The 69,046-nt window shown below is 44.8% G+C and overlaps 4 protein-coding genes across 11 annotated transcripts in view; 3 read left to right on the forward strand and 1 right to left on the reverse strand.

Annotated features, from left to right (window-relative positions):
- The first annotated feature begins 6,780 nt into the window (after positions 1-6,780).
- CTXND2 (cortexin domain containing 2) lies at positions 6,781-7,099 on the forward strand. The gene has a single exon (XM_059376074.1). It carries the CDS (start codon positions 6,781-6,783, stop codon positions 6,946-6,948), a length of 168 nt encoding a protein of 55 aa, XP_059232057.1. The 3' UTR covers positions 6,949-7,099.
- A 7,724-nt stretch (positions 7,100-14,823) lies between these two features.
- Positions 14,824-48,486, forward strand: SETDB1 (SET domain bifurcated histone lysine methyltransferase 1). 4 transcript variants are annotated; one of them, XM_059376069.1, is made up of 22 exons: positions 14,824-14,967; positions 16,025-16,295; positions 17,084-17,235; positions 29,404-29,438; positions 30,498-30,597; positions 31,445-31,570; positions 31,741-31,942; positions 32,453-32,526; positions 33,844-34,034; positions 35,175-35,304; positions 36,192-36,357; positions 36,441-36,599; positions 38,070-38,696; positions 39,137-39,253; positions 43,517-43,686; positions 44,534-45,162; positions 46,201-46,229; positions 46,338-46,470; positions 46,702-46,867; positions 47,254-47,465; positions 47,728-47,816; positions 47,964-48,486. In XM_059376069.1, exons 2-22 carry the CDS (start codon positions 16,036-16,038, stop codon positions 48,079-48,081), a joined length of 3,885 nt encoding a protein of 1,294 aa, XP_059232052.1. In that variant the 5' UTR covers positions 14,824-14,967; positions 16,025-16,035; the 3' UTR covers positions 48,082-48,486. The 4 variants fall into 4 exon arrangements, with proteins under 4 accessions (XP_059232052.1, XP_059232051.1, XP_059232054.1 ...); XM_059376068.1 differs by lacking the exon at positions 14,824-14,967 and adding an exon at positions 14,991-15,164; XM_059376071.1 differs by lacking the exon at positions 14,824-14,967 and adding an exon at positions 14,991-15,164 and having other exon boundaries at positions 36,444-36,599.
- A 178-nt stretch (positions 48,487-48,664) lies between these two features.
- Positions 48,665-57,685, reverse strand: CERS2 (ceramide synthase 2). Of its 2 annotated transcripts, none has more exons than XM_059376072.1 (11): positions 57,583-57,685; positions 52,452-52,625; positions 51,913-52,030; positions 51,597-51,715; positions 51,312-51,369; positions 51,155-51,205; positions 50,835-50,927; positions 50,511-50,639; positions 50,201-50,307; positions 49,914-50,067; positions 48,665-49,730 (listed from the first exon to the last, which is right to left on the reverse strand). In XM_059376072.1, exons 2-11 carry the CDS (start codon positions 52,622-52,624, stop codon positions 49,590-49,592), a joined length of 1,143 nt encoding a protein of 380 aa, XP_059232055.1. In that variant the 5' UTR covers position 52,625; positions 57,583-57,685; the 3' UTR covers positions 48,665-49,589. The 2 variants fall into 2 exon arrangements, with proteins under 2 accessions (XP_059232055.1, XP_059232056.1); XM_059376073.1 differs by lacking the exon at positions 57,583-57,685 and adding an exon at positions 55,555-55,631.
- A 5,411-nt stretch (positions 57,686-63,096) lies between these two features.
- ANXA9 (annexin A9) overlaps positions 63,097-69,046 on the forward strand; it is an 8,715-nt gene continuing 2,765 nt past the window's right edge. Inside the window, exons 1-13 of one of the 4 annotated variants that reach the window (XM_059376080.1) lie at positions 63,097-63,257; positions 63,384-63,461; positions 63,555-63,678; positions 64,190-64,275; positions 64,458-64,554; positions 65,290-65,384; positions 65,549-65,662; positions 65,873-65,963; positions 66,899-66,978; positions 67,124-67,183; positions 67,728-67,812; positions 67,943-68,038; positions 68,126-68,184. In XM_059376080.1, coding sequence (XP_059232063.1) covers positions 64,201-64,275; positions 64,458-64,554; positions 65,290-65,384; positions 65,549-65,662; positions 65,873-65,963; positions 66,899-66,978; positions 67,124-67,183; positions 67,728-67,812; positions 67,943-68,038; positions 68,126-68,184 — 852 coding nt within the window. In that variant the 5' untranslated portion in view covers positions 63,097-63,257; positions 63,384-63,461; positions 63,555-63,678; positions 64,190-64,200. Of the gene's footprint in view, positions 63,258-63,307; positions 63,462-63,554; positions 63,679-64,189; positions 64,276-64,457; positions 64,555-65,289; positions 65,385-65,548; positions 65,663-65,872; positions 65,964-66,898; positions 66,979-67,123; positions 67,184-67,727; positions 67,813-67,942; positions 68,039-68,125; positions 68,185-69,046 lie in introns of those variants that run through there. The other 3 variants (XM_059376078.1, XM_059376079.1, XM_059376077.1) reach the window with 3 other exon arrangements.

Genomic DNA, 69,046 nt, shown 5'->3' on the forward strand with positions numbered 1-69,046 from the left:
CTTTTTCTTTTTTTTTTTTTTTTTTTTTTTTTTTTTTGCTGCTTATAATATTCAGCTGTGGACTATGTCACAATTTATATAATAATTCTCCAGAAAGTAGTCATTTGAGTTGTCTGGTTTTTGCTTGCACATACGATGGTACAATAGCATTGTTTCTTTTTAAAGATGTATTTATTTATTTGAGAGAGAGAGGGAGAGAGAATGTGCACGGAGCACGTGCTGGCAGGGAAGAGGGCAGAGAGAAATGGAGAGAAGCAGACTCAGCTAGGTGTAGAGCCCAATGTGGGGCTCCATCTCATGGCCCTAAGATCATGATCTGAGCCAAAATCAAGAGTCTGATGCTAAACTGGCTGAGCCACTACCCAGGTGCCCTCACAATAGCATTGTTTTACATTTCTCCTGGTATATGTACAGAAGTGGAATTCCTGGGTTACGGAGAATATGTAAATTAAACTTTACCAAGTAATGCTAAAGGGTTTTCCACAGGGGATTTTACCAATTTATACTCCTGTATTGCTGGTAGGCTACATGTAAGAGTTTCAAGGGCACTTGGGTGACTCAGTTGGTTAAGCATCTGCCTTTGCCCCAGGTCATGATCTCAGTGTCCTGGGATCTGGCCTGAGTGCGGCTCCCTACTTCGTGGGGAGTCTGCTTCCCCTTCTCCCTCTGTGGCCCCCACTACACATGCTCTCTCCCTCTCTCAAATAAATAAATAAAATCTTTTTAAAATTTTTAAAAGAATTTCAGATGACTCACATTCTTTTTTTTTTTAAGATGTTATTTATTTATTTATTTGAGAAAGAGAGAGAGTAAGCTGAGGGAGAGGGAAAGGGAGAGGGAGAACCCTTAGGCAGAATTCCCACTGAGCATGGAGTTGGAGATGGGGCTCAGTTCCCTGGATCCCAAGATCATGACCTGAGCCAAAATCAAGAGTCACCCACCCAACTGGCTAAGCCACCAAGGCACCCCAATACTCAAATTCTTGCCAACATTTTTTGTTATCAGACTTCATAATGTTTAGCAATCTAGTGGATAAAAAATTGATATCTGTATTTTCATGATTACTAGTGAAATTGAACACCTTTTCATGTATTTATGTACCACTTACAATTCTTTTTTTGTGGAATGCCAGTTCATGTATTTTGCTAATTTTCCTGTTGAGTTATTCATGTTTTTAAAATTAAGTTGAATGAGTTTTCTTCTAATTTTGGATACTAATCCTTTCTTAGAAACATGTTTGGCAAATATCTTCTCCAAGTTAGTGATTTGTATTTTTACTTACTTTACAGTGTCTGTGGTGATCAGTGTGGTGGTGATCAGAAGTTCTTAACTATAAAATTGGTCAACTTTTTTTAATATATGTTGTATTATTTGTGTCTTGTTTAAGAAATCTTTTCCTACATTTTCTTCTAAAGGTTTTTAAGTTTGTTTTTGACATATAACTATAAACTCGCTTTTTTATTTTTAAGGATAGCTATTTTCCAGTATTACTTACAAAATAGTCTGTTCTTTTCCTGTAATCAACAGTGCCCTTTCTGTTATGATTCAAATTTCCTCAAATGTGTGATTGTTTCCAGGCTCTTTCTAGTCTGCCAAATGGCTTATTATGTATGTCTACACATAAACTCCACTGTCAAAAATACTATGGCTCTATAATAAACTTTAATAACTGATATGGGAAATGTCCTCACCCTAAACTTTTTTTTCAGAATGTCTTCTTTATTTTTTGGCCTGTGAGTTCCCATACACACTTCAGAAAATTAGTTTGTCAGTTTTCTCAAAAAAAACCCTGATGGGATTTTGGTGAAATTGCATTATATCTGAAGATCAACTTGGGGAGAATTAACAATTTTACCATATTGAATCCATAAACATGATATATCCCTTCATTGATCTAGGTGATCTCTTAATGCCTTTTAGTAAAGTTTGATAATTTCTTCCACACATGCCCTGTTAAAATTTTCTTAGATTTATTTTTAAGCACTTTGTGTATCCTATGTCATTGTAAATAATGGCTTTTCTGAAACTACATTTTCATATTGTTTGTTGTTGGCATTTATAAGTGCAATTGACTTGTGTGTCTTATCCAGATTCTTGTGCTTATTTTTCATATTTTCCTTGGAGTATCTATAGACAATGATAACTGTGTATAATGGGTTATTTTTTCCTTTTAATTATGCTTTTTAAATTTTTTTAAAACTTTTTTAAAGATTTTATTTATTTATTTGACAGAGAGAGAGGACAAACAGAGGGAGTGGCAGGCATAGGGAAGAGAGAGAAGCAGGCTCCCCACTGAGCAGGGAGTCTGATGCAGGGCTTGATCCCAGGAGCCTGGGAATGTGACCTGAGCAGAAGGCAGATGCTTAAAGAAGTGAGCCACCCAGGCACCCCCTAAATCCTTATGCTTAAAAAAAAAAACCAAAAAAACAAAAAACTTATTTTACTCTGCTGGCTAGAATGATGTTGAATAAAAGTGAAGAATGTTTTTGTCTTATTACTGATTTTTTTTTTTTGTCTTATTCTTGATTTTAAAAGAAATCTTTCAGGGCACCTGGGTGGCTCAGTCCATTAAGCATCTGACTTCAGCTCAGGTCATGATCTCAAGGTCCTGGGATCAGCCCTGAGTTAGGCTCTCTGCTCAGTAGGGATTCAGTCTTCTTTTCCCTTTGCCCCTCCCCTGACTTGTGCTCTTGCTCTCTCTCTCTCTCTCTCTCTCTCTTTCTCTCTTATAAACAAATAAATGATCGCACCCAGGTGTCTCAATTGGTTATGTGTCTGCCTTCGGCTCAGATCATGATCCCAGGATCTTGGGATTGGGTCCCTCATTGGGCTCCCTGCTCACCTGGGAGTCTGCTTCTCCCTCTTCCTCTGCTGTGCTTGTTCATGTTCTCTCTATCTTAACTTGTGTCAAATAAATCAAATTTTTTTTAAAAAGTAAAAAATTACTTTAAGATAAAGAAATGAATGAACGAATGAGTGAATAAATAAATAAATGAAATCTTTCAACATTTGGCCGTTAAGTAGAATGATTGCTATACATTTTTGGTTAATACCCTTTATCTGGTTAAAGGTGTTCCATTTTATCCTTGTTTTGCTAATATTAATATGGGCATTTTACATTAGTATTGAATTTTTACTTTTATCCAATGCTTTTTTACAACCACTGAGATATTTATATGGTTCCTCTATCATATATATATGATATATATGATGTCATTTATAGATTTTCTAACATTAATTACACTTGCGCACCTGTGATAACTCAAACTCAACTTGCTATTTGTATCCAGCGAGGTTTATATCAGATAACAGAAACCATTCTAGGTTTTTCAAGTAGAAATAGATTTAATACACAGAATTAGGATGCCTTTAGTATTACATGACCAAAGGCCCAAAAAAACTCAATTCAAATGGGATTAAGCAATACATGCAAAAATACAGTTTTGGGATGCCTGAGTGATTCAGCCAGTTAAGCAGCTGCTTTCAGCTCACATCATGATCATAAGGTCCTGGTATCTGAGTTTCACTTCAGGCTTCTTGCTCAACGGGGAGCCCACTTTTCCCTCTGCCTGCCATTCCCCCTGCTTGTGCTCACTCTATCTCTCTCTCTTTGATTAAAAAATTTTTAAAAAAATAAAAGGGTCAACTTTAAAAAAGTATAGATTTGCTAAGTGTTGGGTGCAGAGTTCTATAGATGTTCAATAAATCAAGTTTATTATTTGTATTATTCAAATATACCTTATCTTCACCGATTTTTGCCTGGTTAACCTAGTAATAATTGAGAAAGATGTGTTGATTATTGGGGTGCCTGGGTGGCTCAATGGGTTAAAGCCTCTGCCTTCTGCTCAGGTCATAATCCCAGGGTCCTGGAGGGCCCTTCATTGGGCTCTCTGCCCAGCAGGGAGCCTGCTTCCCCCCCTGCCCCTGCCTGCCCATCTGTCTACTTGTGATCTCTGTCTATCAAATAAATAAATAAAATCTTTAAAAAAAAAAAAAGATGTGTTCGTTATTCACTATAATGACATTTTTAAAATATTTTATTTATTTATTTGACAGAGATCACAAGTAGGCAGAAAAGCAGGAAGAGAGAGAGGAGGAAGCAGGCTCCCTGCTGAGCAGAGAGCCTGATGTGGAGCTCGATCCCAGGATCCTGGGATCATGATCTGAGCCGGAGGCAGAGGTTTTAACCCACTGAGCCACCCAGGCGCCCCTATAATGACATTTTTAATCAATTTCTCCCTATACTCTTATTTTTTTAATTTATCTTGAGACTATTTTATTAGGTACTCATGATTTAGAATTGTTACATCTTCCTGCTGAATTTTACCCTTTATCATAACCTATTAATCCTCTCTACCTCTATGAATGCTTTCTTTTCTTTAATGATTATTTATTTATTTGAGGGAGAATGTGTGCAGGCAGGCATGGGGCAAGGGGGTGGGGAGAGGCAGAGGGAGAGGGAGAGAGAGAACTTCAAGCAGATTCCCTGCTGAGCACAGAGCCTGACTCCAGATTGTCACTTGACTCCCAGGACCCAAAGATCATGACCTGAGCTGAAACCAAGAGTCAGACACTTAACTGACTGAGCAACACCTCACCCTCAGAATGTTTTCTATCTTAAGGTCTATTTTGTCTTATATTAATACAAGGTCTCAGCTTTCTTTGGGTTATTATTTACCTAGTATACTTTTTTGTATACCTTTTACCTTCAATATTCCCATGTCTTTAAATTTTAGATGAGTCTCATATGCAGCATATAGCTGGATTGGGGTCACAATCCAAAAATAGATATTTATCATTTTTTTCTCTACCCAAATCAAAAAATGCTCTTATTTGAAGAAAATCTTCCTTTATGTGAGTCAGTAAGAGACAGAACCTTATTCCCACTATAGACCCTCCCGTGGTGCTTAAGGTGCTGGTACATAACTCAGCCTTGACCAGTCAGATGCACCAGCCAAAGGACTGGAATATTGAGTGATGCAAAGGTGACTCAGTTTATAGTTCAAGCAGGGCAGAAGCAGCGACTTCCAATGACACTAGCAGTGGTGCTCAGCAAAATCGTCCAGTACCAGCAGTGCCCTTAACCAGATTTTTCCTGTGCTGACCTTGGCTGTGGTTTCCAATGCCTCCTCTCTCTTGATTTCTGCCGATAAGACCAGTTCTACTTCATTCTGGATGGGACCTGGTCTCTTTGCAATAAATACTTTTATGCTTAGGTGAGGGAGATTGTCTCTGTTGCTTGCAAACAAGAATCTTGACTAATACAAAAGTATTCTTTCTTCCTTTGGAATCGGGAGGAAGAGATACTGTGAAGAGGGCATATGAGAGGTCGGGATTTGTTGGAGCCATTCTTGCTACCATAGGGAAGTCAGCCTGTATAGAAAACCAGCACAGAAAAAGGTGAAAGTGGTAGACATATAAAATCAGAACCCTGATAACAACTTGAATCTCTGGATCTAATGATAGCTAAAGTTAGCCTTACTCTGGACTTCTGCCTCATAAGTTAATAAATTCTACATATTGTTTACTATCACTTACGTGGACTTTTCTGTCACTTACAACCAGATGCATCCTACCTGATTCCTTTTCATTCTGCCTTTGAAATGGAATCCTTGGGACGTCTGGGTGACTTCACTGGTTAAGTCCCTTCTGCTCAGGTCATGATCCTAGGTTCTGGGGGGATCGAGTCCGGCATTGGGAGTCTGGTTCTCTACCTGCCGCTCCCCCTGCTTGTGCTCTCTCTATCTCTCTGACAAATACATAAATACAATCTTTAAAAAAAAAAAAATGGAATGCGGGGTGCCTGGATGGCTCAGTGTGTTAAGCCGCTGCCTTTGGCTCAGGTCATGATCTCAGAGTCTTGGGATCAAGCGCCACATCGGGCTCTCTGCTCAGCAGGGAGCCTGCTTCCTCCTCTCTCTCTGCCTGCCTCTGTGATCTCCGTCTGTCAAATAAATAAATAAAATCTTTTTTAAAAATTAAAAAATTAAAAAATGGAATCCTTTGCTAGATTCTGCAATAGGCTCTTAACTGCTCTTTGACTTCTCTTCTTTCTTTCCTAGTTGAACTTCTTATAAATGACTTAAAATTTTAGTGTCTTCGTTTTCTCACTGTCCTTTCCTGCTCTATCCACTGAGAGAGAGAGAGCGCACAAGCAGAGGGAGCGGCAGACAGGCAGGCCGAGGGAGAGGGAGAAGGAGGCTCCCTCTGCTTGTGCTCTCTCTCTCTCACTCTCTCTCTGTGTCAAATAAATAAATAAAATCTTTTTAAAAAGTAATAAAAAAAGAAAAATAATTTTATGTTTATATAGTCTTTATGTTAAGACTCCAGAACAAGTTAATTATAATAAGTACTCAGAATTTGAAAAAATCATAGAGAGGGATTTGGACTTAACACAGAACTGGGATATTTAAGACAGTTTTACCTGGATCTTACAGGGCCAGGAAGTCCCAGCTGATGTCTGAGTTATATATGTTTGCTCATGTTCTGCTTTGGAGTAATTTTCCAACAATTTTGTGCTTTATGTGTGTATATATTTTGAAAATCACTCATACTAACTTCATCAGTTTCATAAGCGCTTCTTAAATAAATCTTGCTATTTTGTTTTTGTTTTTCTAAGCCCTCTTTGGTTTTAACATAATGTTATTAAGAAAACACATACATACACATGCAAACCAATAAACTTTGTTTTGACCCCTTTTGTCCAGGAATATGACAAACCTGAAGATATACCTGAGGAGGTAGCTACAGCTGAACCAGGGTAAAGAGGCGTGTTTTCCCATGGATGATTCAAACCTGTCTAGCAGTGTTGATGTAGACAAAGGCTTTGCCATTGCCTTTGTTGTCCTTCTATTTCTGTTCCTAATTGTGATGATTTTCCGGTGTGCCAAGTTGGTGACGAATCCCTACGAGGCCAGCTCCCCAACCACGGAACCATCTCTGAGCTGAACTATGAAAAAGCCTGATAGACAATCCATCCCAGGAGATTTGAAATCTACTGTACAGATATTTAGGACCCAGACTTCATATTATTTCACCTCTCTATGTGTCAGCCTTCTCATTCTTGCATTCCACAATAGGCACATGAGGGTGAGTTGAAAATCACAGAAAGGATGAAACACGAGCCAATTTATATTGTTCCTTTTCAGGGAAATGGTTACAAAATAGGATCGAGACAGGCTGAACTCATTGATTAAAATAAGGCCATGGGTTTCAACTCTCCAGTATCAAGTGTCCTTAAGATACAATAGTTGGGGGTGCCTGGGTGGCTCAGTGGGTTAAACCGCTGCCTTCGGCTCAGGTCATGATCTCAGGGTCCTGGGATCGAGTCCCACATCGGGCTCTCTGCTCAGCAGGGAGCCTGCTTCACTCTCTCTCTCTCTCTCTCTCTCTGCCAGTCTCTCTACCTACCTGTGATCTCTCTCTGTCAAATAAATAAATAAATAATCTTTAAAAAAAAAAAAAGATACAATAGTTGGACATAACTGTATGATGTAATGTAATACAATGATACTTGGTGAGTCCTACCGAAAGCCAGAACTCCTAAAGGCAGTATTAGGAGATGATCCCTTTAGTTTAGCAAATATAAAGCCAGCAGGAACAAAGAGTCTAAAAAGACCTTTTAAAAAAGGACCTTTAAAAGGACCTTTAAAAAACCTTTAAAGGACCTTTAAAAAATTTTTTTTTAATTTATGCATTTCTTTGAGAGAGAAAGAGAGAGAGAGAGAGATGAGTGGGGCAGGAGCAGACAGGGAAGGAGAAAGAATCCCGAGCAAACTCGTGCTGAGCACGCAGCCCTACTCTGGTCTCAGGCTCCATAAGGGGCTCAATTCCACGACCCTGAGATCATGATCCCAGCCGAAACCAAGAGTCAGAGGCCTACCGACTGATCCACCCAGGTGCCCTTAATAGGAGCTTTTTAGTGTGTATGGTTTTGTAAAATCTGCTGCCTTTCTCAAGTGGGTAGAGCTCTGTGACAGAGGGGGAGTCATTTACCTTTAGTGAATCCCTCATTCTTTTTCACCCCACAACACTTCATCTATAAAATAACATCTAGGAGATTGAAAAGGGGCCCTCCAAAAGATACAACCATGTCCTTACCCTTGAACCTATGAAAGTGACCTTATTTGGTAAAAGGATCTTTTTTTTTAATTTTATTTATTTGACAGAGAAAGAGACCACAAATAGGCAGAGAGGTAGGCAGAGAGAGAGGGGGAAGCAGGCTCCCCGCTGAGCAGAGAGCCCAATGAGGGGCTCAGTCCCAGGACCCCGAGATCATGACCTGAGCTGAGTGGAGAGGCTTAACCCACTGAGCCACTCAGGTGCCACTGGTAAAAGGATCTTTACAGATATAATTAAGGATCTCAAAATAAACATCCTGGATTATCTGGGTGAGCCTTAAGACCAAAGACAAATGGCTTTTATAAAAGACAGTAGAGATGATACAGAAAGACAGAGGAAAATGCCATGTGAAGATGGAGGCAGAGACTGGAATCACACAACCACAAACAAAAGAACCGTTGGCTGGAACCACCAGATGCTGGAAGAAACAAGGGAATATTTGCCTCAGAGCCTTTGGAGGGAGCTCAGCCCTGCCAACACCTTGATTTTATTTTTCTTTGAGGTTTTATTTATCTATTTGAGAAAGCGTGAGAGAGAGCATGAGAGGGGAGAAGGTCAGAGGGAGAAGCAGACTCTCTCTGGAGTCTGGAGCTGGGAACCTGATGCGGGACTGGATCCTGGGACTCCGGAATCATGACCTGAGCTAAAGGCAGTCACTTAATCAACTGAGCAGGTGCCCAATACCTTGATTTTAGATTGCTAGCCTCCAGAACTGTGAGAGAATAAATTTCTGTTGTTTTAACCAAATGAGTCTGTTGTAATTCATTATGGGAATCGCAGGCAACATGTACATAACACATGGTGATGATGGTAGTGGTTATCATCATCATCCCAGGGATCTTTTAAAAGAAAAGGAAAGGAAATAATAGTCTGTACTCTCCAAAGTCTGAAGTTAGGGAAATTTGGTATAGTAGACTATAGCCAACTGACAGGAAAGTCCATAAGAGAATTCACTGGAAGAAAGAGGGCAGCGAGGCCACGGACCAAGACCCAACACAGGTCTGGCTGAAGAAGATTGAGTCTGGCCCAGTAAGTAATAGGGATAGTGACTGTAAAAGCTCTCAGGCTCAGCCATGCTGGCCAAATGTTCTGGGCAACAGGGACCTAGCACGTGACTGCAAATTCAGAGAGCCATAATCTTGGAATCTAAGTGTGGGGCATCACTGTGTTTGTGCAGGGACTTGGACTAGCATGCAGTCATTTCAGAGGTGACATGTTTCTCATGGACCATGCTGAACCAGGCTTTAACACCCATACCGAATGGTATGGAGACATAAACCTACCATAAGCACTGTTAGTAGAGACTTGATCATTGACTCTGTTTCTGACTCCTGGAAACAGGATTGCCCACTCCTTGGCCTGAGTAAGTCCCCAGGGTTATTTGAAAATGGAGGCAGGGGAACCGCAGGTTGGCAATGTGGTACTAGACTTTGCCTTCACAAGAACTCTCTTCTGGTGCTATGCTGGTTAAACAAGGAAAGAGAGAGAGCAAGGGAGGGGGAGAGAGATGATTTGTACACTGTTTCAATAAAAAGAAATTCAGGACAAAATGCAGAACAGAGTCAAAGGCAAGCAGATTAAGATTGATGTCAGTGCATGAAGGCTCCCATGTATCCCCTCCAGGAGCTCAGGGGGAACTCACCTTTCCCCCACCTTCTAAAATAAAATGCAAGCATGATTAATGAGAGCATCAATATGCAGCTGCAAGAGAATCACAGGTTTTAGTTTCTACAGTAACCTAAGAAAAAAAATGCAGCAGCCAGAAGTGAATTATCTGTGGAAGAAAAGAAAGGAGGACTGACCCAATGCCAACCCACAGGTCTAATGTGCATGCTCTTCAGGGGAAAGGGCAGATTAGCCACTGGTCAATAGAGTGTTTCCAGTCTCTATGGCTAGATCGTCCTTGCTGTGTGGATTCAGGGAGTTGCAATCCACATACTTTTGGTTTCTGTGGTTTTTTTTTTTTTTTTTTTTAATTGTTGTTGTTGCTGGTTTTGCGCAGGGGTGGGGGGGCAGGGTTTTTATTGCTCATATTATCTCTGTTAATCTGATGTCCTTAAACATTCCTTTCACTCACTTTAAACTGACAGCTTACAGGTGTAATCAGTCTGGGAAATTTTATTGGCCACTTTCCAGTGTTTAAAACCTATAAAGTGTGTGTCTGTGTGTGTTGGGAGTCCCAGGATCATTCAAGACCCAAATCAGACTCCTTACTCAGTAGGGAGTCTGCTTCCCCCTCTGACCTTCACCCTGCTCATGTTCTCTTTCTTGCTCTCTTTCTTTCAAATGAGTAAGTGAAATATTTAAAAACAACAACAATAACAGCAAAAACATTACTGAAGGGTAAAAAATGCAGGAAGTTCCTAGATGCTGTCATGTTTCCCAATCCTTCTATCCTAAGGTAACTGCTATTAAGGTAGCTTGTTTTTGCACACATGAGGGTGTATCTTTCCAGGCATGTTCCTTTCCTTTTAATTTTTAATGTAATAATATTGAATGAACTATCTATTTTCATGCTTCAAAATTCAAAAGGTATAAAACAGTGTACTGTGAAAACCCTTACTCCCATTTTTGTCTGCCACCTTCCATTTGCCTTCTTCTCAATGAGTATTAATCTCTTATGTATCCTTCCAGGGATCTTTCATGTATACGTAAGAAAAAAATGGTTTTTAAAAAAAATTTATTTATTTATTTGAGAGAGAGAGAAAAAGAGAGAGCATGAGCAGGGGGAAGGGCAGAGGGAGAAAGAAAAGCAGCCTCCCCGCTGAGCCGGGAGCCTATCCCAGGACCCTGAGATCCATGACCTGAGCTGAAGGCAGGTGCTTAATGGACTGAGCCACCCAGGTGCCCCAAGAAAAAAATTGTTTGAAATTTATTATTTACACAAATAACAGCAGCTATATACCATTTTCTACATCTGCTCTTCTCACTTAGCAATTTATTTTTTAAGATTTTATTCATTTATTTGATGGAGAGAGTCAGCATGAGTCCGCAGAGCAGCAGGCAGAGAGAAGCTGACTTCCCACTGAGCAGGAAGTCAGTGACTTGGGGCTCCATTCCAGAACCTTGGGATCATGACCTGAGCTGAAGGCAGACCCTTAAACAACATTGCTACACAGGAACCTGACTTATATATTTTAAAACTAGAAGTTCATGCCTCTTTTTTTTTTTAAGTCTACTTATTTAAGTCATCTCTACACCCAATATGGGGCCCAAACTCACAAGCCTGAGATGAAGAGTCACACACTCTCCGCTGAGCCAGTTGGGCACACTGTGAAGATCTTACTTCTAAAACCCCTTCACCTGTTTTGCCCACAGCCCCCCAGTGCCTCCCCTCTGGCAACCACCAGTTTGTTCTCTGTACTTACTAGTCTGCTTCTGTTCTTCATTTGATTTTTAGATTGTACATATAGGTGAGTCCATATAATATGTGTTTCTTAAGTTCTGGTCCCCTTACCAGGAGCACAGGCATTACTAGGAAAATGTTAGTCATGCAAATTCTCAGACTCCACCCAAATCTACTCCAAGGGTGGGGTGGGGATGGCAATCTGTGGTTTAACAAAACCTCCAGGCGATTCTGATACACAATAAAATTTGACAAATGCTGGTCTATTAAAACTTCACAGAGGAGACATTTGAGTTGGACCTTAAAGAATTCATATTACAGCAGACAGGAAGAGAAGGGGCAATTCAGAAGACAGACCACAATGAACGAAGGTATGGAGGTGTAAAAGTGAAATGTGTAATGCTGGGGAAATAGCACTTAACCCGGAGTATAAAGGGAAAAATTGGAAATATGGCCAGAGAGCTAAGTCAGTAACAAATTCTGAAGAGCCTCAAATATTGTACTGGGAAGTTTGAACTTTATTTTATAGATGTAAAGAAAACAGTTTTAAAGCAGGGGAGTGACATGATCAGAACTGTATTTTAAAGCTCTGTGTGGGGGCACCTGGGTGGCTCAGTTGGTTAAGCAACTGCCTTCGGCTCAGGTCATGATCCTGAAGTCCCAGAATCAAGTCCTGCATCAGTATCCCCGCTCAGCAGGGAGTCTGCTTCTCCCTCTGCCCCTTACGCCTCACCGCACATTCTCTCTCTCAAATAAATAAAATCTTTTTAAAAATAAATAAAAAAGCTCTATGGGCAGTCCTACAAGAAGGCTACCAATTAAAAGGCTATTCTGTACTGGGAAGATATGAGAACCAAACAAGAACAGTAAAATTAAAAAAGAAAGGAGGAAAAATATACAATAAACATCTCCAAACTAGGATAAGCAAACTGTATTGCATAATGGTTTAAGACCATAAGCTCTAGGGCCAAACTGCCTAGCTCTGAGACTTACTGTAATTATATGTTTCAGTTTTCTCAGTCATAAAAAAGAGGCAATAATAGTTTTTCCCTTATAGGACTGTTGTGAGGATTAAATAAATTAATAATTGTTAAGTGCTTAGAACGGTGCCTGTTTAGGAAGTAAACATTCAATAAATATAGTATGTGTGTGCATGTGTCTTTTTTTTTTAAGATTATATTTATTATTTATTTGACAGACAGAGATCATAAGTAGGCAGAGAGGCAGGCAGAGAGAAAGGGAAGCAGGCTCCCTTTTGAGCAGAGAGCCTGATGTGGGGCTCGATCCTAGGACCACATGACCTGAGCCGAAGGCAAAGGCGTTAACCCACTGAGCCATCCAGGCACCCCATGCATGTGTCTTTTATAGGGAGTGGTATATCTAAAATTTCTAGCTCACATTAGAAAATAATACAATAAGATGAGTTAGGAACATGCTGAATTTGTAATATCTAGAGGACACTTTCATGTCTCTGTACCTCAATTCCTAGTGTCTTAACAACTGGAAATAGGGACTTAACAGGAAACTGATGGAAAGGTGAAATGAGCACAGATAAAATGTGGTCACAAGGAGAGGATTTCTAGGCTGCCTGGCCCTGTTTCCATTATTACACAGGTGGTTCTGGTTTATACCTTTTAAATGAAGTTAGGTGTGGGTAGTATAAAGATAGTGAACAAATTAAAGCAATAGTGAAATTATGTAGTAGTCAATAGTGCTGGTTCATCAAATACACCCCATTCTCTCCCCTTCCAGATATGAGACATGACTGTTCTTCCTGGCTGGCCCCCTTGTGGTTGGGTAGGGCCTTATGACTCAGTCAGAACAACTGAGTTATTAACAAAAGTGTCCCGAATCTCTTTAACTGCCAATGTGAGACCGTTAGCGGTCTCTCCCTCTGGCCTGACTTACTCATCAGCCTGAGTTCCTGAGTAGATAATCTAGCAGAGCTCCAATGGCTTACTAGAGATGATTATGCAGTGTGAACAAGAAATACCTGGTTTTTGTTGTAAGCCTTTGGAATTGTTTGTTTCCACAACAGAACTTAGTCTATCCTGATGCAGCTATTATTTTAAGATCTATCAAATGCTTAAAAATTAAATAGTTAACATCCAATCTTAATGAGGGTGTGGGCAAACATACTTTCAGAGATTTGCTAGTGGGAGTAAAAACTATTTCAACCTTTTTGAATAGTAATTTGACATTGTATAATTTGGATTGTATTAAAATGAAAAAAAGTATGTGTATGTATGTGTGTGTATATGTATATGCATTCTTTTTATTTATATTCCATTTGGGGGAATCGTCAACAAAAATAAAACTACTACTTCAAATAGTACAACTTGTTGTACAACTTATTGTTGTACTATTTGTAGTAGCTAAAAACTAAGAACATCTTTCTTTTTTTTTTAAGACTTTATTCATTTATTTGACAGAGATCACAAGTAGGCAGAAAGGCAGGCAGAGAAGCTCAGCTCCTGGCTGAGCAGAGAGCCCCATGCGGGGTTAATGTGGGGCTCATGTGGGGCTTGATCCCAAGACCCTGGGATCATGATCTGAGCCGAAAGTAGAAGCTTTACCCCACTGAGCCACCCAGGCGCCCCTGAGAACATCTTTCTAAATATGATTTAGCCACACTATAAGGTATTATCCAATTGTCAAGAAGACAAATATTACAGTTTTTATTGACTTCAAGTGATGTCCACATGTGAAATAAAAGCAAAATAAAACAAAATCCACATTCAGGGATGCCTGACTGGCTCAAGCTGGCAGAGGATGCAACTCTTTTTTTAAGGATTTTATTTATTTGTTTATTTATTTATTTATTTATTTGACAGTGAGAGAGGGAACACAAGCAGGGGGTAGTGGGAGAAAGAGAAGTAGGCCTCCCCATGAGCACGGAGCCCTGGGATCATGACCTGAGCAGGAGGCAGACATTCAACAACTGAGCCACCCAGGCACACTGAACACGCAACTCTTGATCTCAGGGTTGTGAGTTCAAGCCCCACATGGGGTCAATTACTTAAAAATAAAATCTTTAAAAAACAAAAAATCCATATTCATGATCTTGTGCACACAAGCCTAGAAAACTAAACTATTTTACCTCAGAACCAGGAATAAGTGATGGAGGGAGGAGAGGATATTATCACATTTTTCCTATGACATCTTAATATTCCTCCACTTGTTACAATTTGTAGCACCTGTGTAAGAAAACCAATGGGTGAGAAAAAGAAATCTAAACCTAAGTGTTTGCCTACGGAGTCTTGATACAATAAACTTAATATTGCTGCCATTACTTGGGGGTGGCGGAAGAGGCGGAGCTTCTACAATATACTCCATGCCACGCCTACTTTACCGGGCCAGTTGCCTTCCACGTGCGCCCCGGACGGCTCTGCTTTAACGCATGCGTACTTGGCTGAGTTTTCCTGGCCTTGAGGGGCGTCTGAGGCTTTTGGGTTTGACCCCGTTAGGCTACCGTCTTGGCGACCGGAACAGCACCTGAGGTTTGCTTCCGGGCGTCTGTTTCGCTTCCCTTTCCCTCCCTCCCTCACGCTTCTTCCCCTCCCCCTGCTCCCTTTCGTTTACGGTTTCGTACTCTCCCATCGAGGCCGACCCCTGAGTCTCGAGTGTGGGGTTTGGCTGGTGAAAAAGGATTGTTGTAGCTGGAAGCAGGGAGGTGTGGGAAATACTGTTAATTGAGGTATTTGGAGACCAGGGGCCTGTATGGAATGTTTGTTTGTGGGAGGAGGTTGGGCGAGGGTGGAAGGAAGTCTTCCCCGAGAGGCGAGCGGGGGCGGGGTTGCGCTGGGTTTGCGGGGGTGGGTGGGACGCACCCCCAAAAACGATAGCGCGGGGGTGGGGCGCTGTGCGGGCGAAGGAAAAATGGAGGCGGTGAGAAGTGGCCCTGGGGTCGCACGGCATTCTGGCATCAGTTTTGCTTTAACCGTTTGATTTAAAAAAAAAAAAAGGCAGTTAACTCCAGTTATTTGTATTTTTTAGGTAGCCACGTTTTATTCCCAGATTGCTTTAATTTCCCTTTACTTTGGGGAAACCTCTTCGCTTTTGTATGCCTAAAGTGTTAGTAGACTTTAAAAAAAGTAAATTTCCACTTAGAAGCTAAGTAACGTAAGGCGAACAAGTAGTTAAAGAGGAAACAACCAGTTAATGAGTTATAGACCAACCGCTCCCCTCCAGCTGGAGATAAGTGTTCAAACGGGCATAGCCTGCAAACAAGATTGATCTCTTTAGTGAGTTAAGGAATACAGGTAACAGAAATCCCTTCCTCAGTAAATTGGTTCTCTTCCGTTTCCTAAAACATTTTCGGTAGCTCCCTGTTGCATAATATGTGTTCTCCATCTCCTCAAACCTTTAAATCTTAGGCCCATAGTCTATAGGATAAGAATGCTGCAAAATTTTAGCGTCAGATACAGGAGAATGGAGAGAACAGAATCAAACTTAACTGTATTTGAATAACTAGTAATGTAGGAATGAGTTTTATTAGGGTACTGAAATTTGGTGATTATGACTCCAAAGGTAATCTTAGTTTTCTGTTCCATTTAGAGGACAACAGCATGTCCTCCCTTCCTGGGTGCATTGGTTTGGATGCAGCAACAGCTGCAGTGGAGTCTGAAGAGATTGCAGAACTGCAGCAAGCAGTGGTGGAGGAGCTGGGTATCTCAATGGAGGAACTTCGGCAGTTCATTGATGAAGAACTAGAAAAGATGGACTGTGTACAGCAGCGTAAGAAGCAACTAGCAGAGTTGGAAACGTGGGTGATACAGAAGGAATCTGAGGTGGCCCATGTTGACCAGCTCTTTGATGATGCATCCAGGTGAGGACTACATGGGAAATAGGAAATCTCCCTTTAGGCAGACATTTTAGAAGTATAATTGTTCATTTTCTACTTTACAAGGTACAAATGTGTAGAACCTTCCCCTTCCTCATAGGTTAGGGTCCAAAATCTGACCTCACAACCACCCATATATAGAATATTCATCTATCAGATGCTAATGTATGGTCAGCAATAGAGGAGTCCAGATCTTGAGTCCCTTCTTCTTCTTTCTCCTCTACTCTGCTTCCAAACAATTGCTTTGTTTTCTTAGTAGGATGATCTAGGGAGTGAGGATTGTAAAGTGTGGCTGTCTTATGTAACAGTGGAGCATGAGCCCTGTATCTGCTCTTAAATACCCAGAAGATTTGTGTCTGGTACCTTAGTTGTCACTTAGGACACATTTTCAGTTAACAAGGTAAATGGTGAGATGTGGTAGACAGGACTATACTCAGGGCTTCTTTTGGATTTTTGAGGAACTACTCCAGAAACCACGATACAAACATTTTTCTATGAGAAAAGCATTTTAAATTCTAAATGGACGGTGTCTGGGTGGCTCCATTGGTTAAGCGTCCGACTCTTGACTTTGGTTCAGGTCTTGATCTTAGGGTGGTGAGTTCAAGGTCCGCATTGGGCGTGGAGCCTACTTAAAAAATAAAAATGAATTCTAAACAGAAACACTTGGCCTATTTAAATTGAGGCTTGTGTATGTTTAAATATATATAAATTCTGTTGACTTTTACACCTATTTCTGCTGGCTTTGACCTTTTCTACATGTGTTCCAATATTAGGGCAGTGACTAACTGTGAGTCTTTGGTGAAGGACTTTTATTCCAAACTGGGCCTACAATACCGGGACAGTAGCTCTGAGGATGAAGCTTCCCGGCCTACAGAAATAATTGAGATTCCTGATGAAGATGATGATGTCCTCAGTATTGATTCAGGTAAGAGATAAGGTTCCAGGTAAAAAGTCTCAGATAGAAATTGAAAGACAAGAAGTTAGGCAAATAAAAGAAGAAAGGAGAAACCATTGTCACTGACTACATATTCCAAACTGTTGGACTTGTCTGTAACCAAAAGAAATAGAACATTATTAGTATCATAGATGTCCTCTATATACTACTTCCTGATTGAGTGACCTTCCTTTCCCCATTCTGTGTGACCTCTATTCTGAACTCCCTTCCTTTTCTTTATAGGTGGCTTTAGCACCTATGCATGTGGTAGCATCTATGCAAAATGGTAGATTGTTTGGTTTTGTCTATTTTTGAGGGGTTTTTTTTAAGTATAATTTACATACTATAAAATTCACCCACTTTTAAGTGTATAGTTTGAGTTTTAGTACATTTATACAGTAGTGCAGTCTTCATAGTCCAGTTTTAGAATACTTAGCATTATTCCAAAAACAGTCCTCATACCTGTTTGCTTACATTTTCCATTTTCAGCTCCACTGATCTGCTTGCTTTTTGTCTTTTCTAGAAATTTCATATAAATAGAATCACAATTTATTGTCTTTTGTATCTGGTTTCTGTCACTTAGCATAACATTTTTGAGATTAATCTTACTGGATGTGCACAATAGTTTCCTCCCCCTTTTTTTCCTGAATAATATTCCATTTTATATATAAACCATAGGTTTTTATCCACTTTTTAACTGATAAATATTTGGGTTGTTTGCACTTTGGGGGCTGTTAGGAATAATGCTGCTATGTACATTTCTGTATAACTATATGGGCATTATGTTTCATGTCTCTTGGATATTCTAACTAGGAGTAGAATTGCTAGGTCTTAGGGTAAGTGTATGTTTGTGTTTTTAGGAAACTGCCTCACTGTTTTAAAAGTGGCTATCCCATTTTACATTCCCACTAGCAAAGTATGGGATTCTACTTTCTTTACATCCTTGTCAGTGCTTGATATTGTCAGTGTTTTAGCCATTATGCTGTGTATGTCGTATCAGATTGTGATTGTAGTTTGCTTTTCCCTAAGGAAGTTTAGCATCTATTCACGTACTTATTTGCCATTTATGTATATTCTTTGGGGAAACATCTACTCAAATCTTTAGTCTTCTCATTTTTTTAATTGGGTTGTCTTTTTATTATTGACTTAAAGAACTTACGGTCTAGATACAATTCATTTATTAGGTATATTTTACACTTTCAGATGTGGTCTTTTCATATTCTTAATGGTGTCTTTTAAGAGTAAAACTTCTCAAGGTAAGGGTTGAGTGTGGTTTGTTTATTTTGCTTATGGCTATCCAGTTGTTCCACCACCATTTGTTGAAAAGACTATCCTTTTGGTACTCTCATCAAAAATCAACCAGCCATGTATATATGAGGGTCTGTTCCGGATTCTTTTTTGCCACATTGATCTGAATATTTCTCTTTATACCAGTACCACATGCTTGTATTACTGTAACTTTATGGTACATTTTAAAATCACTTAACGAGGGGCGCCTGAGTGGCTCAGTGGTTTAAAGCCTCTGCCTCTGCCTTCAGCTCAGGTCATGATCCTGGGATCCAGCCCCACATCGGGCTCTCTGCTCAGCAGGGAGCCCGCTTCCCCTTCTCTCTCTCTCTGCCTACTTGTAATCTCTGTCTGTCAAACAAATAAAAAATGTTTAAAATCACTTAACGAGAGTACTTCAGACTTACTTGTATTTCATATAACTTCCAAATAAATTTTGGAATCAACTTGTCAGTATCTATCAAAAACGGTTTTTTAAATCTGTTAGGATTAAAAAAAAAAAAAAAAAAACCTGTTAGGATTTTTAACAGGAACTATATTGAATCTAAAGGTCAATTTGGGGAGTATTACCTTTCAACAAATATTCAGTCTTCTAATGCATTAATATGGTACATCTCTCATAAGTGTTTCTTTTCTTTTTTTTTTTTAAGATTTATTTATTTGACAGAGATGGCAAGTAGACAGAGGCAGGCAGAGAGAGAGGAGGAAGCAGGCTCCCCGCTGAGCAGAGAGCCCAGGGCTCAATCCCAGGACCCTGAGATCATGACCCAAGCTGAAGGCAGAGGCTTTAACACACTGAATCACCCAGGCACCTAAAGTGTTTCATTTTTAATGCTAACGTGAATGAGATGATTAACTTCCCTTCAGGATAGTTTGTTGCTAGGATATGAAGATTTAGTTGATTTTTGTGGATTACTTTTGTAGCCAGTGACCTTATTAAGTTTACTATTAGTTCTAGAAGCTTTTTGTGGACCCTTTGGGATTTTCTATATATTACCTCATGCTGTCTGCAAATAAAGTCAGTTTTACTTCTTCCTTTCTAATCTAGATGTCTTTTATTTCTTTTTCTTGCCTTATTGTACTCTCTAGAACCTCCAGTACAATGTTGAATAAATGTTTTGAGAGCAGACATCTTTTCTTTGCTCCTGATCTCAGGGGGAAAGCATTTGGTCTTTAGGCATTAATTGTAATGTGAGCTGTAGGGTCTTTGTTGGGTTGAAGAAAGGTGATTCTGTTCCTAGTTTGCTGAGAGTTTTTTTTATCATGGCTCAGTGGGATTTTAGGTTTTGTCAGCTACTTTTTCTGTATCATCCTCAGATAAGCTTACAGGTTTTTGGGGGGCACCTGGGTGACTCAGTCGTTAAGCATCTGCCTTCGGCTCTGGTCCTGGTCCCAGGGTCCTGGGATCAAGCCCCACATCTGGCTCCCTGCTCAGCAGGGAGCCTTCTTCTCCCTCTCCCACTCCCCCTGCTTGTATTCCCTCTCTCATGGTCTCTCTCTGTCAAATAAATAAGCAAAATCTTTAAAAAAAAAAAAAATCATTGAGGGTGCCTGGGTGGCTCAGTCGTTAAGCTCCTCCTTCAGCTCGGGTCATGATCCAAGGGTCCTGGGATTGAGCTCTGCATCAGGTTCCCTACTTAGCGGGAAGCTTGCTTCTCCCTCTCACACTTCTCTCTCACTGTGTCTCTCTGTCAAATAAATAAATAAAAATCTTTTTAAAAATCATCGTTTTTTTACTTTTTCTTATTAATAAGGAGCATAACAATAGTGATTTCTTTGGATGTTAATCCATCTTTATATTTCTGGGATAACCACCCCACCCCACCCCTGCCACTTTGTCTTAGTATATAATCTTTTTTATATGTTTCTGGATTAGATTTGCTAACATTTTGTTAAGAATTTTTGCACCTGTGTTCATGAGAGCTGTTGTACTTTTATTGTGATGTGGGTTTTTTGGGGGTTTTTTTTTTTTGTTTTTTTTTTTTTTTTTGCTTGGCATTAAAGTATTATAGGCCTTAAGGATGAGTTGGTAAATGTTCCCTTCTCTGAGTTTGTATGAAATAGTATTATTTCTTCCTTAAATGTTTGATAAATTGAGCAGTGAGTCCATCTTAACCTGGATTTTTCTTTGTGGATACTTTTTTTTTTAATAAGCTTATTAGTTTGGAATATTTTTGTATAAATTACAAAGATAATACAGAGAGTTCTTGCATACTTTTCATCAGTTTTTTTCTAGTATTAGTATTTTATGTTACCTTGGTACATTGGTCAAAACTAAGAACCAAATATGGATACTTTACTTTTACCTAATCTCTAGACTTTGATTTCTGGGCTTTTTCCATTATAGGATACCACTTTGAATTTATTGTGGGAAAGTTTTTAATTACTGATTACGTTTTTTACCTAAAAAGTCCATTTGGATTTTCTATTCCTTCTCAAGTCCTTGTTGTTAATTTGTATCTTTATGGAAATTTTTCCATTTCATCTAAGTTGTCTGGATTATTGCCATAAAACTCATAGTATTCCCTTAGGATTCTTTTGAATTTCTTTATGTTCTGTAGTAATGTCTCTTCTTCTTTCATTCCTTATATTGGTTATTTGGATCTCCTCTTTTTTTTTTTGCTTCGTTAATCTAGCTAACAGATTATCTTTTTGTTTGTTTGTTTGTTTGTTTCAAGGAACCAATTTTGGGGTTCATTAATTTGTTTTTCTCTACTGTTTTCCTGCTTTCAATTAACTGATTTCTACTCTGACCTTTATTCCTTCCATGTACTTGGGTTTGATTTGTTCTTCTTTTTCTAGTTTCTTAAAATTAACATTTTAGATTATTGATTATTGATTTGATTTTAGAACTCTTTTCTTGCTAATGTAAACATTTAAACCTGTAAATGTCCCTTTATCGTTGCTTTACTGGATCTCATATATTTCTGTGTGTTCTATTTTTTTTTTAAGATTTTATTTATTAATTTGACAGAGAGAGATCACAGATAGGCAGAGAGAGTGAAGGAAGCTGGCTCCCCATTGAGCAGAGAGCCCGATGTGGGGCTCGATCCTAGGACCCCGGGATCCTGACCTGAGCCGAAGGCAGCGGCTTAACCAACGGAGCCATCCAGGCGCCCCTGTGTGTTCTATTTTCATTTAATCATAATTTTTAATTTCCTTTGTGATTTTTCTTTGACCAATTGATTACTCCAAATATTTGGAGATTTCTCAGATTTGTTTCTGCTGTGAGTTTTTTATTTAATTTCTTTGTAGTCAGAAAATATACTTTGTATTATTTTTATCCTTTTAAATTTACTTAAAAAAATTTTTTTAAGATTTTATTTATTTGACAGAGAGAGATCACAAGTAGGCAGAGAGAGAGGAAGGAAGCAAGCTCCCCGCTGAGCAGAGAGCCTGATGCGGGGCTCAGTCCCAAAACCCTGAGATCATGACCTGAGCTGAAGGCAGCGGCTTAACCCACTGAGTCACCCAGGCACCCCCTACTTAAATGTTTTTTAATAGGCCTAGTGTATCGTCTATCTTGGAGAATGATCCATATGTGCTTAAAAAGAATTTGTATTCTACTGCTGTTGGGTGGAGTATTTTATAAATGTTGGTTAGGTTACGTTGGCTGAGAAATTGTTAATTTTCTGTCTAGTTTTAACAGTTACTTGGAAAGGAGTTTTGAAATCTTGAACTAAAATTGTTGAATTATTTGTCCTTTCAATTAACTTTAGTTTTTGCTTCCTGTATTCTGGAGTCTGTTATATATACATTTATAGTTGATTTTTTATTATTAAAAGATATTTCTGTGTTTCAAATGATACTCCTTTTCTTGAATTCTGTTTTATCAAATATTAATCATTTTTATAATGGTTACTGTTTGCATGTTGTGTCTTTTCCTGTCCTTATTTCTTAAAATCTGTTTCTGTCTTTGAATTTCGTGTATCTCTTACAGGCAATATATAGTTAGATCTTGTGTTTTTTTAAAATCCAGTCTCACAGTTTTTGGCTTTTAGTTAGTGTTGAGTCCATTCATAGTTCATGTGAATCCATATGGGTGGATTTACATCGATCATTTTGCTCTTCCCCCCATATTTTTTGTATTTATCTGTTTTTTTACTGCCTTCTTTGTGTCAAATAAATATTTCAGTTAATCATTTTAATTCCACTGATTATTTCTTTTTAGATCTTTAGAAAGTGCTTGCATATTTATCTGATTCTTATCTACTACAAGTTAATACTGACTAAATTCTGGTAAAATATAGCAACTTTGTACCGGATTAGCTCCATTGTCACTCTCTTCTTGGGAGATACTGTTGTCAAATAAATTGCATTTACATATATTTAAAGCCAGCAGTTTAGTGTTGTAATTATTGCAAGGACCAATCTTATTTTTAAAGAAGTTACGGGAAGAAAAGAGAAAAATACATATTTACCTAGATGTTTACATTTCCACTGCTCTTCATCACTGCTAAGGATCTGAGTCTTATCCATTGTCCTCTTTTTTCAGCCAGAAAGCTTTCCTTTAATATTTCTTGTAGTTCTGCTAAAAGTGGATTCTCTGCCTTTGTTTACCTGAAATACAGAATTTTTTAAAAGATTTATTTATATTTACTTTTAGAGTTGGAGGGAGAGAGCCAGCATGAGTGAGCACATGCACAAGTTGGGGGGCAGAGGAGGAAGGAGAGTATCTCAAGCAGACTCTGCATCGAGTATAGAGCCTGACGCACAGCTTGATCTCACAACCCTGTGATCATGACTTGAGCCAAAACTAAGAGTCGGACACTTAACTGACTGTGCCATCCAGGCACCCTTGGGATATAGAATTCTTATTTTTTTTTCCTTCAAGATTTTATTATTTACTTGACAGAGGGAACACAAGCAGGAGGAGCAGTAGGCAGACGGAGAGGGAGAAGTAGGCTCCTACGGAGCAAGGATCCCAATGTGGGCCTTGATCCCAGGACCCTGGGATCGTGACCTGACCTGAAGGCAGACGCCCAACCAACTAAGCCACCCTGGCATCCCATGGTATATAGAATTCTTGATTGACTGTTTTCTTTTGACACTTCAAATATGCCATTCCAGTGTCTTCTGGTTTCCATGATTTCTGATGGAAAGTCAGATGAAAATGTTTGTATCCTGGATATGAGTCATTTTTGTCTTAACTGCTTTTAAGATTGTCTCTTTTGATTTTAGTAGGATGTGTCTATGTGCAGTTCTCTCTGTATTTGTCCTACTTGAGAGTCACTGAATTTGGACTGTCGGTTGAAGTTTTTCATCAAATTTAGAAGTATTTCAGTCATTATTTCTTTGAAATATATATATGTATTCTTAAGATTTTATTTTTAAGTAATCCCTACGTACATTGTGGGGCTCGAACTTACGACTCCGAGATCAAGTTGCTCACTCTACCAACTGAGCCACCCAGTTGCGCCAGCCAGTAAGTTTTTCAGAGGTGTGGGGAATGCATTCAGAGTACTTCTAGTTCTCAAGTCTCCATTGACTCTCCTGGGTCTTCTTGGCATGTGGATAGTTTAACAGTTACCCAAGAATGTATAGAGAATTTATTTAAGCCTGTCCATGGCTCTCTCATTTTCAGGATCTCCTTGTTGGACTTAAAACTGGTTTGTGGCTCACACTAAACAAGATCTGCAACCTCAGAGTAACAGCGCTGCTCCTTGTCAGGCTAGCGCCTCAGTGATAAAGCTGTAGTTTCCACTCACCCAGCTAGAGGTGGAATAGGTAGGGATGGGAGCTGCCCCAGGCAAGAGGTCCACAAGCTTTAACCTTCCTTGCCAGAATTTTAGCAGTTTTTCAAGAACAAATACTTACCAATTTGTTGTTTGTTTTTGGTCAGTTTCCAGTGCCCTGAATTGATTGTTTCTAACAACTTTTTCTGGTTTTAAACTTGTTTTCTGCGTAGGGGAATCATTCTTTTCATATGACTATTACCAGTGCTACAGTTTTGCCTATTTTTTAACTGTATAAATGGATTCTTAGTATATGCATTTTTCAATAATTTCTTTAACGTCATGCCAATGTGGGATGCTTAGTTCAATAACTACTACAGTATACTATTCCATCTTATGAATATGACACAATATATCTATTCTCCTGCCAGTTGACATTTCATTTGTTTTCATTTCAAATAATGCTCTAAATATTCTTACACATAACTCCCGATCCATTTTCTATTAATTTATTTATTATTTTTTAATTTAAATTATTTTTAGTTAACAGATAGTGCAGTACTGATTTCTGGAGTAGAATTCAGTGCTTCATCACAACACCCAGTGCTCATCACAGGTGCCGCCTTTATTTATTTATTTATTTATTTTTTGAAGATTTTATTCATTTATTTGACAGAGAAAGATCACAAGTAGGCATAGAGGCAGGCAGAGAGAGAGAGAGAGGAGGAAGCAGGCTCCCTGCCGAGCAGAGAGCCCGATGCGGGACTCAATCCCAGGACCCTGAGATCATGACCCGAGCCGAAGGCAGCGGCTTAACCCACTGAGCCACCCAGGCGCCCATAGGTGCCTTCTTTAATACCCATCACCCATCTAGCCCATCCCCTACCCATGTCCCTCCATCAGCCCTTGGTTTGTTCTCTGTCAAGAGTGTCTTGTGGTGGGGTGCCTGGGAGGCCAGTCATTAAGCATCTGCCTTTGGCTCGGATCATGATGCCAGGGTCCTGGGATGGAGCTCCACATTGGGCTTCCTGCTTGGCGGGAAGCCTGCTTCTCCCTCTCCCACTCCCCCTGCTTGTGTTCCTTCTCTCGCTGTGTCTCTCTCTGTCAAATGAATAAATGAAATCTTAAAAATAAAAAAATTTTTAAAAAGTGTCTTATGATGTGAAAAAATCTTTCTATTTTGGCAGTCTTACTAAATTTTTAGGATATATATACTTCTAAGAGAGGAGTTGCTAGTTCTTAGGATACGGAAATTCTAATATTACTGGATAAATAACGAATAGCTTCCCAAAGCAATTGTACCATTTTATGTTTGTAACTGCCCATGGAATAATGTGTCCTGTGCTCCACATCCTTGACAACACTTGGTATTGCGGTTTTTAAATTTTATTTTATTTTTTAGGGCCACCTGGGTGGCTCAGTGGGTTAAAGCCTCTGCCTTCAGCTCAGGTCATGATCTCAGGGTCCTGACTGGGATCAAGCCCCACATCGGGCTCTCTACTCAGCAGGGAGCCTGCTTCCTCCTCTCTCTCTGCCTTCTTCTTTGCCTACTTGTGGTCTCTCTCTGTCAAATAAATAAATAATCTTTTTAAAAATTTTATTTTATTTTTTAAAGATTTTATTTATTTATTAGAGCACGCACCAGCAAGGGGAGCAGCAGGCAGAGGGAGAGGGGAGCCATCCAGGTGCCCCTTGTGCCCCTTGTAGTTTTTCTTTGAAATCTGTTCATATTTCTTGTTTGTTTCCTCAATGATCATTTGTCTTTTTCTTGATTCATAGGAAGTCTTTATACGTAACAAATACTAATCCTTTGTAGTTACGAGTTGGAAATACCATTCCCAGCTTATGGTTTATCTTTACTTTTCATGTTCTTCGTTGATAAACAGAAGTTATAATTTTAGCATTTCCTTTTATGGTGATTGGTTTTTATAGCCCTTCTGCTCTGATGCTTTATTATAAATATATCTTATGTTGCCTTTGAAAGTTTCATAGTTCTGCCTTTAATCCAACTGAAGTTTATTTTTTATGTAATATTTGAGGTAAAGGTCTGAATTTTGTGTGTGTGTGGTTATTAATGTTCCAGTGCCACTTACTGAAATGAGCCCCTTCTTACTGAAATATCTGCTTGTCATAAATTATTTCCATGTATTTGGGATTTATTTCTGGACTTTCTATTATGTTTCATTGCTCTGTCATTTTTTCTTAATTCTATATTGTGTATAACTGAGCTTTGCAAGTTTCTACATCTGTTAACTCCAGTAACCTCACCTTGGTTTTCTTCAAGAATGTCTTGGCTCTTTTTACCTGTCATGCTTTTATGTATATTTGAGAATCAGCCTGTCATGTTCCTCACTCACCTCTCCCCCAAAAAACTATTGATAATATTAAAAGAACAATATAGGGATAGCTAATAATTTCATACTATTTAGTGCTTCTACACAAAAACAATTTATTTAGGCCTTAACATTTTTCAGTAAAGTTGTTGCTTACACAATGATATCAATATACTTAATACTATGAACTGTTTGCTTAAAAATGGTTAAGGACTATGCAGCCATCAAAAGAAGTGGAATCTTGCCATTTGCGATGACATGGATGGAATAGAGGGTATTATGCTTAGCGAAATATGTCAGTCGGAGAAAGACAACTATCATATGATCTCCCTGATGTGAGGAAGTGGAGATGCAACGTGGGGGGCTTGGGGGGTAGGAAAAGAATAAATAAAACAAGAAGTGATCAGGAGGGAGACAAACCATAAGAGACTCTTAATCTCACAAAACAAACTGAGGGTTGCTAGGGGGAGGGGGATCGGGAGAGGGTGGTGGGGTTATGGACATTGGGGAGGGTATGTGCTATGGTGAGTGCTGTGAAGTATGCAAACCTGGCGATTCACAGACCTGTACCCCTGGGGCTAATAATACATTATATGTTTATTAAAAATATTTTTAAAAATTAGTAATTAAAGGGTGCTTGGCTGGTTCAGTCAGTAGAACATGTGACTCGATCTCATGGTTGTGAGTTTGAGCCCCATGTTGTGTGTAGACCTTCCTAATAAAATAATAAAGAAAAAGGAGTATTTAAAAATTAGTAATTTAGAGTCAAGGGCAAAAATTTGTCCTAATGTCTCAAAAGATCTCAGCTAACCTATATGTAAAATTAAGTTGGTAGTCAACACGATCTTCCTTTTAATAGTCTTTGGAAAGATTAGGGAAATGGGCCCTCAGATATAAAAGTGAATTAAAACATGTAACTATTCTTCTACATAATGAACAAAACAAATAAAATGCTAATTACATTTTAAGTGTATGAGGTAATTTGAGGTTATGATGTCCAGTTCTTTATCAGAAGAGCTGGTGATCTGAATGATGGTAAGTGTAAAAGACCCAAAGCTGTTATATCCTTAATCTGTATATAGTGTTTCTCTCACTTTAAAAATCTCAAATTATATGTTTATAAATCAGTCTCTAGTAAAAACTTTAATATTCAATTTTCTCATTTTTTCTAACTTTTCTTAAATATGCAAAATCTGGCTGAACCTACCATGTAAATTTTTTTTTTTTTAAGATTTTATTTATTTATTTATTTATTTATTTGACAGAGAGAAATCACAAGTAGATGGATAGGCAGGCAGAGAGAGAGAGAGAGAGGGAAGCAGGCTCCCTGCTGAGCAGAGAGCCCGATGCGGGACTCGATCCCAGGACCCTGAGATCATGACCTGAGCCGAAGGCAGCGGCTCAACCCACTGAGCCACCCAGGCACCCCACCATGTCAATTTTTAATAAACTTTGTACATACCTCTCTAACAAAAAAAGGTTAGGAGATCTATTTTATGTTATATGTATTTTACCACAATAAAAAAAAATGAGGGAAAAGAAAGATTTATAGATACTGAGAGGGAATACTGGGATAAAAAGCAACATTAAAACTGCATGTTGAATATGAGTAAAAGGATTGAGAGGGGAAAGAGTACATATGTACATTTACAGAATATCTGGCTGCAGAAGAAACTGATATATTGGTTGCTTTTAAGGAGAGTAACTAGAGGCAGGAATATGAGGGAGGTCTGTTTTATTTTGTGTCCTTTTATAATGTTTTAGTTTTTTACCACATGAATATTTTTACTTTTTAAAAGGCACTTTCAGGGGCGCCTGGGTGGCTCAGTCATTAAGCATCTGCCTTCTGCTGTGGTCATGATTCCCGGACCCCGCCCCGCATCAGGCTCCCTGCTTGGTGGGAAGGTTGTTTCTCCCTCTCCCATGCCCCCAGCTTGTGTTCCCTCTTTCACTGTGTCTCTCTCTGTCGAATAAATAAATAAAATCTTTAAAAAAAAAAAAAAGATATGTAAATGCCACTAAGTATATGGAAAAAATGCTTGACATCATTAGTCATTAAGGAAATGCAAATCAGAATCACTTTATATTAGGATGGCTGTAATCAAAAGGAGAGACTAACAAGTATTGATGAGCATATCTATCACAACAGGAAGTTCTGTTGGACAGCGCTACTCAAGAATAAACATTTTTGCTTCATTCACTGACCACATTTTTCAAATCATTCAGATAGTGTCTAGGCAAATTTTTGTTATAAAAACTTAAATATGGGACGCCTGGGTGGCTCAGTTGGTTAAGCAGCTGCCTTCGGCTCAGGTCATGATCCCAGCGTCCTGGGATCGAGTCCCACATCGGGCTACTTGCTCCGCAGGGAGCCTGCTTCTCCCTCTGACTCTGCCTTCCACTCTGTCTGCCTGTGCTCGCTCTCACTCTCTCTCTCTCTTACAAATAAATAAATAAAATCTTTTAAAAAAAAAAAAAAAAAACTTAAATATACAGGGTGCTTGGGTGGCTCAGTCAGTTAAGTGTCTGACTTCAGCTCAGATCATGATCCTGGGGTCCTTGGATCAAGTCCCATGCTGAGCAGGGAGCATTCTCCCTCTCGTCCCCTTCTGGACCGTTTAGTACTTTTACATACATATTTACATGTGGTTGTCAATAGTTATTAGTAATAGTTCCATGATAATATTTTTAAGTAGTTTATAATATAATACATGTATACAATGTAATATATAATACAATACAATATAATATAATACATGGAAATAGAATGTCTCAATGAAAAAAAAAAGTAGCTTAGTTACTGAATTCGTGGAAATTCTTATGTGTAAGGATCTTACACTCATTAGAGCTTCTCTCGTCCATAGGTGATGCTGGGAGCAGAACTCCCAAAGACCAGAAGGTGAGTTGGGATGGGGAAGGTAAACTGAAAGATAAGAATATGAAGATGTTGGGGCGCCTGGGTGGCTCAGTGTGTTAAAGCCTCTCTGGCTTTGGCTCAGGTCATGATCCCAGGGTCCTAGAATAGAGACCGGCTTTGGGCTCTCTGCTCAGCAGGGAACCTCCTTCCCCCTCTTTCTCTGCCTGCCTCTCTGTCTACTTGTGATCGCTGTCTATGAAATAAATAAATAAAATCTTTAAAAAACAAAAAAAGAATATGAAGATGGGAGAAACTTCTGGCCTGATCATTCGGTCACTTCAGCCATCACGATAATCAGCCCTGGGCACCTGGGTGGCTCAGTGGGTTAAGCCGCTGCCTTCGGCTCAGGTCATGATCTCAGAGTCCTGGGATCGAGTCCCGCATCAGGCTCTCTGCTCAGCAGGGAGCCTGTTTCCTCCTCTCTCTCTCTCTCTGCCTGCCTCTCTGCCTACTTGTGATCTCTCTCTGTCAAATAAATGAATAAAATATTAAAAAAAAAAAAAAAAAGATAATCAGCCCTGTGGGTTCCAGTCCCCTAATAGGTGTTCTGAGGATGCAGCAAAGGTTCCTTAGAGATGCATGCACTGAGTGCTATATAAATGTAGAATCCACTAGGTGAAATTAATCAAGGAAGGTTTCTAAAGCTGATTTCTTTTTCTTTTTCTAAAGCTGATTTCTGAACCAGATTTATAAGGGCAATTTTGCCTAGTAAAGTAACCATACCTTCTCAACCGTAACTCATTCTATTCGGTTTTTTGAAAGACAAAGTTCTGGGGTGTCTGGATGGCTCAGTCAGTTAAGCATCTGCCTTCGGCTTAGGTTGCGATAATGAGGGTCCTGGGATCAAGCCCCACATCAGGCGCCCTGCTTGGCAGGGATCCTGCTTCTCCCTCTCCTGCTCCCCCTGCTTGTGTGCTCTGTCTTCCTCTCTGTCAAATAAAATATTTGGGGGGAGAAAAAGAATTTTGAAAGATGAGTTCTTACTCTCAGGGCTAAGCCATGCTATTTTAAACCTTGTTTCCCTCATCACCTTTCTTACAGCTCCGTGAAGCTATGGCTGCCTTAAGAAAGTCCGCTCAGGATGTCCAGAAGTTCATGGATGCTGTCAACAAGAAGAGCAGTTCCCAGGATCTACATAAAGGTTAGGGTCTGGAGTTATCTCAGCATAGAGAGTGGGGGTGGAGATGGGAAGTGAATTCCTACAGAGATTTCATGAGTAACTGGCTCTGTTTTAGCATTAGAATTCTCTTCCACTTATGTTGGGTTCTTTAAACACCACAGGTTTTCCTTGTCTTGCTTAAGTCTTGTCTGCTGATTTTCTAATGTGTGGTGGCTTTATCCAAATACCTTCTTAGCTCTGTGCTCATGACCACTTCTAGATGGCATTTAGAAGAGAGGAACTCAAACTCTCTTTTTTAAGATTTTATTTATTTGCCAGAGAGAGAGTGCACATGCACAAGAAGGGGGAGTGGCAGGCAGAGAGAAAGGAAGAAGCAGGCTCACCACTGAGCAAGGAGCCTGATGCAGGACTCAGTCTGAGGACCATGGGATCATGACCTAAACCGAAGGCAGGCATTTAACCAGTTGAGCCACCCAGGCCTCCCGCAACTCAAGATCTTAAAAAGAGATCTAAGGGAAACTTTGTCCAATAGGGCTGTTGATAGCTCTCCAATGGAAAATTGTTTTATAAATACTACTTAGCACTTAGTGAGTGTAATTAATATTGTTAATAAGGAGTTGGAGATACTTGGTTAAAGTGAGATGTTCTTGAATTACATGTGAATTGCAATTATGCAAGTATTTCCTGTTAGCAAAAATAGTTGAGTCAGCTATGCTTTTTGTCTACTTGAGAGAGCAGCAAAAGTGACTAAGGATCAGTGATTACCTCCATTTTCATCAATTACTATATTACACTATCTTAACTTTCCCATTTACTCCCCATATCTATGTCATATTTTTTTTTAGAACATCTTTGCTTTCTTTTGTAGGGACCTTAAGTCAGATGTCTGGCGAACTGAGCAAAGATGGTGACCTTATAGTTAGCATGCGCATCCTGGGCAAGAAGAGAACTAAGACATGGCACAAAGGCACCCTTATCGCTATCCAGACGGTTGGTATGTTCAAGCTAGAAGAAGCGCTAATGAAAAAGGCAACCTGCAGGTCTCCATTGCTGATCATTTCTTTTCCCCACAGCCTTGCCTTTTGTCTCTCATGTAGAAGTCAGGATTTACACAGAAACTGATGGTTTTTAAAAATTTTTGTTCATTTTTTTCCCTTTACTCAGGACCAGGAAAGAAGTACAAGGTGAAATTTGACAACAAAGGGAAGAGTCTCCTGTCGGGGAACCATATTGCCTATGATTACCACCCTCCTGCTGACAAGCTCTTTGTGGGCAGTCGAGTGGTAGCCAAGTACAAGGATGGGAATCAGGTCTGGCTCTATGCTGGCATTGTAGCTGAGACACCAAACGTCAAAAACAAGCTCAGGTACCTGGACAGAGGATTGTAAAGAGAGTGGAAACCAGTAGCAAAGCACCTGCCCTATTCAAACCATAGTCAATATTTCACAATTAGCTTTTGTGACCAGAAGCCCTTGATTTTTTTTTTTTTTTTTTGCAACAGAGGTCATGTGGGTGATTCTTCCTCGTTTTTTTCTTTTTTTCCTCAAGAAAAACTTGGAGGTAAAACTAGGAGGAGAGTCATTAAGATTGTTTAATGGTTGTTAGGGGAATAGGAAGGAAGGGGAAACTAAATGGTTTTAGCAAAATAGGAGTCTGATAGTGAAACAAGAATGAGTAGGTTTTAGAAAAGTGGAGGTAAATTGGTTAGATTGAGGGAGAATTCCTAACTCTTGGAAGAGTAATAGGAAGGAAGTAGTACACCAGAACATTTTCCCAGGAGTATGTCCTATTGTGATCAAGAGGAGAAGCTATGAAATTTCTGTAGGTCATGTTAAATATAACCCCTGATCTTTCTGCCATCGCTCTTTACTTACAGGTTTCTCATTTTCTTTGATGATGGTTATGCTTCCTATGTCACACAGTCTGAACTATATCCCATTTGCCGGCCACGTGAGTGTCCCTCCTTCCTTTCTGAGTTTTATCCATTTCCTCTTCTACCTTATATTTCTTGTTAAGATAATCAGTTGAAAAGCCCTGAAAGGAAAAGAAAAGAAAATGGAGGGAGGAAGGCAGGCCCTGATATATGTGGTGCTTCCATCTCAAAGGGCGTAAGTTTGATTAATGTCTTTTGGGAGATAACAGTTCTATTTGCTTGTCTCTAGTGCTGGATCTTTGTAGTTGAAGAGTGGGATACTAGGAAATCATGACTGACCTTGGGTGGATTCTCATATTGTAGTTGTGTTTTGATTTTGTTTCTGAGTGATTTAGGCTTAAGGAGATGTTGTTTCTTTCCTAGTCTTGTCCTTCATCTAACATTTGTATAAATCTGTAGCTGCATAGTGCTCTCTGCAGAAGCTGAGTTAGATGGAGTTTTCATAGTGCCTTCCATACTTGTGTCTCTGGCTTGGGAACAGACTCTACAAAGCAGTTGTTTTTAATTACAAAAGAGTTAACTAACACTGATCCCTTTCCATATAAAAGGACGGTAAATACATTCTGGGTCCCTTAAAAGTAGCCTGATACAGAATGAGAAGGAAGGACAATTTTTTTTTAATCAATTTCATCATGCCACCTGATCTTTTTTATTTATCTCTAGACTTATATCAGGTTAGCAAGAATTTTCACTTGAATTTTCCTAAACAAAACATCCATTTTTATGAAATAAGTGACTCACCTATATTTGCATATTGCTTAGTTAGTATTGATTTGGTCTATGTGTGCATTTACACAATAGGTTCAATACTTTCAGGTAGTCTTGGTTTTGCTTCTCAGGTTATGTTTTCTTTCTTTATTTTTCTCTCCCTCCCAACTTGAAAAATGGCCAACATCTCCTTGTCAACCATTTGTTTTTTTCCTATCAAGATAAGCCCTGGGGTGCCTGGCTGGCAAAAATGGTAGAGCATGCAACTCTTAACCTTGGGGTCATGAGTTCAAGCCCCACATTAAGCACAGAGATTACTTTTTTTTTTTTTTAAGATTTTATTTATTTATCAGAGAGAGAGGGAGCTGAGCAAGGAGCCCGATGTGGGACTCGATCCCAGGACCCTGGGATCATGACCTGAGCTGAGCAAGGAGCCCGATGTGGGACTCGATCCCAGGACCCTGGGATCATGACCCGAGCCGAAGGCAGCTGCTTAACCAACTGAGCCACCCAGGCGTCCCGCACAGAGATTACTTTAAACAAAAAAAAAAAAAAAGAGAGAGAGAGAGAGAAAGAGAGACCTGCTCCACTTGCCCTCTCTCAGCCCTCCTTCTTCCTTGGCACAGTGAAAAAGACTTGGGAGGACATAGAAGACATCTCCTGCCGGGACTTCATAGAAGAGTATATCACGGCTTACCCCAACCGCCCCATGGTACTGCTCAAGAGTGGCCAGCTTATCAAGACTGAATGGGAAGGCACGTGGTGGAAGTCCCGCGTCGAGGAGGTGGATGGCAGCCTAGTCAGGATCCTCTTCCTGGTACTGTTCTTCCCGGAGTTTTGGACACAAGGCTCAGAGTGGGATGGGGGAGCATAAGAGGCAGTAATGAGGATGATTTTGTAGTCCTCCATAATTTTCCCTTTTCTTATGCTATCTGTTTTCACTGTTTGGGAGCAAATTTTACTTTATCTTTTTGTTTCTCTCTGGTGGTTATTGAAAATTCCTGGGGCACCTAGGGTGGCTCAGTCGGTTAAGCTCAGGTCATAATCTTGGGGTCCTGGGAGCAAGCCCCACATAAGGTTCCCTGCTTAGCAGAGAGTCTGCTGCTTGCTCTTCCTGTGCCTCCCCCCAGCTTCCCTACTCGTGTGCACACATGCTTGCTCTCTTTTAAGAAAATATTAAAAAAAAAAAATCCCAAATTTAACTGTGAGCTAATTTGCATATTGGTTTGTTTTTCTCTCTCTCAGGATATTTACATTGCATATAGGCATGGAGAAGACAGTTCCAATTGTCCAGGATCAGGGTTTTGGTAGCATAGTGAGACCAAAAGGAGGTGTCAAAGAATTAGAGGTCCTGATGATTTTTTTTTTTTTTTTTTAGGATTTTATTTATTTGAGAGAGAGCGTACAAGCAGGAGTGGGGGAGGAGTGGAGGGAAAGGGAGAAGCAGACTCCACACTGAGCAGGGACCCTCCCCACCACCCATGCAGGGCTCCATCCTGGGACTTTGCGATCATGACCTGATTGAAAGGCAGATGCTTAATTGACAGCCACCCAGGCTCCCCCTGATGATCATTCAAGGCCCAGTTTAACTCTTGGATCTTCTGTACCTGTCCTCTTCTCCCCTTTCATGCCTTTCTTAGAGTTCCAGTCTTTGAGCTATCCTCAGTCTTTTGTTCCTTAAGGCCTTAATGATCTGTGTCACACCACTTATACTCAATATAAACATCTGTCTCTCCTGTAATTTTTTAAGTGAAGAATATGTGATTTTCTTTTTCATTTTCCTGATGGCTGTCATGGAAACTGGAACATAAGTTTATTGAGTAGATAGGGAATTTGGCATTCATCAGGGAGATTTCCTTCAAGGAGCACATGGAGGCATATTCTGCACAGATGGCAGGATATAGTTTCTAACCTTTGCTTCATTTCCCTCCAACCTTCCTTCCTCCCAATCCCCCAGGATGACAAAAGATGTGAATGGATCTATCGAGGCTCTACGCGGCTAGAGCCCATGTTCAGTATGAAGACATCCTCAGCCTCTGCACTGGAGAAGAAGCAAGGAGGACAGCTCAGGACACGTCCAAATATGGGTATGTCTTGAAAGACACCGAACGGGGGCGCCTGGGTGGCTCAGTGGGTTAAAGCCTCTGCCTTCGGCTCAGGTCATGATCTCAGGGTCCTGGGATCGAGTCCCACATCGGGCTCTCTGCTCAGCAGGGAGCCTGCTTCCTCCTCTCTCTCTGCCTGCCTCTCTGCCTACTTGTGATCTCTGTCTGTCAAATAAATAAATAAAATCTTATAAAAAAAAAAAAAAAAAAAAAAAAAAAAGAAAGACACCGAACGGGAGGAAAGAAACAGGCAAAGCAGCAAAGGAGAGTCTGTACAATAGCTATTCTTTGTTTACCAGGATGACACCACTGACTCACTGGAAACAGGAGGTGTGTCCTGAGTAGTTTCCAGTAGTACGTGGTGCCTCCACTTAGTGCAATGGCTCTGATTCATTCTAAACGACCCCATAAAAATCTGAAACAACTGGCTTAGGGGTGGATGTGGTAGTATAGTTACCTCTGTTATCCATATGAGAACTATCTGCTTTGTATGTGATTCATTGTCAATTTTTTTAAACGCCTGGACAGCTTTTGTTTTTATATGTTCCTGGCCTACTTTTTGGTTGATTTTTCCTGATATCATTAGTTGATCAAAGAATGTTTTTTTAAAATTTTTCACCAAAGAATAACCTAATTACCAGCATAAACTGTGTTTAAGGCAGAAAGATAAAGCCTTACTGGGTTGAAGCCAGCCTGTGCCAGTAAGTGTTTTCACTCATTGGTTTAAATAATGGAACGACAGTCTTGACACTTACTCAAAATGTTTCCATTGCTGCTTATGTATATTATGTAAATTGATGATTGGGTATGTGCATGAGTATACATGACACAGCTGTCATCTTCAGTGGTCAGTTTCCTCTTTTCTCTAGGTGCCGTGAGGAGCAAAGGCCCTGTGGTCCAGTACACCCAGGATCTGACCAGTACTGGGACACAGTTCAAGCCAATGGAGCCCCTGCAGCCTACAGCCCCTCCTACCCCCCCTGTCCCACCTGCCCTACCTGCACCCCCTCTGTCCCCACAGGCAGGTGACAATGAGTGAGTGATATTTTTTCTTATTTACTAGTTTCTTTCACATTGCATTTTCTGTATTCTTTACTGTATGATGTTTAATCTCTTAGCAGCTTAGAAAGTCAGCTTGCCCAATCTCGGAAGCAGGTAGCCAAAAAGAGCACATCCTTCCGGCCAGGATCTGTGGGCTCTGGTCATTCCTCCCCTACATCTCCAGCACTCAGTGAAAATGTCCCTGCTGGGAAGCCTGGTAGCAACCAGACATACAGGTGAGAAACTCCTAGGCTTTCTGTGGGGAGGTGGCAGCATGGACTAAATACTCACTGGGGACATTCTTGGTTCCAAGGGGCTTACTTAAGGCTATGATGGTGAGGAGTTGGACTTGAAAGCTTTCTTGTTTTTAGGGTTTTGTTTTAGCTTTTTTTTTTTTTTTTTAAAGATTGATTTATTTGAGGGCACCTGGGTGGCTCAGTGGGTTAAGCCTCTGCCTTCAGCTCACGTCATGATCTCAGGGTCCTGGGATCGAGTCCTGCATCTACAGGGAGCCTGCTTCCTTTCTCTCTCTCTCTCTCTCTCTCTGCCTGCCTCTCTGCCTACTTGTGATCTCTCTCTGTCAAATAAATAAATAAAATCTTTAAAAAGAAAAAAAAAAGATTGATTTATTTGAGAGAGTACACCCATGTAAGTGTGGGGAAGGGCAGAGAGAATCTCAAGCACACTCCACACAGTGTGGAGTCTGATACGGGGCTTGATCTCAGGATGGTGAGATCATGACCAGAGCCAAAATAAAGTCAGACATTTAATACTCACTGAGCCACCCAGGTGATCAGAAAAGAAAGCTTTAACTTGGGAAGTTTCCAACAAACAGGGTGTGAAAATAATTAGAAATGAGGTGCCTGTGGGGCACCTGGGTGGCTCAGTGGGTTAAGCCTCTGCCTTCGGCTCAGGTCATATCCCAGGGTCCTGGGATTGAGCTCTCCATCGGACTCTCTGCTCAGCAGAGAGCTGCTTCCTCCTCTCTCTTTCTCTGCCTGCCTCTCTGCCTACTTGTGATCTCTGTCTGTCAAATAAATAAAATCTTAAAAAAAAAAAAAAGTGCCTAGAAATACAGAATCACTAGAAGTCATTTGTTTAAAACTTTTCATTGAATGTGGTGTCATAATTGGTACAGTAGAAAGGGATTACTCCTACCTCTTTCCTTGAATCACAGTCTGTAGGACACATAAAAGGGGGAAAATATTGGTAGTAAACTGGACTGTATGTCTGTAACTCACAGGCAAAAAAAATTTTAGGAAGAGGTATACTGTTGTGACGCCTGGGTGCCTTGGTTGGTTGAGTGTCTTCCTTCAATTCGGGTCATGATCCAGGGTCTTGAGATCAAGCCCCACGTCGGGCTCCCTGCTCAGCGGGAAGCCTGCTTCTCCCTCTCCCACTCCCTTTGCTTGTATTCCCTCTCTCACTCTCTCTCTCTCTGTGTCAGATAAATAAATAAAATCTTAAAAAAATAATAATAATAAGGTATACTGGTGAGGTGGAGATATTTTCATTCAGTGAAGAGTAACCAGGACCTCTTAGTGTCCAAGTTTGGTAAAGCAAGGGAAAACGTGACTTCCTTGTGTCATCTGTGGCTTCCCGGGCACAGCTGTTTGAAAGATGAGTGAGCTAGCCAGCAGCAGGGGCCTTCTGCAGCAGAAGGGTCCTGTTGCCCTCTTACCTGATCTCTCACGTGTCTTTTGCAGACCACCATTAAGCTCAGCAGCCTCTGCCCCAGCAGCACCCCCAGTACCCCCAGCACCTCCCGCCTTCCACGGCATGCTGGAGCGGGCCCCAGCAGAGCCCTCCTACCGAGCCCCCATGGAGAAGCTCTTCTACTTACCTCATGTGTGCAGCTACACCTGTCTGTCCCGAGTCAGACCTATGAGAAGTGCGCAGTACCGGGGCAAGAATCCTCTGCTGGTCCCACTACTCTATGACTTCCGGCGGATGACAGCCCGCCGCCGAGTTAACCGCAAGATGGGCTTTCATGTTATCTATAAGACACCCTGTGGCCTCTGCCTTCGGACAATGCAGGAGATTGAGCGCTATCTTTTTGAGACTGGCTGTGACTTCCTCTTCCTGGAGATGTTCTGTTTGGATCCATATGTTCTTGTGGACCGCAAGTTTCAGCCCTATAAACCTTTTTACTATATATTGGACATCACTTACGGGAAGGAAGATGTTCCCCTATCCTGTGTCAATGAGATTGACACAACCCCCCCACCCCAGGTGGCCTACAGTAAGGAACGAATCCCGGGCAAGGGTGTTTTCATTAACACGGGCCCAGAATTTCTGGTCGGTTGTGACTGCAAGGATGGGTGCCGTGACAAGTGAGTTGGTAGGGTAATTGCTGGCCCTGCCTCCAACTTTGTTATCCTTGTCTTTCCTTTACCTTCTTTCTCCATTTGTTTCCTATTTACATCCTCCCTCAGCTGGAGCTCCTGCCATTAGGCCTCCATGAAGCAGTGAGAGAGGCTTGGGTCTGACATGGCCCCCACTGCATGACCCTGGGTACACATGCCCTGTGTTTGTTTTTCTCTGATTCTCCCCCTTTTTCCTTTGTGTCCCTCCATTGTGCTTTTAGTTGCCACTTGGTTTCATTCTGTCTTCCTTGTGGTCTGTCATGTTCTTACTGTCTTTTCCCTTTTCCCTTCTCATTTACATGTATGACAAGAAAAATTTCACTGTTCTCCCTATTCTTTTGTAGTACTTCCTACCTCTAAAGAAAGTCTCACAGCTCTGGCCGTCATATCCTTCTGTCTTAATTCAGGTCCAAATGTGCCTGTCATCAACTAACTATCCAGGCCACAGCCTGCACCCCGGGCGGCCAGATCAACCCTAACTCTGGCTACCAGTACAAGAGACTAGAAGAGTGTCTGCCCACAGGGTAAGTAGGGGAAAGTGAAGCACTTCACAGACAGAGTTCTAAAAATTGGAACCAAAAATAGAGTAACCGAAACCAAGTGTTTTATCATTTAAATCTTACTGAATTTCCAGCACATGTTTCTTCCTTGGGCTTTCTTTTAAATGAAGACTTCTAATGATTGAATAGGATCTAGCAGTTGCAGTTAAAAGTGTTCTCCATTTCATAGTTGTATGTACATCTTAACAGACTGCAGTTATGGTGGCAAGGGAGATGTGTTCAGAGCGAAGCATGCAGGGACCTGATTATATAGGACTTAGTAAATGAGAATAAAAATTAGAAACAGGGGCGCCTGGGTGGCTCAGTGGGTTAAAGCCTCTGCCTTCAGCTCAGGTCATGATCCCAGGGTCCTGGGATAGAGCCCCGCATTGGGCCCTCTGATCAGCAGGGAGCCTGCTTCCTCCTCTCTCTCTGCCTGCTTCTCTGCCTACTTGTGGTCTCTGTCCGTCAAATAAATAAATAAAATCTTTAAAAAAAAAATTAGAAACAAATCATGGTGTGATAGGGAACTGTTAGAGAATTTCAAGCAGGCAAATGATGCCATCTACTTTTTGAAGGTTACCATGGCTTTGTGGAGACTGTGTCTTAGGGCAGCAAAAGTAAAACTGGGAAATCCACTTAGGAGATGAATTACAGGGATATAGGCAAGAGGTGGTGGTTGCTGGGCCTTGTTCTAGAATGCACACAGCAAGTAGAGCTGAAAGAGGGTAGAGTTGGGCTTCATTTGGAGTTAGAGCTGCAGAACTTGATTGATGGAGTGGGAGGGAAGCAGCAGAATCAAGGTCAAGTCCTCTAAATTTTATACTTCAGCGATAAAGTGGGTGTTGGTGCTTTTTACTGAGATGGAGGTCTGGAGGAGTTGCAGGTCTGGAAGAAACTCAGCTTTTTCTCTGGCCATATTATGTTTGAGGTCCTTCCTAGACACTCCTAGGAGAAATATCAAGAAGGCAGTGAGACTTCTGGAGAGAAGTATAAGGACTGGACATGAGGAATTAGGAACCCTGAACATAAGTAAGAGGCAGTATTTAAAGCCTGGATGAGTTTACCTAGAGAGAATATTGATACTAGATAAGAAAAGGAGCCCCAGCAGTCATCCCTGGGTTCTCCAATCAGAGACTGAGCAGAGGAGGTGAAACCAGCATATAAGATTGAAAAAGGCAGGCAAAGACTCAGACAATGAAAGAGGGGGATATAAAACTTGATAAAATGATTATATATGAACATGGAAACAAACCCTGGTACTCAAGATACATAATTAGCAGAGAGAACAGAAGAAGAGAAAAACATCAATGAAATAATGCAGAAATTTTCCTACAATTGAAGAAGGGTCTGTTTCCAAATGGAAAATGCAAGTCATGTCCCAGCATAGCAGATGAAAATAGATCACCACTAAAAAATATTATAAGAAAATGAAATCATTGTGTCCACAGAACACTGAAGACAAACTAGAAATCCTAAAAGCTTCTAGAGAAGAGAAATAGACCACAAAAATAAAGAATCAATGTCTTCGGCCTTCTCAAAATGACATGGGAAGCTAGATGGAAATTAAGTACCCTATTCAGAATTCTGAGGAGAAATTACTTATAACCCAGAGTTCTAAACCCCAGGCAATGAGTTTTAAGTGTTAAACTAAAGACATTTTTTAGACATGAACACCTCAAAATTGTCAATTTAGTTTCCTTCCCAGAGAAAGTTAATTGGAGGGGGCACCTGGGTGGCTCAGTTGGTTAAGCACCTGCCTTTGGCTCAGTTCATGATCCCAGGGTCCTGGGATGGAGCCCCATGTTGGGCTCTCTGCTCAGCGGGGAGCTTGCTTCTCCCTCTCCCTGCCGCTCCCCCTGCTTATACTCTCCTCTCTGTCAAATACGTGAATAAAATCTTTTAAAAAAAAAGAAAAGAAAGTTAACTGGAATTATTTGCCATAAGGGGAAAAGTCAAGAGAGGGGAAGACATTTTGACCCAGGAAATAGCAGCTCCAACACAAAAAGAGGATTGAGGGAGAACCCTGGAGGTGGTGGGGTGAAGGGGACTTGGCTGACAGCCACACACCAGATGGGACAGCCAGTGTGCGAGCAGTGCAGATCCAGCTGCAAGAGAAGCTCTGGAAGAACAGGCTTAGTAGAAAACCTGTATGTCTGAGGATCTTCACAAGAGATGAAGGATGCCAGGGAAGTCAGGAGATGAATTTGTGCTGAATGCAAATTGAAAGCTAAGCAAAGGGAAAGACAGTTACTGGCTTCAGCTGCATCACTGTATCATTTATGTTTTAATTATAATAAAACTTGAGTCTGTAACAACATCCAGATTTGCTAATTCTGGGCAGTAGATGAGTGTCCATTATGTCCTTTTTCGTGTTTGAAATGTTTCATAGAAATATTTTCAAAGAATCACAAATAATATGTCACTTCCTTGCCTAAAACTCTAATAGCTTCCCACTGCATTTTGGATTTCATTCTAACTCTTAATCTTGGGCAACAAGAAGACACTGCTTATCTGGACCCTTCCTATCTCTCTCCCTCCAAAACTGTTCTAACCACGCTGATATTCTTCAGTTACTGAATCTAGTTTGCCTGGTGTTAGCCAGTCTACCTCAGGGGCCTGCGTACATGCTGTGCCCTCTGCTTGGCGTCCGTCCACTGTTCGTTGCATGGTTATCTTCTTTAACCTTGAGCTCTCAGCTTTAATCTCACCTCCTCAGAGAGACCTTTCCTGACGCTAAAACTAGGTCATTTTCACTCCCTTAATGCTCTCATTGAGCAGTCCTTTTGTGTTTTTTATAGGATCTGGGGCAGCTTGAATTTATATGTTGACTTGCTTTTGTTCTTGCTTTTGTTTTTGCTTTTCCATTAGCACATAAGCTCCATGGGGATGGGAACCTGTCTTGCTCACGGTGGTATGACCGGCATCTAACTGACCCAGTACCTGGCACATAGGAAGCATTGTTGAATGAATGAGTGATACAGTATACCTACTGTGAAAGGTTCCTTTGGTGGTGATTAGACCTAAATTCAAATTCTGACTTCATCCATTCTAAGCTGATCTTGTATTATTAGCTGTAAACAGGAGAATTGAACAGAACAGCCCCACTGAGGCTTTAGGGGACCTAACGAAGTTGCTTCTTGAGATGGTGCTGGTTACATGGTGTGTTCAGTTTGTGAAAATTCATTGAGCTGTAGACATGTATATGTTCTTTCCTCTGTGTATATTATGCTTTCATTGTTTTATTTTTAAGGAATCTCTACATTCAGTGTAGGGCTCCAACTCAGGACCCCTGTGCCTGAGTCACATGCTCTATCTACCCACTTAGCCAGATGGGCCCCCTAGTTTCCATGGTTTTTGAGGTTTAAAAAAAAATCCTTGTAGGGCTGCTCCGAGGGTAGAATAGAGAACGTATATGAAGCATATTGGCATAATGCCAAACACAAAATATATGTTCAGCAGGGAGGAGCTGCTAATAATCTTTGTCCAAAAGGATAGGACCAGTGTCATCAACTCTCTAATTATACTGGTGTCCTCTTTCCAGAAGTAGATGTCTCCCAAATCTCCATGTCAGGAAACTTTAATTGAAATCCCAACACTGAACAAAGTAGATGGAGCAGAAATATTGATGCCTGAGAAGATGACAGTTTTCTCCGTAAAACTATTTGCTAGATAACTTTGATAGTTTATTTTTTAAATACTTAAATCTGTGCAGTCCTTAAACTTAATAGATCTTTGAGCTCCCTGAAAGGAAAGGTTATGAGTTCCAGTATGTAGAAAGCCCTGGGTGGTTAGTAAATGTTCACAGAGTGAAAGAATGAAAGTCTGCTATGCCAGAACTTTTGTTCCAATTCCTCCTCTTTCCATATCTATTATATTGGCTTCTGCCTGTCCCACTCATCTTTATTTTATATATCTCTTTCTATAAATTGATGTAGTCTGTCTACATATTCTAACAGCTCTTAATCTTTATTCACATCAGTTTGCTCGCTTTCCTCCAGGTGTTCGGCGTTCTGCTATTCACTGTTAACTAGTGTGATAAGTACCTCCATGAATCACTTTTCCCCCTTCTGAGTTATTTCCTTGGGCTCTATTTCCAAATGAATCAAAGAGCATGGACAGTTCAGTACATTCACTCGCTTAGATCACTACCTACTAAATGATGATACCTTAAGAATTGTTACAGTTCTGTGGGCAGAATGGATCTAGTAATCATGTTATGATCGAGTTTATTGTCCCTCCTCCCAGAGTCTATGAGTGTAACAAACGCTGCAAATGTGACCCAAACATGTGCACAAACCGGCTGGTGCAGCACGGACTCCAGGTTCGGCTACAGCTGTTCAAGACACAGAACAAGGGCTGGGGTATCCGCTGCTTGGATGACATTGCCAAAGGCTCCTTTGTCTGTATTTATGCAGGTTGGTGATGAAATGAAAGGGTGGCCTCTGAGGTTAGGACATGATAGGGAATTGAATCAGAGAGAAGCTAAACAGAAGAATAAAATGCTTGACATGTGAACTTGGGAGGAAGAAGAGGCCAGGATGTTCTTATGTAAAGAACAGGACAAGTGATGTGCCTGTCTGGGTAGACTAGGAAGGGACAAAGAGCTTTATAAGAACAAGAAGGAAAAGGGTTGAAAGTGGACATGAGGATTTTTTTATTATTATTAACATATAATGTATTATTTGCCCCAGAGGTACAGGTCTGTGAACCATCAGGCTTACACATTGCACAGCACTTGCCATAGCACAAACCCTTCCCAGTTGGACGTGAGGATTTTTCAGATGAGGGACATGGGAGCAGGGCCTGGTGTGTCATTTCCTCCCACGTCTCTCCACCCAGAGGCTTTTAGCATAGCTGCAGACACCCTTTTGGTAAACCAAGTGAAGAAGAAGACAGGATGGCAGAAAGGGCAAGATTTAAAACTAGAGTTAAGGGGCGCCTGGGTGGCTCAGTGGGTTAAGCCTCGGCCTTAGGCTCGGGTCATGATCCCAGGGTCCTGGGTTTGAGCCCCACGTTGGGCTCTCTGCTCAGCGGGGAGCCTGCTTCCTCCTCTCTCTGCCTACCTGTGGTCTCTGTCTGTCAAATAAATAAATAAAATCTTTAACAAAAAACTAGAGTTAAGACACTGAGGTGACAAGGGAGAGCCCATAAGAGAGGTGTCTTGACTATGTGTCAGTGGCTGGGTATTGCTGGAAGGAGCCCTGTACTTTCTAAAAGATCCTCATAACCATGGAATATGCCTTTAATTCTCTTCATTCCCAGGCAAGATCCTGACAGATGACTTTGCAGACAAGGAGGGCCTGGAGATGGGTGATGAGTACTTTGCCAATCTGGACCACATCGAGAGTGTGGAGAACTTCAAGGAAGGCTATGAGAGTGATGCTCCCTGTTCCTCTGATAGCAGCGGGGTGGACTTGAAAGACCAGGAGGATGGCAACAGTGGTACAGAGGATCCTGAAGAGTCCAATGATGACAGCTCCGATGATAACTTCTGTAAAGATGAGGACTTCAGCACCAGCTCCGTGTGGCGCAGCTATGCTACCCGGCGGCAGACCCGGGGCCAAAAGGAGAACGGACTTTCTGAGACCGCTTCCAAGGACTCCCGCCCCCCAGACCTCGGCCCCCCACATATTCCTGTCCCTCCAGCAATTCCTGTAGGTGGTTGCAATCCGCCTTCCTCTGAAGAGACACCCAAAAACAAGGTGGCCTCGTGGTTGAGCTGCAATAGTGTCAGTGAAGGTGGCTTTGCTGACTCTGATAGCCGTTCATCCTTCAAGACTAGCGAAGGTGGGGAAGGCCGGGCTGGGGGAGGCAAAGGGGAGGCTGAGAAGGCCTCCACCTCAGGGCTGGGCTTCAAGGATGAGGGAGACATCAAGCAGCCCAAGAAAGAGGTAAGTGGTGGCAGGAGACTCAAGAGCAGTGGCTTTTTTGTAACTGGTATAGTAATGTAATGTGGCTTACTTTCACTCTTCATTCATTTTACTGGGTGGAGATTTCTGTGGCAAACTGGATTATCGCCCCAGCCACCTGACCACTCAGCACATTCCTAGTGCTTAAAGAACCAAATTATTTTATTTTTTTTTTTTTAAGATTTTATTTATTAATTTGACAGAGAGAAATCACAAGTAGACGGAGAGGCAGCCAGAGAGAGAGAGAGGGAAGCAGGCTCTCTGCTGAGCAGAGAGCCCGATGCGGGACTCGATCCCAGGACTCTGAGATCATGACCTGAGCCAAAGGCAGTGGCTTAACCCACTGAGCCACCCAGGCGCCCCAGAACCAAATTATTTTAAAAATCAACTTTGGAAAGAAGCATCTGGTTCTTTCCAAAGTAAAGGATTTATAAGATTAAATGTTAAATTTCAGGTTATCTGCAGCATTGATTTCAAATTATCTGCAGCATTGCTGTCTTTTGTTATACTTAAAAACCAAGAATCGAGGGGGTTTTGGTGGCTCAATTAGGCATCCAACTCTTGATTTCGGCTCCGGGCGTGATCTCAGGGTCATGAGATTGCGCCCTATGTTGGGCTCAAGTCAGCTTGAGAGTCTCTCCCTCTCTCCCTCTGCTTGCATGCTCTATCTCCATCCTGCCCCCCCCCCACAATAAATAAATCCTTAAAGGGGAAAAAAAATGTTGATTCTAGATGTATTTTTATTGATGTTGAAACTTAGCACATTATGGGCGGTAAATTATGTCCCTGTCCTTGTAAGATTTACCCTTGAGCATCTTACGTCTATCATTGGAAAGTGTTAGAAACCCCCTTTTAGGTGTTGTGATGAGAATATCACTGTTACTGTCAAGCTGCAGAACAGTCTCTAGCTAGCTTACTTTTTTCTCACTAGCTGAGATCTTTGGGATCAAGTCTGATTGCTGGATTTGTTACCTAGGACCACTGAAAACACTTTTTAACCTTTCACTTGCTCTCTTCCAGGACCCTGATGACCGAAACAAGATGTCAATGTAAGAGCCTCTCTTTCTGACCTGTTTCCAGATCTGCCTTGTTTCAAGCCTATAAAAGACACCGTCATCTGACTCCCTCTCATCTCTCATTCCTTTCCCTTCCATTAGAGTTACTGAAACCTCTCGAAATTATGGTTACAATCCTTCTCCCATGAAGCTTGAAGGACTTCGCCGCCCACCTAGTAAGACTAGTATGCATCAGAGCCGACGACTCATGGCCTCTGCTCAGTCCAATGCTGATGTAAGTGGCCTTCTCCCTCAAGCTGTACCTCACCTCTTCAGGGCCTTACTGATAATTACCAATAAATGCCTTGGTTCTTTGGCTGTGACTTCTTGCTTCCTTTTCCTTCAGCAAGCGTCTCATCTTTCTCTTGCTGTACTTAGTTTCTTCCTACCTAACTGTAGAAAGAGCAAGAACTTGAATGGGTCCTCTCCATTTATTCATCTTTCTTCTCACCTTTGTGTTTCCCAGGATGTGTTAACATTGTCTAGCAGCACAGAAAGTGAGGGGGAAAGTGGGACGAGCCGGAAGCCCACCACTGGTCAGACTTCAGCCACAGCAATGGATAGCGATGATATCCAGACCATCTCCTCTGGCTCCGAAGCTGATGACTTTGAGGACAAGAAGAACATGTCTGGTAGTCTGGAAGAATGTTGGGGGTAGTAGGAAGGAATGGTAGGAAAGCTGGGATAGGGGCTTTTTTAGGGAAGCTAAAGAAGTTAGAAAACATTCAGATCTTAAAAGAGTTGATGTATGTATGTCTGGGAGGGTTCTCTGATTCCCAACTCAACTGCTAATGTTCAGCACATCCCCTTCTCTCTCCTTTCCATTTCCCCACTCTTTTGCCTTAGCTCCTTTACCCAGCAGATCTAATCCAGCTTGAAAAAACTGCCAATTAGAATCTTTGCTTTCAGGGTCACGGCTAATCAGTATTCCTACGTGCAATGAGTGGGATGGAAATGCAAGTAGAGGATCCAGTCGTGACGTGGGATGGTGCCTAACCCTGTTCTCCTTCCTGTCCAGGTCCGACAAAGCGCCAGGTGGCAGTAAAATCAACCAGAGGTTTTGCTCTGAAGTCCACTCATGGGATTGCCATTAAGTCCACCAACATGGCATCTGTGGAAAAGGGGGAGAGTGCACCTGTTCGTAAGAACACACGCCAGTTCTATGATGGGGAAGAGTCTTGCTACATCATTGATGCCAAGCTAGAAGGCAACCTCGGCCGCTACCTCAATGTGAGACCCCTCTCCCTCCACTCTAAATGCTGGGTTATCCCACTGTCCTCATATTTCTAGTTCTTTTAACACAACTATGTAAACCTACCTTTACTTGTTAGAAATTCTTGATCTCTAGGATCTTAAAGATGTAGCTTTCTTTTAGAACTTCTCTGTGATGGGGAGGATCAAAGGGCATTGTTTTTTGTCCAGCTTACCCTCACCCCCACAAAGCTGGGTTCTGTTTTCTCTGTTCTTATGGGTCCTGTCCTTAAACCCACAGCATAGCTGCAGCCCCAACCTGTTTGTCCAGAATGTCTTCGTGGATACTCACGATCTTCGCTTCCCTTGGGTGGCCTTCTTTGCCAGCAAGTAAGAGGGGGTCAGGGAGAGGGGGAAGGTTGGGTAAGAGCACCAGCCAGGGTTCAAGAGGGGGAAGGCCCCCACCTTTTGCCCCAGCTCTGCTCACACCTGGTGGCATGCTGCCTTCACCACCCCCATCCCTGTCTTCCTGTCCAGGAGGATCCGGGCTGGGACAGAGCTCACTTGGGACTACAACTACGAGGTGGGCAGCGTGGAAGGCAAGGAGCTGCTCTGCTGCTGCGGGGCCATCGAATGCAGAGGGCGTCTTCTTTAAAGGATAGCCTTCTTCTGAACTTTCCGAACCCTCCCTGAACCATCCTTTCCTCAGGAACCGGGTCTTCCTGACTGTTAAACTCTGACCCCCACGTCTCCAGTCTAGCTCTTCCCCCAGCTCCTAGTAGATAGAAATGGGAACTCTGGATCAGGAGATCCTTTCCCATGTGGTGCTAGCAGGCAGGGTCCCTCCTCCCACCTCCTAAAGCATGGAGGCAGGGAGAGGTTGCCACGCCGACCTGGGCCTGATATCCCTTGGTCCTCCTGTGACCCCTCCCTCCCAGCCTATATTTGTTCAAGTGTTCATGCTTCTGACAGACTGTATTCCTGGAATGAGGGCTGCATATCTACTGTCCTTGATTTGTATGGCTTCTTGAACATCTTTTTAACAAGATGTTAAAACGAAGATTGTGATTTGATTCATCTTCCTCAGCCCCCATTCTCCCAGTTCTGGGTCTTCAGGGACAGAGCTGTTTCCACCCCTCATCTTTCCCAAGAGGCAGCTGTCATTAATCTCACACCTCTACCTTTGCTTTTTCTTAATTGCCATGTGAAATTTTAAAAAAGAAAACATTACATAACCATGAGGAAGACTAACTTAGTTTATTTAGTTGATCTCCCTTCTCAGTTCCTATTAGTCTCAGACACTTATTGCCATGTTTTACTTAATCTTTAATATATTTTAATTAAAAAAAAAAACCCATTAACAGTACATTTTGGTCTGAAGTGGTCCCTCTGCTGAAATGCCAGGTGCTAGCTGTAATTCTGGCTTTAACCCAAAACACCGAATGTTTAATAAATAAAAATTAGAACTAGTTGCCATTCTATTCCAAACCAGCTAGCCTAGGGGATGAGGCCAGAGGAAGGAGGCAGTTAAGATCTTAGACCTGTGACGACAGAGAGCTGGCAAATAACACGTAGACCACCTGAGCAGTCCCAGTATGCGCCCCCCCAACCCTTTTTGGCAGAGGTAGGGGTCATATGTACCCTCCTACACTCAATTCATTTGTGTCTCAGGAGGGGAAAAAGTTAAAGCTCAGCTTTGGTTTCTGGCCCAAGTTAGGGAACCTAGAAAGGTGAGCCTTGGTCCATCTTTGGCAGAATGAGGCCCACAGATGGGATAATAAGGCACAACCCTGGCTCTGGAGGTCAGGGAGTCTGAGGCAAACAGCTAGGGCCAAATTCTGAAGAATAAGGAATGTGAGTTGTAATTGCCACCCCCAGAGCTGAGGCAGGCCTCCAAAGCAATAGAAAGGACAACTTAGAATAACAGAGGGAAAATAAGGCCATCCCCCCTCTAACAAAGGATATACCAACCTCCCCTCTCCCTGGGGATAGGCTGGTTAGAGTTTGGTTAAAGGCAACTGGGTGACAAAGAAGCAGGAGGTTGGGCCGTAGAAGAACTCTCTCCTTGCTTGCTTTCTCCCCAGGGTTTAAGTGGTCCTCTGGGGAGGACAGGCTAGTTCCTTGGCTTTATGCGTTAATCTGAGGGGCAGCAGGGACAATGGTTCAGTCATTCTTACGATGGTTGTTACTGAGGACAGGGTGGCCGTTGGCTAGGGGCCGGCTCTTTGCTCCTCCCCCGGCTACAGCCTCCTCCCCCTCTGAGCTCTCCGTTTCTTCCCGGTCACTGCGTTCATCCTCTACCAGCTGTGGAAAGGGAAAAGAAGGGTTACATGCTATCCTCAAATGCTTAAGGAATGCCTCTCTCAGCAGGCTTGTCTTGCTGTACCCAGGGCCCCACAGTAGTTTCTTAGCAGGATGCCTGCTCATATGGGAGGGAGTCTGGGCTGTTTCTAGAGTTCAAGGGTGTAGGGCCTACAGAGCAGTCACCTTTCCAGTTATGAACTTGTGGGCCATGCGCAGAATGAGGTAGGCCCAGAAGATATGCAGCAGCTGTAGCACTCCCATCATGGAATTGAAGAAGTAGTAGCCGAAGAAAGCAGGATAGAGCTCCAAGGGGTAGACCACCGTGCAGTGCAAGATCCTGCATCAGGAAAGGAGGGACAGAACTGGAAACACACAGAGGAGGTGGAGGAGGCAGCGGGGATGAGAACAGATAAGGGGAGAGGCAAGGCTCCTGATTCCTTGAGGACAGGAGTATAGACTGGCTTACTCACCAGAAGGGCAGGATGACCAGTCGGGTAATGATGAAGACGATGGCGAAGACGATGAAGATGTTGTTGCAGGTGTTTTTCCATCCCGCATAGTTAAACATCTTGGCTGACTGTACAGATAGCCCCCATCCATCAAAATGTGCTCCTGACTCTCCCGTATACATTTATATATACACTGGCTCTGTGCCCCCACCGCCTTGGTCCCAGGAAGGTCAGCACCCCCCACACCACCACCACCCCCAAAAAAGGGAGAGGGACAGGAGAACCTGCACCGGAGTCTCTTAGGTTTGAAGAAATGCCCAGCGAGCCTGACCTCTAGCAGGTAGTCAGAAGAGTCATGTAGAGCCATGATCAAAGTCCCTGCTCGGATGTAATTGGCAAACCAGGAGAAGCTGATGAGAATGATGGTTGCCACGTGGTGGATGATCTGTTCCTTAAAATCCTGCAAAGAAGATGCAGGCTCCAGGGGACTTTTTCGTGTTCCCCAGCCCCCACTCTAATCCTACTTCTTTCCCCTTCCACCTAGTTCCCCTTAACTCACAGTTCCATCCAAATACCCAGAAATCAAAGAGAAAGGCTCTCCATCCTGGGGCTTTGTTTTGGCTCCTAGGCTTACGGGCACAGCTCCCTGACCTACCTTTCGCTTGACATCAGAGGCAATGCTGAAGAGCAGCGACCAGTAAAAAGAAAGTTCAATCATGTAGTACCAATACTGGGAAGGGATGGTGCTCTGGGAGAGAGGAGAGAAACAGAAAGGTGAGGGACCCTGAACAACAGGACGCGAGGGTCTCGCCTGTCCAACCCAGCCCTTCTAGCCCTTGTTTAGCACCATGACTACAGTGCCTTCTGCCATGTGTCCCAGAGATGATCTCTTCACACAGGTGTACATGTCCTCGTCCTGTCCTACTTTGATTCTCTTAATCATCCCAGATAAGGAGTCAGGACCCCATCTCATACCTGTATGGGATAGCCCTCCCAAACCTTCTTCATGTCATAGAACCAGGGTTTCTGCAGAGAGACGGCGAGAGGTTAAAAGAGGAGGGGCCCACACTCTATGGCTTCACACCACCTTGACAGAAAACCTACTCCCACCTCCCAGGAACCCGGCACTCACATCCACGATGACAGCCATGCCAGCAATGAAGGCAACCAGGTAAAAGGTGAATCTCCAGCTGGAAGAGGAAGCAGAAAGGATGAGGAGAGTGGCTGGGAGAGTGGCACAGCCCTCCAACCACTCCCAAGTGCTCGGAGATCTCCCTCTCAAGAGTATCATTGATATCCAAATTCGCCTCCTCACCAGGGCACAACCTCTCCCTGCACACAGCCGTGGCCCACCCCTCCAAGCAGGACATCAGACCTTCCTCTGCCACCCAGCTTCTCCGGCCCCAACCTCCCCTACCTGGCTTCTCTGAACTTCTTGAGGAGACTGGGCCGATCCTGGTTGCGGCGGCGGCGGAACCAGCGCTCTACCTGGCGGCCAGAGAGCCCACTCTGCCGTGACAGGAGCTCTACCTCCGCCTGGGTGTTGTGAAGAAGCCCAGTATGTTCAACTGTGGAACTCGACAGCACCCCCATCCTCCCGCCACGGCCTCCCACCAAGAACCTGGATCAGTACCACTGCCCTCTCGTCTCGTCGCCTGCCCACATGGCGTTGCAACCTGCGCCCTCCCCCAGCAGCACCCAGCAACTCCCAGAGCAGGGCCTGCGGCTCACACCTGTTTGGGCTGCTTGCCACTGGTTAGGTAGAAGTGCTCCAAGGTGGGGTTGGCTGGTGCCCGCAGCCGAGTTTTCTCCTTTACGTTCAGGAAGGCGGCCAGTGGTGTAGCCACATAACTGAGGAAGGGAGAGCAGTGAAAAGGGTCTGTCTCCTTTAAAGCACCTCAGTTTCTTGGTAGCCCCTAAGCTGGGAGGGGAAAGGGCTGCAAGCTCAGACAACTTTATCCTGGGCCTCAGTTTCCCGGCAACTCCCTCTTTGGCCTGCTTCGGCTGCCGAAAGCTGACAAAGCTGCCTGTGTTCACGAGTGACCAGGCGGAGTGGAGAGGGAGAACAAATAACCATTGAAGGAAAGGGCCTGGGGATGCTGAGCCCTCAGGAAGACAATGCTGCGTTCAGTGGGGGGCACACAGTAGGCAGGGATCTGGGTGGCCATAACAGCGGGGTCTGGGACCAATTAAACAGCAAGAAACAAACTTGAAGTGTGAGAAACTGTGGCTGGCAGCCAAGGCAGGCATGGGGGAAGGTTGGTATGCTCACAGCTCAAAGTAGTATCGAACGATGAGGAAGAGCAAGGCCAGGGGTAGTGTGATGTAGAGGTCTGAGGCTTTGGCGTAGACCCGTCCATCCCGGTCTTCTAGATCAGCCCAAGTTAAGTTCACAGGCAACCACAGCCGTTCCCACCAGAAGTAGTCATACAAGGTCTGGAGCATCCTGAGTGAGGAGGGGGGAAGTCAGAGGGCATCACAGGGGGCAGCTATGGGGGAAGAGAAAGATGACAGACTGAAACCCTGGAGTCTGGTCCCAGCCACATGGTGTTGGGCAAATCAGTTTCCTTGTCTGTAATATGGTGGCTTTCCAGTCCTAACATTTACCATTTACTGCAACTGAAAATGCTGCTGATGACCCCCAGGAGTCCCAGTTCTCTAGAACTAAAAACCTTGGGGTCTCCCCATCACTTTGCTACCCCAACAGGGAAGACAGGATCTGGCCCTGGAAGATGTAACAATCTGAGTAAAACCAGAGGCACCTTCTCCTCCCCTGCCCCCACGCTCCAACTACCCCTCTATCCCTCAAGCCAACCCACAGTTAAAAGCCTCCATGCGAAGGAAGCCCAAAAACAGATTGCAGGGCTAAAGCAAACCCTACCTCCTTTCCTACAACCCTTCTGGGCCAGAAGGTCCCTGGGGAAAATTAAGAGGCCAGAGTAAAGCAAAATTATGTCCCTAAAAGATGCTGAGCTCCAGGACAATCTGAACATCAAACTATTCCACCTGAGATTAACACCCCATGCCAAGCCATCCAATTCCTGCACATAAGGTAGAAGAACTATCTGAAGCATCTTTTCAAAAACAAAGTGAAGGCAAGGCTGTAAAGTATTAGGGATGGGGGGGCGGTGCCTCAGTGGCTCAGTCATTAAGCATCTGCCTTCGGCTCATGTCATGATCCCAAGGTCCTGGGACTGAGCCCTGCATGGGGCTCCCCCGCTCAGCGGGAAGCCTGTTCTCCCTCTCCCACTCCTCCTGCTTGTGTTCCCTCTCTTGATGTGTCTGTCTCTGTCAAAAAAATAAAATCTAAAAAAAAAAAAAAAAAGGATTAGGGATTCATGGACAGACAATGGAATCAGAAGACCAAAACATCTGGTGGAAGTAAGAGCTATTTATTAAGGCTCATCCATAAAATAGTAACTAGTCTGCAGGGGAACACCCATCCCAAGGACTCAGGGAAAAGCTGTTCCTTCCCATCTCCCCCCTCCTCCCCAGGGTCCACTGGGAGGCAGTGACCAACCCCTGGCCACTTGGATACTGGAATGAGGGAGGGTACAGACCTCCTTTGAGGTTCCCTCTAAAGGCATTGTCCAGTGCTCCTGAGGGGGAGAGCAGTTGCTGGGAGCTGAGAGCAGCAGCAAGATGGTCCTATGGAGTCAGTGATGCCAATACTAACAGAATGCCTGGCAGTCCTGGGACTCAGAACGCCAGTGGGATGACAAGGGCAGAAGTTTCTAGGCCACCTAGCCCTCTTCCTCTCAGGAGGGAAGAGAGGTGCTGGTATTCAGGCTGGCATGGAACTAAAAGCTGACGCAGTAGGTGGTCTCCTCCCACCCGGAGGGAAGAGATTGGGAAGACTGTTCTCACCAGGAACTGGAGACCAGTTGGTGCCACTGGCTGAAGGCTGATCAGATCCCAGCTGAGCTGGGCTGGTCCACAGCCTGCTCTTCCCATGGCTCCACCCACACCCACCACAGTACTTGCGAAATCCCTCTCAGAAATCCCTCTCAGCCTGTCACGGGTCAGTATTCCAGCTCAAGGACTTTACCCTCTTGTCCCCACTCCTGGTCACTGCTCTCAGATGAAGTCAGAGGTCAGCACTGACAATAAAGGAGCTTCAGCTCCACCTTCCCCCAGTAACACTCATTCACACACACACACACACACACTCTAGGCTCAGCTCCCAAGGGCACTGCCCCTTCCCCCTCTACCTTGGCCAGAATAAATATTTAATTAAAGAGATGGAAGCCTTTTGAAAAGAACAAAATTAAATACACTTCTCCACGGTGGAACTTTCCCCACACAACCAAGTGCACAACACACTTTCATAGAGAAAAGATCAAGAAAGTCTAGCAGAGAAGGAAAATACAGAATGCCTCGATGTGCTAGCATGCCTCCTGCCTCTGGCTCGTCCTTCCCACCTTTCTAGCTTAGCTAGATTGGGGGTGGGGAAAGATATCTGATGTGTCTCCTGGGCTCCACATCTCTTGGAGACCACCTTGTCCTCTACTGAGATCTAAAGCAAAAGTATACAGACAGGCCTGGATGTCGGGCCCCATCCCCACCCTGGTCAGTGGAAACGCAGGAAGCTTCTCTGTCAGGGACATTTTCAGGATTAAAGATTCAGAGGGCTGGCTGGGGTCCCAGAGGGTGTGAGTGGGGCCCCTCTCCCTGACTCCTGGAACCCAGGATTGTCTTCTGCCGGTCTAAACCTACAAAGAAGGTGAGGAGCTGGGGAAGTTAGCAGAAAAAGGGTCAGAGAGTGGTCGAGGGCAAGCACCAGGATAGGGCCATTATCTCAACCCCAAGACAAGATGACACCTGTTTACCCTTCCCATCCCAAGCAGGGAGAGCCAGAGAACATGGTGTGTCTACAGCTCAGAAATGCAGATTAATGGGGGCTCTCTCATACCTGGGTTGCAGGCTTTCTGTGACCACAGCCCTCTCTTGCTGCCCAGTACTTCCATTAGCAGAGCAAAGCTACCCCATCCCTGCCCACTGTACCCCACCCCCAGGGCCTAGCCCAGCAGGGAGAGGCACCCGATTCAGCACAGTCAGGGCTTCTGACTCAACATGGGGGGTGGGGGGGACAGGGGCAGGGAGGACAACAGAGGGTCCCAGCAGCCTCACTTACACAGCCCCACAGAACCAACAGGTTTGCTCCTGAAGCAGCTCTGGTGGCTTCTTGGCACCAGCGCACCAAGCCAAGCATGGGATCCCATAAACAAAAGGCCGGGGCAAGAAGAGGAGATGTGAACTGGGCATAGGGAAGACAACCCTGCTTTTCTGGCCAGTTGGCCCTCAGGGTAGGTATTTGATTTTCTGATGGAGAAATCACACCTACAGATATTTTCCCACTCACAGAATGTACTCACCCCACACATGGAGATACAACAGAGTGTGTGTGTCTTTGTATGTCTCTCCCTCCTCTCTCACACACACACCTGCCTCAGAGACACAGACGCCACTCTCTGAGGCACAGGCTGGACAGGGGCCAAGAGAGCAGGGATTTCATGGGCATTGCATTACCAGGAACTTGACTAGGGCTCTGCCCAGCCCCCACCCCCCCCCAACCCTTCAGAGCAGGATGTAAAGGGGGCAGAGCCCTTTACAAGGCTCTGGGGGCTTGTAAACCCAGAATGCTGAGAGGGCAGAGGTCTGAGTCCGTGAGGAAAGGATCTCACAGACTCAACACGAAAATAGTCCTGCGGGTCTCTGATTTACTGAAGAAATAATTGAGGAAACCAGGATCAGCAAAGGAGGAGAGACGGACAAACACAGGGTCCCACAGGCTTCCAGCCGCCACCCGCCACTGAAGCCTGAGAGACTACAAAAAAAGGGGGAGGATCCGAGTAGTCTTCTTGTTGAAAACTTTCTTTTGGCAACAGCACAGAAGCAACTAGAAGGCTGCAGCACGGTTGAGCCAACAGGAGGTGTGTCATTGCTCCAGGCAGCCGTGTAGGTCCCCAAATTTAGCATGTCTGGGCTGCCCCACTAGAGGCCCCAACACACCCAAATACTGAGTGTGACTAGAGCCTCCAGGGGCAGGGAGAGGCCGGCAGGTTAAAGAGGCAGAGCGGGGACAGTGCTGAAGAGCACAGTAAAGTATCCGCAGGCCTGCAGGCTCCTGGCCAGTGACAGGGAGGCGAGGAGGCCCTGCCTCCAGGGGGAAAGCTGGCCAGAGGCCCCAGTGAAGGGAGTGGGCTATGGGGTACCAAGGGAGACAAGGAATTCCCCTTAGAACAGAGAATCTGTGCAGGTCACTTTATGATTAGGGCCAGAGAGACAAGGCTATGACAAGTCCTTATCCCTAGGAGCCCCATTACAAGTGCAGTCAACCACCCACATTTAGACCCAGTCACCTGGACTTTGGTATTGGGCAGAGACCCCTCCAACACAGACGTGGGAGTGACTGCCTGTTGGAGGCCTTTCCAGATTCATTTCCCTGTGAAGGAGGCATCATTCCTTGGGATCCTCAGAACCCCCTGCGTACTGAGTCTAGGAACTCAGGTAACTAAGCCCAGGTTGTGATGCCAGGAGCTTGGCTCCGGGAGACAGAGAAACCCCCAAGCTGAGGCCAAATATTAGTGCCACACACCTGCAATTAACCTACTTGCCAGAGGGCCTCCGGGCCGGTAATTAACAAGCTGTGGCCCAGAAAACCAGTTTCACCAGCAGCTTCCCCCCTCTTCGCCCCAGCCACACACACCCCATAACGGTATAGGAGCCTTAGCCTTGGGGGGCCGGGGCAGACACTCAGAGCCGCTCCTTCCTGTTTCCCGTTAAGCACATGGACGCTCTGACCTCGCTCTCGGAGTGGCCACAGTGGGCCGGTCCGAAGAAAAAGCGGCACGACCCTCCCCACCATCCTACTCCAGCCATGGGACCCGTGCAGGCCAGGAGCGACGCCGCGGGCCCACTGCCAGGCTGGGGCTCTCGCGCAAATGGTCACCAAGCTCCTCTCCCCAACAAAGGGGGCGCCTGTGGCTCGGGCCCTCCGCGAGCAGCCCCGGGCCCCTACCTGTTGCCAGCAGGGCTTGCCTCGCCGGGCTGGGACGACGCGCCCCACAATGCCGAGGCGCCCGGCCAGCGTGCCCTCGGGCGGCACTGGGGGCCCGGCCGCTCCCGCGAGGCGCTCCGGCCCGCCCTCCCCCAGGCCCGCCGCCATGAGCGCGCCGGGCACAGGCCCCCGAGCCCGCGGCCGCCGCCGCCCCCCGCCCGGCCGCCCCGAGCCCGCGCCCCGCTCTCTCTGCCCTTGTCACCCCCCACTCGCTCCGCAGCCGGGGCCCTCTCCGCGGAGCCGCGTCGGAGCCGCCCCCACTTCTCCCAACTTTTCCGCTGCCGCTCCCCGCCCCACCCCTGCGCGCAGCGCCCGCGGCTCCCAAGCTGGGGTCCCGACTCACTCGGCGGCGGCGGCGTCGCGGACCTGGCCGGGCCGGGAGCCGCTGCTCCGTCTCTCCTGGCGTCCGCGGAGCTCCGGCTCCCCCCCCCCACTCCGGACTGGCTAGGCTCGCTCCTCTCCTCCCCCTTCCGCCCGCCCGCCCGCCCGCTCCCTCCCTCCTTCCTCCTCCGCCCGCCGAGCCCAGCCGAGCCGCGTCCTAGCCCAGCCCGGGAGAGCAAGGCCGCGAGCGGGCCAGGAACCGGGAGGCTTGGCGTGGGCCTGCGGCCCGGCGACCGCAAGGGAGAGGAGAGAGAGCAGCGGGGCCCGGGCCTCTGCGCGGGGCAGCCGCGCCCAGCCCCCGCTCCCTGCCGCCGCCCCTTTCCCGGCTCTGGGACCCGAGCCCTCGCTGGCCAGCCCCGCGGCCGCGCCCACTGTAATCTCGGCACCTGGAGAAGCCCCAGAGGAGGGAAGGCAGTGCCGGAGCCCCGCGGCCACTCTGGGCTCTCCGCGGCCCTCGGGGACAGACCCTCGAGATGCCCGGCGAAGAGCAGCCGAGCGCCTGCCTCACTCTCCCGCCCCCAACTGCGGTCGGCGACTTCAGCCCTGCTGCGGCCCCCAGTTCCCCCCGCCCGACCGATTGCCACACTTCCCACCTCTAGCCTCACTGAGCGGCGGAGGGAGGACGGCGCCCAGGCTTCGGACGAGCGAAGCCTGCGGGAGACCTTTCCGAGTGCGGTGCGCCCAGGCCAAGCTCCTCTCCCCGCCTGACCCAGGCAGCGGACCCTCGTGATTCCCTTGCCCTTCCCTGCGCAGAGCCTGCGGTCCCTGCGAGGTCTCCCACTCCATCCCCAACACAAAACCCTCGTTTCCACCCAAGTATGTAAAACCTTCCCGCAGCAGCACTTCTAACCCGCCATAGTTCTATGAAAGAGTGGACTGCCAGCTTTTGTTTTGTAAAATGTATCTGAGTTTGCCATCTACACTGTTTTTCCCTCTTCTAATTCATAGTTTTAAGATGTCTTTTGTAAAACTGGCGTTTCAACAAGATGCGACATTCTCCTAGAAAACCCACCTGGAATCCTAGCACGGACGGAATGCGGCTAGGATGTGTTTGAAAGTTTGTTTAGAAAGAGAGCTGGCGTTTATGCCACTTAGGGGTAACTTCGTTTTTTACCTCGATGAAATGTTGGTATTTTTGTCCTGTCACAGTTAGAATCTTGGACAGTAGCTTCTTTCATGGTTTATCTGGTCAAGTTCAGGCGTTTTGATAGCTCTCAGGAAGGAGAGCGACCTCCCCACTATCCCAATTGAGAGCTTGGCCCTCACCTAAGGCTCTTTCTGGAAAGGTAGAGAAGCAGAAGCTGACTGATATCCAAGCTATTTGTTCGTTTGCTCTCTGTAGCAGAACCCTCACCCCATTCATTCCTACCAGTAGAGAAATGAGAACTACTGGCCCAACCCCTGGCCCATCTCCACCCAGACCAGCCACCTTTTTTAGCCTGACCTGCCCGATTTTACAATTCTCTGCAAGCCCTCCAGCTCTGTTTTCATTTGCCCCAGGATGAATTCCTCCCTGATTAGCTCTGCTTATGTGTAACCCTCTTCTGCCTTCCAATCCAAAGTTCCCTCTACCTTTCTTGAGAGTCCTCCCCAGATTCCTCTCTGCTATGTACCCACACATCCTTTTCCAGAAGGGTTGTGTCTCTGCTTAGAGCTCTAGCTAACCTTTGGGTCCCTCTCTAATTCCTCATGCCTCTGTACTGTTTGGTTCTTTTCCTTTAGCTTCGGAGACCTTTTCCCAAGAAGTTTTCCTAGACGCCAAGTTTCTCCAAGGTGCCCACAAGACTTTTTAAATAATTCCTTAGAGGACTGAAGACTGTTCAACTTACTTTTAAGATAGTAGTGGGCAGGGGAAGTTTGGGGACAGAAGTCGGATAGTCAAGGCCTGAGAAATAAAGATAAGAGGGGTTACCCCTCCCCCAGGAGACAAAAGAGAAGGTGGCTGGAGAAAGGGAACTGCCTTTAGGCAGCATTAGAATGATGCTACTAGTTCTGTCAACATACTTAGGACAGTAGCTCGGGCCTGCTCGCCACACACACACACACACACACACACACACACACCACCACCACCACCACCACCACCCCCCACACACACACACACACTCCCCAACTCAGCTGGACCAGGGGATTTTGATCACCACCTTTCTGACCCATCCCCCAGTGCCCTGGGCAGGCATGGCCACGCCCACAGTGCCCCAAGCTGCCTGCCTGGCTGTGACTCACTTCCTCTGTAAGGGCTGCTGAGGTGGCCTGAGGCAGAGGACACCATCAGCCTTCAAGCTGGGATTTAAGTATCTGGGCAGGCTTCTAGGACAGCAAAAGACATGGACCCCAGCTGAGGAAAGTCTGGGTGGCTTGTGCAATGCAGAAGCCTGTTTGGGTAAAGGACTAGAGCATGGCTACTACGTGAGCAGAGGAACTCAGGTGCCAGGAGCTCTGGGGAGAAACGGTTTCATAAAAAGAGAAAAATACCCAGGAGGAATTTCTATGCGTTCAGAAAGCATGCAGTGCGAGATTTTGCAGAAGAGCAATATGGAGTTGGAGTTGAAACCTTATTCAGGAGTCAACAGATGAGGCTGTACTTTTTACGCCTGTCCCCTATATCCTCTACTAAGACAGACCCCAAATCAGCTATGCCCTCATCCAAGTAATGAAGAAAACACAGGAGAAGTTAGGAGACCTGAATCTGGTTCACTCCGCTTCCTGAGTCAGTAATAAGAAACCCCTCCTACTCTGAAATTCTAAAATACAGAGCATGGGGGTGAAAGGTGATTAGTAAATTGGAAAACAACCTCAATCTGGCCCTGGAGTTGAACAAAACAAAACACCAGGATAAAAGGAGTGAGATTCCACCAAGTTTCAGTGAAGCAGCTGTAAACGCATCTTACATTCTCCCTTCTCACACTCCTGGACCCCAAGGATTACTCTTCTGCCCTGTAGTTGCGGTTCAGCCTGCCGCCTTCAAACTCGGGATTCGGCCCTGCTGATCTGCCAGGAATCCCTCACAGAAGTTCGGACTGAGAAAATAAGAGCCCTCTCTCCCTTCATTTCCCTCTAAACCTACTTGGAACGTGTGCCCAGAATGGACTCTAAAGGGCAGAGAAGGCCAAAGGCATGGGACTGGGGCTGCGAAGACACTCTGTTGGGGTAACCCAGCCTAGGAAGTCTCCTGCAAGTGTCTTGAGGTCTCGGGGGTGAGAGTGGGGGGGACCCTTGAGTAGGTGTCTCCTTGGGGCTCTTCTGCTGACCATGCCTGCCCGCCTAGAACCTGACGTTCTCCGGAGACTGCACTTTCTAACAAGTGCGCAAAAGGAGCCCGGGGCCATCTGTGGGTGGAGCCAGAGCCTTGAAGACTTCAAGTGGCCACTAGGGGGCTCTCGGCTCTCGGTGGCTTCTAATGCCCTCCTGTGGCCAGATTGAAGATTGGCAAGATAGAAGTTGCAGAACAGAGCCAAAACTGGACTCCACAGGGAGACAAGTTAACAGTAACAGTTATCATTATAAAATAACATACATTATATCAATATTTATTGTTACATATAAGTTAACATTTTGAAATATGGACCTGCTAGTCTGTGCAGAGCACTTTTCTAACTGGTTGCCTGGGTGGCTCAGACCATTAACTGGTTGGTTAACTGGTTGGTTTAACCATCTGCTTTTGGCTCAGGTCATGATTCTGGATCCTGGGTCCTGGGTTCCAGCCCCACATCGGACTCCCCGCTTGGAGGGGAGCCTGCCTTTCTCTCTCCCACTCCCTCTGCTTGTGTTCCTTCTATCTCTGTGTCTCTCTCTGTCAAATAAATAAAAATCTTTTAAAAAATAAAAAAAGTGCTCTACATGTATTAATTTATTTAATTCTCACAATAGCTTATAATATAAACACTATTATTACCTCTGCTTTGAAGATGAGGAAATTGAGCACGGAAAGGTTGAGGGAGGGATAACTGGGTAGCTCAATTGGTTAAGTATCTGCCTTTGGCTCAGGTCATGGTCCCAGGGTCCTGGGATCGAGCCCCACATCAGACTCTTCCTACTCAGTGGGGAGTCAGCTTTGCCCTCTGCTGCTCCCCCTGCTTGTTCTCTCTCTCTGTCTGATCGATAAATAAAATATAAAATAATATATATAATATATAAAATGTATTTAAAATTTTTTAAAAGAAGAAAGAAAAGTTGAGATAATTGCTAAGGTCACATAGCAGACCAGAATTCTGAGTTCAAGAAGTCTGGCTCCAGAACCTTTGCTTTTAATCACCATGCTGAAACTGAGTCCCATCTTCCAAGTTGCCAGGTAAATTACAGGATGCTCAGTTAAATCACAGTTTCAGATAAACAACAAATGATTGCTATCCTAAGTATATCCCATGAAAAAGTTGGGTCATACTTAATACCAACAAATCATTAGTTGTTTACCTGAAATTCTAATTTAACTGGGTGTCCTGTATTTTTATTTATTAAATCTAGCAGACTTATTTTCAAAGGCATTTTTCTCTGCCAAATGCAGTCACATATATTACATAATTCAGTCCACCCAGGATGCCCTCTCCACACATTTCAGCTTCTTCAGCCTCTCCCAACAGTCCCATTTTTTTCTCAGGTAAAGAAACAGACACAGAGACCTGAAATGACTAGCTGGGATTACAGAACAGAAAAAGCTGCAGAGCTGGGCCTTGAACCCATATTCTCATGGCAAAAATTGGTGGATGTTTTCCACTTTAACAGGACACAAAGTGAGAAGCAGTGACTGCCCCCCAGGAAATTTCCCTTCATGCATTCTGAGGTCTAGTCTGCTCTGAGGAAGAGAGGCAGATCCCTCCTCAGGGATGAAAGAGAACCAACAAGGGCCTTCCTTGGCGGGGAGAGGGACAGAGGAGTGGGAACAGCCCTCCAGCTTCTGTGCCCAGTCCCCACCCGACCTCCCTAGGGAAGCAGGAAGGAGACAGCTTCTAGGTCCCAGGGAGCGGGCTGTGGGGATCAAGTGACTGCCTGCTCAGGGGCTCCCCGGGCTCCCCAGGGCTGTTCAGCTGCTACTCTGTGCACCGACAGCCCCAAGCCTAGCTGCTGCGGTTGCGTTGCAGCCAAAAGGCACCAGAAGGAATCTAAGACACAGGAACCCAGGTAGCCTCTCCCATCTCCCTGTCGCCTTTTGGGACCATGATGCTTCTGTCCACAGGGAACACCCTTTGCATTTTTCTCTCGTGACTCTGCTGATCTGCTCCCACTCTCAAATACCTGCTCTCTTTCTTCCTCACAGATCCAAACAGTCCCCCTGCCCTTCCCACCCAGGCTGGCTGGCTCTGATAAGTTAATAGGGAGTTTGGGGGTTAGGACCCCCTCTGGGGTGTGCAGGCTGGGGTGTCCCGCTGGTATGTGCCCCAACAGGTTTTTCTCTATCAGCCTTCTAAATCAGCCTGGAGCCTGTCTGACCTGTCCCCCCAGGGAGCTGGGGCCAGAGGCAGAGCCAGGTCAGAATCTGGACTGGGCTTCTGTGGTCCCACCTGGCCTGACGGGGAAAGCGACGCACAAAGCCCCTTGTGTCCCGCTGAGCGCCCAAAGGCTTAGGAAAATTCTCTCCAGGGGCTGAGGCCTGGCTCCTGGGAGGAAAGATGCTTGGGAGGGGTTTGCCTGTGGGACCAGGTATGGCCTGGTCCTCTCCCACATTTGGGAGGGGCCGGCAGCGGGAGGTGACAGCTGGGCGGGGCTGCTAGAGAGGTCATCTGACTGGCTGCCCAGCCCAGGCTGCACACACCCCCTCTCCTCTAGCAGACCACACAGAAGCTGGTGCCCACACTGGCAACTGCCAGGCTGTGACAGCGGCCACCTCTCCCCCAGCACCTCTGGGTAAGCGTTGGCCCTGGGCCCTCGTGGGGGAAGGGAGGAGGGAAAGCTTGTGGATCCCTTGGGAGAGGGAGAAAGGAGTTTTCTTTTTCTAAGGTGAGGGCTTGCTCCCTTGTCAGGCACCTATGCACCCATAGGAACGAGTACATCAGCCCCGGAGTCCCACCTGCTGAGCTGAAGGTCACTGTCAGAGACTCTGAGGGGGAAAGGCCAGCAACAGGTAGGCAGCCTGGTGGGCAGGGGGACAGAAGCTTACTTACTCCTGGGCTGGGGCTGAAGGGGGGTGGGTGTTTTCGGAGTTATTATCTCCTACCCCACACACTTCATCCAGCCACATCACCTCACCTCCCCTACACCGCCTCAGGAATCCCTAGCCAGACCACCAGAAGGAAGGGATGTGGATCTCAGAAGGGGGTCATCCCCCTGAGATCAAAGTTTGGAAGCCTTGGGACCCACCCTGGAGTCAGGGAGGGTTTGTTTGGTGCTTATTCTAGCAGCATTCCTGATCAATCCTCGCTTCCTGAAGGAGGGGTGAGAGGTAGGGAAGATGGGGACTTTCATTTACCCCTCCATTTGGGCTCCCAAACCTGCCAAACTGGTCGATATTTTCTTTCTGCAACATGGGAAAGGAACAGCGTGGGACATGGGCCTCAGGGCTCTGGGGGTCATAAAGAGGCCCAAAGGGCCAGGAAATTCTCCACAGTTCGCTCCTGTTTCCCTCCTTGGGACAGCCAGTCATACCATGTCTGTAACCAGTGGGAAGACAAGACCATCCCTGACCCAGGAGATCCTCAGCCACCTGGGCCTGGCCAACAAGGTAGGGACTGTGATCATCAGAATCACTGTTACTATATCAACTCCAGGGCTGTGAGAGAATAGGGGATGGGAAAAGGGAGAGCGGGCCCTGAGACCAGGCCAAGGGCCCTGCTGAGGCACTGGGGCAGGCGTGTGCAGACATGTGACTCTCCCCCCAACCCCCCACCTCTCATGTTCTTACAGACTGCAGCTTGGGGAACCCTGGGCACCCTCAGGACCTTCTTGAGCTTCAGCGTGGACAAGGACGTGCAAAGGCTGCTGAGGGCCATTGCAGGCCAAGGTGAGCCCTTTTCCCTCTGCCCCTGGGGATCCACCTTTTAGAAACCAGTCTGCAGACCAAGAAGGAAGGAGGAAGTGATGTTGTTCAGTAAATGTTTGTGGAATGCCTTAATTCTTGTATGTCAAGTACCATGGTAGGTATGTCATTCCCATTCTCAGGACACCCTTGTGAGGTAAGTCTTATTTCCATTTTACAGGTGAGGAGACAGGCTTGGTGAGACAAAGAGGCTGGCCCAAGGTCACACAGCTCATAATGGCAGGGCTGGGGTTCTAATCTAAGTCTATGATCAACAAGACATTTCTCCCCCACCACACCAGGTCAGCTTCACCTAATTTTGGATCAGGTTCACATGCCATTTTGGCATCTTATTTGGGTCTTCTTTTTTAATTCTTTTTTTTTTTTTTTTTTTTTTTTGAGAGAGAGAGAATGCTCAGGAGCGGTGAAGTGAGGGGCAGAGGGGGAGAATCTTAAGCAGACTTCTGCTGAGCACAGAGCCTAAGACTGTGACCTGAGCTGAAATCAAGAGTTCTAGCTGAGACCCCCAGGCAGCCCTGCATCTTCTTTTGAGGCCAAATGGAAGTGGAGGTGTCGCAACCCCTGCTGTTCACAGCCCTTTCCTGGATCGCCTTCTCTCCTCCTCAGGAGGCTTCAAGTCTGGGAAGAAGGAGGTCCCTGCCCTGTATAGACTCTGTTGGCTTCTGCCCAGCTGATAGCCCAGCCCTCATCTCTGTTCAGGTGTGGACCACAGTGCCATCGTGGGCGTACTGACCAACAGGAGCAGAGAGCAAAGGCAGCTCATCTCTCGAGTCTTCCAGGAGCGCACCCAACAGGTGAGGCCACTGGCTTCCCAGGAGCAGCAGACTGGGGTGAGCAGCCCCTTAGAAGACATGGAGTACAGCCAACAGCAGCCCACCAGATCTCCCCAGAGATCCCCACACATCCGGGGCCCTCCCCATGGTTTCCACTCCTCTGCTACGGGGACCATTTATTGTAGGACCTACGGAAGTCCCTGCAGGCGGCACTCTCTGGCAGCCTCGAGAGGATCCTGATGGCTTTGCTGCAGCCTGCTGCTCAGTTCGATGCCCAGGAATTGAGGACAGCCTTGAAGGTACCAGGAGTAGAAGCTCACTAGCCATCAAGGAATTGAGGACACCAATGAGGGGAGGAGAGGGTTGACCAACTTGCCTTTGCCTGCTCCAGAAGGTCGACTTGGCAGGGGTCCCCTTTACACAGCCCACACTGACAGGTGGTCAGCCTCTGCTCTCTACCATCCTCATGGCATGGCCCAGTGTCAAAGTGGTCTCCCAATTTCTTGTAGAGCTCTGGTTCTCCTGAGGATGTGGCTGTGGAAATTTTTGCCACCCGAAGCCCAGCCCAGCTGCAGGAGTGCCTGATGGTCTACAAACATAGTAAGAGCATATGAGGAGGGGGGAAAGGGATGGCAGGACAGCCCCTGCTCTCCCACCCTCCCTACAGGCAAGCCTTCTGGGGACCTGTTTGCCCCAGCGCTATTCCCTTGGGGTGTCTCCCCCAACTCACCCTTGCCAGTATTCAGTCTCCCAGGGGCAAGAGCCAGATGTGATCATTAAAGAAAGAGAAGCAATGATTAGCCATCTTAGTCGGGGGCTCCAGGGCAGATTCCAAGGTAATGACAAAGTTGGGCACTGTGACAGTCCTGAGGGTACCCATGTCATCTTCCCAGCCCCTTCCTGATTTTGCCGTCACACCACATCCCAGGCTGAATGGAACCTTGCTGCATCCCGGGGGGAGGGTGGGGGACCTGCTCTCTAAGTTATCGGTACTCCCCCTCAGGCCCCTGCTTGACTGCCACATGCCTCAGCCACTCATTGCTTACTGGCCTTCTCTCCTCCGCATCTGAACACCCCCGCTCTTTTTTGTCTTTCCCCAGTTTTCCTTTGTGCCCATTCTCAGCCTGTCTTAATCTATCTCCTACCTCTCACTTCTTGCTTCTGGTTTTCTTTTCCTTCTTCTTTTTCTTTCACTTCTTCACATCCTTCCACGTCACTTCTCCTTGCCTCAGTGAGGGGGTCAGACCCTAGCCATCTGGCCTCACAATGGAGGTGTCCCCGTCCCCGCTGACTGCCTCCTTCCCCAAGCAGGTTGTCCCCGCTTGATGCATGACCCTACAGCGCTTGCATTACTCGTGGCTTCGGGCTGTTTTCAGGGTGGCCATGATGGTGCTTCTGCCTTCCATCCTGGGAACTGGCAGCCATCAAGCTCCCCCCAGCCAGAGATGACAGTGTAGGCAGTGGGCTGGGCATATGACAGGGAATAGCTACACTGGGAAAAATCAGACTTCAGAGAGCTCCTAACCCTACCCCAGATTTCCAGGTTGAGGCTGAGGAGGACATCAAATCTGAGACCAGCGGCATCTTGCAGGAACTGCTCCTAGCCCTGGCCAAGGTGAAGAGGACTGGCCTGTGGGGGAGCGGGCAGCATTGCTCGGGTGTAATTAGCAAGAGAAGGTTTTGAGGGGAGGAGTGTGGTTGGTTGTCCTGGAGGTAAAAAGCTCCCCCTCAGAAAGTCCTCCTGAGAGAGTTTCTTCTAGGGGGGTCGCGAGAGCTACTCTGGAATCATCGATTATAACCTGGTGGAACAGGATGTCCAGGTGAGCAGGGGCAAGGAGCTTGCCTGGCCGTGCACGTAAGACACCCTCCTCCAGTGGCTCCTAGAGCCAGGGACAGGTGTACCCGCTTGTCCTGCAAACCTCTCTTTGCCTTGGGGAAGGAGTCCTCAGGGACAGGTGAGGACATGAAGTGTCAATTAGTGACCATCTGAAGCCCGTTCACTTACTTAGCCTCTGATTCCTGAACTCACAGGAAGTGAGCTCCTCAACTGACACAGTATCCTCTCAGGGGCATCTGGGTGGGGGAACCCTCCTCAGACCTTTCCTTGGAGATTATTTAATTCATTGAGTGCCAGGATTTCCCCACATTGGGGAATTGGGCTGTGAGGGCAGAGTCCCTATCTTAGCCCTATTCCTTTTTTGTTTGTCTGTTTTAATCATAAATAGAAGCAATAGCTTCACAGGTCCCATTAAGCTTTTCCACTCTGAATCCCGTTTCCACCACCATGATGATGGATTCTGGGAACATCACAACTGTGGCTCCCTTACCCCCAACCAATGATCCCGGATTACTCCTCCTTCCCAGGCATTAAGGCAGGCTGAAGGGCCCAGCACAGAGGGCACATGGGTCCTAATCTTCACCCAGCGAAATCCTGAACACCTCGTCCGAGGTACACACAAGACTTCTTGTCTTCCCAGCTTACTGTAATGATGAGTTTGGGCCAAGGGCTTATCCTTCTCTGTGATTATCAATCTCCGCACCCATTTATCTTTCTAACTACCTCCCACACCTACCACAAGTGTTCGATCAGTACCAGCGGTGTACTGGGCACGAGCTAGAGAAGACCATCCACCACCTCTTCCACGGAGATGCTCAGGCGGCCCTGCTCAGCCTAGGTAGGGCCTGCTGAGCACATGCGGGGTAGGGCTCTCGCCTGGCTCTTTTTAAGCCAGCTCTCTCCATCTCTCCCTCTCTGCTTCCAGTCTCGGTGATCAGGAACACACCGCTGTACTTTGCCGATAAACTTCATCAAGCCGTCCAGGTGAGAGGGAGGTTTCTTTTCCCTCCCCTTGGAACAAAAACTGGGGGGAGACCTCTTCTAGGCAAGAAAGAGGACGTTTCATGCTGTTGATCATGTGACAACCTTCTATTTAGCTTATAAACATAGTGCAGCTCTCTTTTCCTAGGCTTGCTAACGGTCTTGTGAAGAAGAGAGGCAGGTGTGGACTGTGGTTAAAACTAAGTGAGTTTGACTCAAAAGGGCACTGATGCCAAAATTTGGGCCTAATTGATGGCTAGGTGGCCAGCTATAGGTATGAATTTGCTCTGGAGGACAGCACCATGTCCAATTTCACCAATTATCACCAGAGTAATAATGGTGACAATGCTAGCAAGAATTATGACAAGAGCCAGCATTTCTTGGATGCTCATTGTGTCCCAGGGCCTATGCTGTGTATAACAATATACACATTCCAATTAATAGATGAAAAAACTGAGGTACAGAGGTTAAGTTATTTGCCCAAGGTCATATACAGCTAATAAATAATATAGGCCTCCCATAAAACATATAATGGCTATTATAACATGATATGTTATTTATGCTGGAATTTAAAAATAATTAAAAACCACACACACATAATGGTCCTATAGGACATTGAACTGCCATGTGTCAACTCCTGGTCTGTACCATAGGTGTTGGTCTATACTATAAACTATACCATTAGAGTCCTAGCACCAGGGACCGCCTTCCTCCACAATAGTTGGACTTTGTCCCATATTATCCACACTTAAATTGGTGACATTGGTTTTAAGTAATTCCATACACAGAATCTAGTCATTCTATTCATTGGGCGAGGCCTCCTAACATCTGTCCCCCAACATCTATAAATAAAAAAACTCAGCCA

Source organism: Mustela nigripes, chromosome 14, assembly GCF_022355385.1.
Source record: "Mustela nigripes isolate SB6536 chromosome 14, MUSNIG.SB6536, whole genome shotgun sequence".
Classification (NCBI taxonomy): Eukaryota; Metazoa; Chordata; class Mammalia; order Carnivora; family Mustelidae; genus Mustela; species Mustela nigripes.

Excerpts from the sequence above, each read along its gene's own strand:
- CTXND2 (XM_059376074.1), top strand. The coding sequence starts at position 6,781 with ATGGATGATTCAAACCTGTCTAGCAGTGTTGATGTAGACAAAGGCTTT.
- SETDB1 (XM_059376069.1), top strand. The coding sequence starts at position 16,036 with ATGTCCTCCCTTCCTGGGTGCATTGGTTTGGATGCAGCAACAGCTGCA. Across the intron at positions 30,598-31,444 it reads TTCCCAGGATCTACATAAAG|GGACCTTAAGTCAGATGTCT; the intron begins GTTAGGGTCTGG and ends TTTCTTTTGTAG. Across the intron at positions 45,163-46,200 it reads TCAAGCAGCCCAAGAAAGAG|GACCCTGATGACCGAAACAA; the intron begins GTAAGTGGTGGC and ends GCTCTCTTCCAG.
- CERS2 (XM_059376072.1), bottom strand. The coding sequence starts at position 52,624 with ATGCTCCAGACCTTGTATGACTACTTCTGGTGGGAACGGCTGTGGTTG. Across the intron at positions 50,928-51,154 it reads GGGAGGGCTATCCCATACAG|AGCACCATCCCTTCCCAGTA; the intron begins GTATGAGATGGG and ends CCTCTCTCCCAG. Across the intron at positions 50,640-50,834 it reads CCTCTGATGTCAAGCGAAAG|GATTTTAAGGAACAGATCAT; the intron begins GTAGGTCAGGGA and ends TCTTCTTTGCAG.